General features: G+C 35.9%; 7 protein-coding genes across 7 annotated transcripts; 5 read left to right on the top strand and 2 right to left on the bottom strand.

The window, feature by feature from the left end:
• The first annotated feature begins 32,101 nt into the window (after positions 1-32,101).
• On the top strand, positions 32,102-33,500 carry LOC132953076 (uncharacterized). The gene is made up of 3 exons (XM_061025623.1): positions 32,102-32,330; positions 33,064-33,387; positions 33,493-33,500. The coding sequence occupies exons 1-3, from the start codon at positions 32,102-32,104 to the stop codon at positions 33,498-33,500; spliced, it is 561 nt and encodes a 186-aa protein (XP_060881606.1).
• A 950-nt stretch (positions 33,501-34,450) lies between these two features.
• LOC132933580 (death-associated inhibitor of apoptosis 1-like) lies at positions 34,451-34,930 on the bottom strand. Its single transcript, XM_060999848.1, has one exon. It carries the CDS (start codon positions 34,928-34,930, stop codon positions 34,451-34,453), a length of 480 nt encoding a protein of 159 aa, XP_060855831.1.
• A 4,479-nt stretch (positions 34,931-39,409) lies between these two features.
• Positions 39,410-40,489, top strand: LOC132953068 (uncharacterized). The gene is made up of 3 exons (XM_061025616.1): positions 39,410-39,482; positions 39,559-40,159; positions 40,462-40,489. Exons 1-3 carry the CDS (start codon positions 39,410-39,412, stop codon positions 40,487-40,489), a joined length of 702 nt encoding a protein of 233 aa, XP_060881599.1.
• A 190-nt stretch (positions 40,490-40,679) lies between these two features.
• Positions 40,680-41,270, top strand: LOC132953062 (uncharacterized). The gene is made up of 3 exons (XM_061025613.1): positions 40,680-40,810; positions 40,867-41,107; positions 41,170-41,270. The coding sequence occupies exons 1-3, from the start codon at positions 40,757-40,759 to the stop codon at positions 41,268-41,270; spliced, it is 396 nt and encodes a 131-aa protein (XP_060881596.1). The 5' UTR covers positions 40,680-40,756.
• A 5,445-nt stretch (positions 41,271-46,715) lies between these two features.
• On the top strand, positions 46,716-47,264 carry LOC132953055 (uncharacterized). Its single transcript, XM_061025606.1, has one exon. It carries the CDS (start codon positions 46,716-46,718, stop codon positions 47,262-47,264), a length of 549 nt encoding a protein of 182 aa, XP_060881589.1.
• Positions 47,265-48,927: 1,663 nt separating this feature from the next.
• LOC132953047 (uncharacterized) lies at positions 48,928-50,124 on the top strand. Its single transcript, XM_061025598.1, has one exon. It carries the CDS (start codon positions 48,928-48,930, stop codon positions 50,122-50,124), a length of 1,197 nt encoding a protein of 398 aa, XP_060881581.1.
• A 2,939-nt stretch (positions 50,125-53,063) lies between these two features.
• On the bottom strand, positions 53,064-54,157 carry LOC132937416 (uncharacterized). The gene is made up of 2 exons (XM_061004239.1): positions 53,355-54,157; positions 53,064-53,250 (listed from the first exon to the last, which is right to left on the bottom strand). Exons 1-2 carry the CDS (start codon positions 54,126-54,128, stop codon positions 53,203-53,205), a joined length of 822 nt encoding a protein of 273 aa, XP_060860222.1. The 5' UTR covers positions 54,129-54,157; the 3' UTR covers positions 53,064-53,202.
• Between the last annotated feature and the right edge of the window lie 1,414 nt (positions 54,158-55,571).

Genomic DNA, 55,571 nt, shown 5'->3' with positions numbered 1-55,571 from the left:
TGGAGTTAATAATATATATAATAATATAATTTTATCAAGGACCAATGAAAAGCCGAGGAAGACTCCCACTCCTATACTCCTATTTCAGATAATAGAGATATAATGCGTACACAAAGTTGTGATCATACCTTGTTATTTCGTCATGGGTATTACGATTCGCGACTAGAGAGTTGCGTAATAATAGTTTATTATTACAATACAACGCCGGGTATATTCCGTGATTACTTCCCGCCGCCATCTCTGTTCCACTGCATGTTGTGGTGATTCCTAATACCAGATTAGGAAGAAAAAGTAAAAATAATAAGATTCAATCACCGGAATCTCTCTTCTTCGTAATTACTTTGGAAAGTAATGACTGACGACTTATGATTTATTAACAATAATAATCATTCATTTTTTTTTGTAGATTGTAATATATAGATTACTTGAAAAAAAGAATAATAGCACAATTATTTTTTTTAATTATGTTGTTGATTATGTTATTTTAACTAAGTATTTATTACTTGAATACCTAGTAAAAACAATATATAAATATATATATATAACTAGCTGATCCCGAGCACTTCGTTGCCCGTTAAATGTATCAACTCTATATGACTCAAACTTTGTTCAATTCGTTATTTCATATTCGGTGTATGGTGTTCAAAATTTATCTTAACTTTTCCGTTTCCCGGAATAAAAATCCTGATTCACAGCAATACATTATCAGGTAGGCAATCTACCAGCGGTAGATCGCGGACCCCGTACTGTTTGTGCGTAAGTGTATGATTATAGTGTATAACTCTAAAGTATTAAAGTTATACCAAGTTTGTCGTTTTTACTTAATTCCACCTACAGTGGATTAATATAAACAATTTATACAAAATCCTATTCTAACCTAACCGTACTAAAATCCGATGAATAAAAAAAAATAAATTTAACCCTTTGTAAATTAACCTATCTTCTTCCCAGAGGTCCGATCTACCCACAAACATTAATTTATATATATATCTAACTATATAGATACACAGACTATAACTATACAGACTAAACTCTGGAACTACTTATCAGATCTTCTTGTATATATTATAAATGTCTTGATTTTAGGAAAATTTTAGGAAAATCCACCTTTGTATAATATATTGGTTGCTATTGGTTAATCGGGCATATTTGTTGATTTGTATTATTGTCTTTTGTCAATAAACATATAAGATCTGATAAGTAGTTCCAGAGTTTAGTCTGTGTATTTATATAGTTAGTTGGTATATTAAACCTCTGGGAAGAAGATAGGTTAATATTTACAAAGGGTTAAATTTGTTTTTTATTTCATTCATCGGATTTTAGTACGGTTAGGTTAGGATAGAATTTTGTATAAATGTATTATATTAAGTAAAACGATAAACTTGGTATAACTTTCATACTTTAGAGTTAAATCATGCGTACAAACAGCACGGGGTCCGCGATCTACCGCAGGTAGATTGCTACTTGATAATGTACTGCTGTGTATCAGAATTTTTATTCCGGGAAATGGAAAAGTTAAAATACATTTTGAATACTATACACCGCGTATTAAATAACGAATTGAACAAAGTTTGAGTCATATAGAGTTGATACATTGAACGGGCAACGAAGTGCACGGGATCAGCTAGTCTATACTATTATATAAAGACTCTTTATTAAAGAGGAATTGTTAGTTACCATTGTTGAGGGTAATCTCTGGAACTACTGAACCGATTTCAAAAATTCTTTCACTAATAGAAAGCCACATTCTTTGTGAGTGTCATAGACTAATTCAAAAAGGGATTTGATTACCCCTGGTAGGTACTCAAAAGTAATTTCGAGATTTACTATAGAAATTGTTGTTTATTAATGGTTGCTATGGGTTATAGGAGTTGAGAATAATACTGATTTATTATTATTATTTATTATTACGAAACAGACCATTATTTATAATAATTGATAACTCCTTTATTTATTAAGTTAGAGAATCGATCAAATGCCATAAACCTTCTCCGCAATGAGCTCTTCAATTAAAAAAAAATCATAACGATCGGTTTAGTAGTTTCCGAGAACATATTATGCCTCAAAGGTTTTCATTTTCACATTTATATATAAAGATAATAAAATTAAATCCTGTGTACATTTTGAGATTTATTTATTTTTGTTTATTAATGTTGCTATGGACACAAATAAATAGAAAATAATATTTAAATTAAAAAAAATAATAATAAATCCTAAAATTAACACTTACACACGTCTTTGAAAATTTGTTCGTTTAATTTTTTGCTCTCCAAGTCCACTATACCTAGAGGGCGCCACACGTGGTTGCCCGACAAAATAACCTGTACTATAAATTAATAAAATAATAAATATTTGAAATTGTATGATAGTATTTAATTACTAAAGTGAATTATTTTCGAACTGCGTAATTTTTGTACAGAAATTAAAAAGTTATGTCTGGAAGAAGATGCCATTTGAATATAGGTATGACGTGGTTTGCAACATTTACATCTGCTGGTGTGGTTAGTGAACAAAATTAGACCAAATCAAATTGACAGCGTTATTTCAGCTGAATTATCGGTTAGGGAAGAAGATTCTGTCCTGTTCATAAAGAGACAGATGATCCACAGAGCGTAGAGTCGAATCCAGAAAGCGCACAGTGCGATATATATCACTTAAGTTACTTAAGTTATTTCCTCTAGCACATTTTTTAAAGGAGAGTTTGAAGAGATACAGGGGAAGTATTCCCGTACATCACCAGGTGCTGACCTTTATAATTACATAAGACTTAAATTTAAAGATATTCGTAGAGTCGAATCCAGATAGCATATAGTGCGATATATATCACTTAAGTTACTTAAGTTATTTCCTCTGGCACATTTTTAAATGAGAATTTGAAGAGATACAGTGATACATTGGAAGTATTCCTGTATACCACCAGGTGCTGATCCTTATAATTACATAAGACTTAAATTTAAAGATATTATGGATCTGACCACCAAAAAGTAAGTAGTACTGTCAAGTACCTATTTTAACTTACCCATGCTTTTTAAAATATTTTATTTTCCAGCAATTTGAGTTTCACCTAGGTATTTTGTTGTTTCTTATAATTACTTACAAAGTATCTTTGATATGTATTAAATTATAATAATATTAGTAGGCATAGGTTCCCACCTAATTATATAATGTAATAATATTTAATAATAAGATAAAAACTGCTTAGTGTTTTCTTTATTTTATGATTAATGAAATATAAAATAACATAATCTCCTATGTGCAGGGATGATTTTAAATGTCTTTAATATCCATAAATAGTAATATCATAAAATGTATGATTTAAATTATTATCGGTAACTGATTTTCATAAAATTCAATTTTTTTAAAAGTTTTTGCAACACCACGTCCAGTCTTATACATTTCTTTTTTTTTCTCCGATAACCTTAGCTTAACATCTCATTTTATCTTTTCCCATTTATTCTTTAAGGCCTCTTTTTGTACCTATAAATTATAATATAGGTGCCTATTACATGATTATGGATTATGGTGAACAGGAACTTGTAATAGTGTAGATAAATCCAAGCGATATACACTGAAGGTTAGATGCAATTAAATCAGAAAATTAAAGTAAATTAAAAAAAGGTTGAACAGTTAAAGTGTTATTGTTTAAAAATGTAGAAAGTAAGATCATAAGCAAACACCAACATTAGAATGTTAAAAGTTATAAAAGTTACTAGACAAAAGTAGCAAAATATAGTTTGTTAGATTACAGCTTAACAGAAAGTGATGAAAAACAATTTTAGAAGGTAGGAGTACAATATTAGTAGGTACAAGTAATAAGTATAGAGTATTATTACCAGAAAAACAATATTTTAAATTAAACAATGGTATGTAAAAATATTAGAAATAAACGATAATGTTTAAAGAGAATATAAAATGGATGATATAAAAGGAAAATAATAGTAGAAAATAGGTAGAAACGTAGAATAACTATATTATAGAACTATAACTAATAACCATAACCATAGAAACTATAATGAATATTTTATTATTTTACAATCCAACTCTATACTTTTCTTGATTAAAGTTCTGCATCATAGTCCTTTGATAATAATTAAATTTTCTGAAAAATAACTCAGTTGTTAAAAATTATTTATAAATATATTAATTTTTTTATAACAATTTAACAATGATAAATCAGCAATAAATATTACCTACCAATCTAATTGTATAATGTTATAGTTTATTATAATATATTTCTTTATTGAACGTTGAAACTTGTAGTGTATGATCCATTGTAACACAAAAATAAAAAAATAAATAATTATTATCAACTGTAATATAAAGTACTTACCTGAAGATACAACCATTAAGCCATCAATTTTATCCAAGAGTTCATTTTTTTTTCCCCAAACCTCGGCATCTGTTTCTTTATTCTCTATTATATGTCCATATTTTAATACGAGATCTACAAGCAACTTTTCTTCTAAAGAGGAAAAATTGGCTTGCCTTTTTCTTTTAACCTTATATTTACATTTGACATTTATAAGGCAAAGTGGCAAACGTTGAAAATCAAAACCTATGCAACTCAGAACTCTGACTATGAACTTTGGTGTCGTGAAAAAAAGGCTTAAGTCAAATTTATCAAAAAATTTTTTTTTTCTCTTTTTTTTTGATATAAGAATCATATGTCTTAGATTGTTATTATAAACGTTATAGCCATGATGCAATGGGCGTATATAACGTTAGTACGTTATTTTTTGGTAATAAAGACTTAAAATGACTTAAGTCCATATTAATATATTATGTAATGGTACAGAAGACTTAATATGACTTAAGCGCATTGTACCAAATATACCTTTGTTGGACGTTGAAGTTTAATTTGACTTAAATCTTTTGTATCAGTTGTTAGTATAATATATTGTAAATAGCTGGTATACAAGACATAAAATGATTTAATATTTTATTTTGTCATGTGATCAATGATCATGGCTTAACAAATCGACTGTCAATATTTATTAATGCCAATTACCAGCACTATGGTAACTCCCTACAGCTGCAGATAGACTATACAACAATAAATTATTAGTTAAAACAATTTTTTTCCTTCGTTTTCGTAACGAACAATAAAATTGCCATTTACTAAACTTGCAAATTGTAATATTTTATTATTGGTTATACAATTACAAAATATGTATAATATTCAAGATTTTTTCTTTTATTATGTGATTTGTTCTTTATTTAATTGTTATTAATTAGTTATAAATACGTTTTACTCAGTATATTCACTATTCAGTAACAATATGAAACACAGAACTCTTAGAATAGTGGAGATGAGTTCATTAAACGGTTATTAAAATGCTTACCTATACTTCAGCAATAACTAAAATACTAACATTGTAAAAATATGTTAACAGGTAAACACAATGGGACTAAAAGAAGAAAATTAACAGATTATAATAAAAACTATTATAATACAGGTACCTACTTAAATAATATTATACCTACTCATTCTCAACTTACCACAATTAAGTTTGTGCCAAATTATACATTTTATTTGATTTCTTAGAGTTTCTTATTTTTATTATAAATTTATTTTACAGACTATGTAGTTAAACCTGATTCTAATCAAGATGACCCAGAAAAAGAGCATAGTTCTATTCAATCTGATTTAACTGGCCATGATAATGAAATAAATACCTTATTAGATGACCCATTTATCAGAAATATTTTTGATGAAAATTATATTTCAAACTTAAATAATTCATTATTAATTGATATACCTACAGAAGGTGATATCTTTTTTTATTAAGTTATTATTACAATGAAGTAAAAAGTAAATAATATTTATTATTAATTAAATTCTTTTACAGAGAATGATAAAATAGAACCTAATGGACAATTCAATAATTGCAAGTGATGTTCCAGCCGATATATCTGGTTCGGTACAATATAATCCTGGTAAATAGTTCTTTAATTTTAATAATATCAAGTAAAAGTAAATAATATCAATTAAATTCTTTTACAGAGAATGATAAAATAGAAACTGTGGACAATTCAATAATTATAGACTTTGTGGACAATTCAATAGCTGTAACTGAAGTTCCTGTGAATACTTCTGGTTCTGTCTATAATACAAGTAAATAATAAATTATTAAAATTAACTACAATTAATAATAATTGAAAAAAATGAATACTGGATTTTAATTAACAAACAAAATTTTAAACACTTAACATTAAAATTTAATTATAAGAAATTATTTTTTTTTAAATGTCAACAATATTATTACAAGAAAACAGTCTGTTGTTCAACTCAACTGTAGTACCTATATACCTCTGTAACAAGTCACAATAGTCACATGCGAATAATGTCAGCACAACGACGATTACAATAATAATATAAAATTGTGATCGCCCGCACCGTCCGGACGATACAATAATAATACAATGATATTGATAAATTAACGGGCCCATACGATAACGTTTCATAACTTGAGTTTATAAATATACTCATGATTACGCCGCGGCTGACGAATGACGATGTAACCGGCGGTCATCAAAACCGCACACTTACCGTTCATAACCGCACATTTTACATCGTTGAATACCGCACACATTTATTCTATTGTTAAAAAGGGAAATTTGGAAGGTCGATAGTTCAAAACCGCACACATTTGATTGACAGTTAAAAATTAAACATATCTTATTGTTATTAATTAAAAAAATAATTTAGTGTTAATTTCGTTGTTATTAAAAAATAATTTAGTATTAATTAAAAATCATAATATAAAATAATTCAATATATAATAATATTGAAATAAACTTACATCCTAATGTTTTTAAATAATCAATCGAGCTAATTTCGTTGTTAATGAAACGATCATATAATTTTAAAATAGATTTTTCTTTCTCCCTGCATACTTTGCGTGTACGGTTCACGTTGCCGTTTCGTATGAGGCGAAATTTGGTTTCAGTAATTATTTGTTGTTGTTTTAACACATCTATCTGGAAGAAAAAAAAACAAAAATAATTTAATAATAACTCAAAATATATTTATTATTTTAAATTCATATGCTTACCGAATGAAATATAGTAGGATGTGGAACATAGAATTCATGCCTAAGTTAACTATGGTAACTTTCTGCACCGTTCGTCGTTCTTGTACTTTTATTGGGCTCTTCTGCCCACAACATTGGTGAAAAATTATTAGTCTCAATATAATTATCCAATATGTAATCAGCAAAATCATAATATTGTTTTTCTTCTGGACAAGTAGCCATTATCTCAATAAACGCCTCAGAAATTATGTGATGGTAAATAAGGCAAACCAAAAAAGTTTTAACCATAGTCCAGATCGTGAATTTTTATCGTCGTAGTTTTTTTTTAATATTGGAATGGAACTGATTTTTCTGTACCATGCTTGACCAAGAAGGAAACGACAGGCTTTAATAATAATTAAAGGAAATACTTCTTTAGCAGCAATGTGAGCACCAAGTTCAAAATCTAATAGTAAGAGTGAAGGCTGGAATACACTATTTGCATTATTTAAACATAAGTCTTTAATTGTTTCAAACATTTGTAGTAAACCGACAGTATTACTAATATTCTAAGTACATTCTCACGATAGGACAACAACAACAAGAAGGTTAACTACATCAACGATTCCAAGAACCACGTACAATGTACGTACCTAGAGTTTGATCGCGCACTTAAAAAGCATTTTTACACAATAGTGCTAAAACAACCTATGAAAATAATCCGTGAGTGCCGGTGCAATTCAAACGGATTATGAATATCTGCAAAACTTAATTAACTTTGTACCAATAAGTGTCAAGCATTCACTCGGGTTGTTTGTGCAATAACAACGTCCATCTCCGGTTCCTTTCAAATATCCACCTCCTGGACTCTACCGTGTACATTTGTATCCGTATAGTTTTTATATAAATATAAGATAGAATCTATAGTAAAATTAGATTTAGTACAGAGTCTGCACTACGCACACGCTGAGTCTCGGGCAGGTGCTTTTCGCTCTGTCCTCAAATTTATATACGAAATTAATTACTTTTTAAATAAAATTACTTATAACTAACTTGTGTAACTTGTCGCTCTACAACCTTTTCTCCTACATTCACCATCAACGTCGACGAACTCAAAAATATAAGCGAGCAGTGAGGGATCACTACACGTCTTTTGGTGTCAGGTGTGGGGTCACCTGAAGGAAGAATTCTAGTATCCAACCTAGAATCGAGTACATCAGCGGACCTCGAGTTCAACCACGTTGCTGACAATAGGAGGACCGAGCCAAGACATCAACTACATTCAACATTTGCAACTGCAATCAACAGTTCAACTACATTCAACATTTTGCAACTGCAATCAACAGTTCAACTACATTCAACATTTTCGACTGCAATCAACAGTTCAACTGCATTCAACATTTCAACTTCACTCAACTAGCCAAGCAGAGCATCAGCGACGAGTCAGCAGAGCCGTCAGCACGCAACCATTTAGGACCGGACAAAAGAGCAATGAATTTCGCACTGTAAGTTGTTATTTAAGCAATTATATAGTATATGTCTGAGAGTCCAAATAGGTGTTGGTCAGTAGTTAGATATAACCCGCAAACTTTACACACGACAATTATGAGCGTAACATTAGGAATTGACTCCGCCTTGCGCGGCATACCTAACTTTAGCGGGGGCACTGAGGCAGATTTAGCCTCATACATAATCGAATGTGACTATGTAATGAACAATATTCACGAAAATCTTAAAACGGTAGTTTTTAACAATATAGTAGCTAAATTAAAGGGGACCGCTTTCCAGTCTGCCCGATACCGAAATTTTGCAGACTGGGCCGAACTTAAAGCCCACCTTCGAGCTGTTTTTGGAACACCGCATTCCATTAGTTATTTACAATCACAAATGAGCAATATTAAACAACGTTCCGACGAAGACATACGTAGCTTCGCCGGGCGTACGGAAAAATGTTTTCATGAATTAGTAGGAGCACTAACTGTAGGACTAGAGCCAGCATCAGCCACAGCAGTAGCTGCATCTTATAAAACGGGAGCGCTTACCGCATTTGTTAACGGGACGCGACCCGAAATCAGAGCATTATTAAAAGCACGCGACGTATCCTCTTTCGAAAAAGCCGTTTCTATAGCAACCGAAGAAGAACAGGATTTACAACACATTAATCGCCGTTTTAACACTAACAAAAATTACGGGAAAAATAACGCGAATAAAAAGAATATTAAATGCAATAAATGCAGTAAGATGGGCCACTATGCAAACGAGTGCCGTAGTAATACAGGTACTTCATACAGCACGAATTTTAGAAATCCCATTAACAGTCGCGACGATAAAACCAGTATAGTAAAACACGAGTATCAAGGGCAGGTCAGGTTCTGCGCGTACTGTAAGAAAACAAATCATAATATAAAAGATTGTAGGAAACGTATTTACAATGAAAGTAAAAAAACCACTAGTAAGGAAACCGAAAGTCCTAGCACTAGCCGTACCGTAAACGAAATCAACCAAAATCATGTAAGAGTTGTAGCCAATTTCGAAGAAGAACACATAATGTGTGGATCAGATAATTTCCAACCTCATAATATTAAATTATTAGTCGACTCCGGCGCGGAGATGAATCTCATTAAAATAACCGCGCTAGAAGGACAAGTTGTCATAAACGAATCCGAGAAACGTACGATAAAAGGCATTAACGAAATTCCAATATTTACCGTAGGCACTATGGTAACCACTATGCAAATTAACAACGTCGATGTGCTCATCAAATTCGACGTCGTTTTTGGCGATTTTCCAATAAACGAGTCGGGCATCATCGGTCGTAACTTTTTAAAACAAAACAAGGTTATCATGGACTATAGCCAAAATCTATTAACGATACCAGAAGAAACTGGTTTTAAAGAAATTATATTACCGCCGCGTAGCAATTGCGTACTTCTCATAAAAAACGACGAAAACATAGATCACGAGAATATAACTATAAAAAAACAAGACGTGAACGAAAACGTAATAATCGCGAACAGTATCAGTCCGGTTAACAAAAATAACATTGTTAGTAATATAATAAATATTTCAGAAGAACCTTTCGTGATAGACGAGCTTACCACACAACATATCGAGTGGGAGCCATATAATGAAACAGCATTGACAGCATCTTTTATAGATGACAAACAAACCGATCGTATAACACAAATCAAACGCGAAATTAAAACCGACAATTTGAATAAAGAAGAACGGGAAAATATTTTAGCACTCTGTTGTAATTACGCGGACCTGTTTTATTTACCGGGTGACTATCTTAGCGCCACGGAAATCGTGACTCACACAATAAACACACCGCGTTGCACAAAACCCATTAACATACGCCCGTATCGTTTACCTTGGGCATACCAAGAAGAAATCGAAAAACAAATTAAAGAAATGAAACATAACAATATTATACGTGATTCTAAATCACCTTTCAATTTTCCACTCGTAGTAGTGAAAAAGAAAAATTTAGATCCGACAGGGAAACCCAAACTGCGAGTGTGCGTAGATTTCAGAAAACTTAACGAAGTAACCGAGAATGAAGCTTATGGCCTCCCAAACTTACTAGAGATATTAGAATCCCTAGGATCATCCAAATACTTCAGTACTTTGGATTTGGCGGCAGGTTATCATCAGCTGCATATAGACCCGGCCGATACACATAAAACAGCTTTTTCTACAAAATCCGGTCACTACGAATTTTTACGCATGCCTTTCGGACTGAGCTCAGCTCCAGCCACTTTTACGCGCGCAATGAAATCTGTACTCATGGGACTTGAAGAAATGTGCACTGCATACCTAGATGATATTGTAGTACACGGATCTAGTCTAATGGACCACCAAAAAAAATTGGAACAAGTATTCAATAGGCTGCGCGTACACAAACTTAAATTACAACCTAATAAATGTTCTTTCTTACGGAAAGAAGTATTGTATTTAGGGCACGTAATAAACGAAACCGGAGTTTCCCCGGACCCGAACAAATTGAAATGCATTCGGGAATATCCTAAACCGAAAAATGCAAAGGATATTAAGTCATTTTTAGGACTATTAAATTACTATAGACGTTTCGTCGATAATTTTGCAAAAATAGCAAAGCCATTAACTTATTTACTTAAAAAAGACGTACCATTCGTTTGGACCGATAATTGCGAACATAGTTTTGAAGAACTCAAAAAAGCTTTAATGAACCCGCCGTTACTAGTCTATCCCGACTGGGAAGCGGGAAAGTTCAATTTAATGACAGACGCAAGTCAGTATGCAATAGGAGCCGTTTTATCTCAGGGGGAAGTCCCTAAAGACCAACCTATCGCGTACTCCAGTAGAACATTAAATAAAGCGGAGTGTAACTATAGCGTTATTCAGAAGGAATTATTAGCCATCGTCTGGGCCGTGAAATATTTCAGACCATATTTATACGGTCGTCATTTCAACATTATAACCGACCATCGACCTTTAACATATTTATTCGGCATTAAAGACGCGTCATCGCAGTTAATGCGCTGGCGATTACAACTGGCCGATTACGATTATGACATTACGTACCGGGCCGGCCCCGAGCACTCGAACGCCGACTGTTTATCACGAATTCGAATGATACAAACCGGTCCGGCCAACGCAATTAACGGGTTCAATGAATTCAAAGCCGCGGAAAGCAAACCCATCTTCAATTCAAAAATTATCGAAATCGACAATGATATAATCAAGGCCGTAGAGACAGAGAACGTTATAATACTAGTTTCGGAAGACAAAGTCATAACTAACCCGGCAGTGCGTGAAGTAATAAAAAACATTGACGTAGGTCAAATACAGTTTTCCGATGAAAACAAGTTTTATACTATCCAAAGAGACCCGAATTTATTAATAATTTATGGTTTTAAGCCTACGTATACAACACCACTCGAAGCCGAGGTCATTTACCAAGCCATAAACAATTTAAAAACCTTTTGCATAACAAATAAAATTAACTCGTTTTCTACAAATAAATTAGACGGGCATACCTCACTCACCAGTTACTTACACATTCGAACAATGTTTCGGCATATGTTTAAAGCAACCGACATTGTAGTAAAAATTTACACGGGTCAGCAATTAACCGAAGACGAAAAGAAATTAATAATTTACGAGCACCATAACTCACCGTTAGGGGGACATGCCGGTGTATCGCGCACGATAAAAAGATTAAAACTTAATTATAACTGGCGCCACATGAAAAAAGACGTCAAACATTATATTAAACATTGCGAGCTATGTCAGAAAAACAAATCACATGTTAAAACAAAACAACCTATGTTAATTACTAGTACAGTAGTAAAACCTTTCGAAAGAGTCTGCCTAGATATAGTAGGACCTTTACCAAAAACATTAGCAGGGAACATGTATATACTCACCTTGCAAGACGAATTAAGTCGTTTTTCACTAGCCATAGCGTTATCCGCCACGGACGCGCAAACGGTAGCACAAGCTTTCGTAGAATGTTTCGTGTGTATATACGGTATCCCCGAATCGATTTTGACGGATTGCGGAACAAACTTTTTATCCGACGTATTCAAAAGCATGTGCAAACTTTTAGACATAAAAAAATCGAAAACTACGCCTTGGCATCCACAAGGAAATGCTTTTCTAGAACGGTCCCACAAAACATTAAAAACCTATTTACGGAGTTTTGTTGACAAAGACAGTAATTGGGATAAACTATTATGCTTCGCAACTTTCTGTTATAACACCACAGTTCATACCTCGACTAATTTTACACCCTATGAGCTAGTATTCGGAAGAAAACCGAACATTCCTTCTGCGTTTAACAAAAATCCCGAACCACAGTATAATTATGATAACTATGTTTTCGACCTCAAACGCCTTATGCAGGAAGCACACAAAATAGCAAGGGATAACCTAATCAAAAAAAAAGAATCTAATAAAACTTACTATGACCGAACTTTAAATGTCGTCAATTTACACGTAGGAGATAAAGTACTCATTAGAGAACACAATAAGAAAAATGCGCTTAGCTTAAATTGGCAAGGACCTTTTGAGGTACTATTAGTACACGATAACGAAAATATTACAATTCAAAAAGGAAATCGCGAGTATCGTATACATAAAAATAACGTAAAACGTTATTACGACGATAACGACAGCGAATAAAATAAAAAAAAAAAAAAAACAAATTGTAGAATACATTAAGTCATACAATTATATTCATTTTATTTTGGAGACGGGTTATTATTACAGTATAATTATTATTACTATTATTATTATTATAATATACTACGGTATTTAAGATTTTATTATCAAATTATTTTATGAGGGTTACGGGATTTTATTAATTATAATACTATTTTATTATCATTCTATTTATTTTACACTCGTAATCATATTACTATTATTAGTAGTTTCCTGAACAGTAGAACGGGTACATTGAATACTATTAAGTTAAACTTTTATTATAAAACTATATTTAACTAATAAGCTGAAACGATTTTCAGACTTATGCTTCTGATAATACCATTCACGTCGGGGACTTTTCGATACACCGACGAACCACTAACACGACACTCTGGCCTATACTACGAGAACCGGGGACCTTTGAAACTTATTACGTCTCAATGGGATCTTACTGCATACATTAATCTTACTAAATATAACGAAGAATTCGAATACATAAACGAAGTAATAGATAAAACGAACGAATTGTGTGTTGCATACATGCACGACCCAGTTACCAATAACTTTAATTGTAACAACTTACTTAAAACAGCCACCGCTATAGTTGACAATTTACACAATAAAAAGACACAAGTCTTAGATTCTATTGGTCACATAATTACTAAACGTAATGCTTTAACTAAACTCGTTACAAAAGCAGCTAAATTAATATACGGAATATGCAATTTAGAATGCATACAAAAATTTAATTTTAATATAGCAAAAAGCCAAAGCACTTCGCAATCTAAACTAATAAAAGAACAAATTAAAGTAGTACAACTACAGAATAATATAGTGTCACACAACATTATATCTTCGGTACCTTTAACATTAATGGTGAACGAAACGACAAACAGTACAAGGGAACAACAAATAAAAAACTATTTGACAAAACATTTTATACACGTTAATTTATTAACTACAAAACAGATAGAAGAAACAAACACACTATTAGAGGTAATACAACAAGCTAAAATGGGGATTATTCATCCAAGTTTAATATCTCCAAAAGAGTTATTAGAACACGTTAAAGACGTTAAAGTATCATTACCTGGGGGCACCGATTTACCAACTGATTTAGACATACAAAATATTTACGAATTGATAAAGCTCTCAGACATTACTATATACTATGCAAATGACAACTTAGTGTTTATAATTTCTTTACCTTTAATTTATCAAAATGATTTTAGTTTGTATAATTTAATACCTGTGCCAGTGTGCACCGGAAACGATTGTTTTTATATAAAACCTAGTAATAAGTATCTAGCTATAAGTAAAACGAAAGAACACTATGCTCTTTATGACGAATTGTATTACACACATTGTAAACACGCTAGAGACTTCCTTTTGTGTCCTGAGGGTAATCCTTTACATCCACGTGCTAGTAGACCAGCATGTGAAGTACAATTACTCCAAGATCCTATAAAAGTTCCAACAAACTGCGAAATCATGCACGTACAAATGGGTACATCCATCTTTCACAAAAAACGATTCAAAAACGAGTGGATCTACGTCACTAACTACGATTTAGTATTCATCACCTGCGACGAAGATAAAGAATCCACCAGCCATACACTAAAAGGTGTAGGTATCTTAAGTTTAAACGAAACTTGTAAAGCGTACGCCACTAGAGACGTACTCATACCAGGAAAAGTCGATTACAAATCTGAATATATGGATTTCAACCCGAAATCAGTTTTAGAACACATAAAGGATATGCCGTTCACCGACAACAACAACTTAATGAAAGATTACCATGTTAAAACAAATAACATGGAGGACCTACATAAAGTGTCAGGGTCAAACAAACAATTAGAAAAACAACAGAAAGTCGACAACAAAATTGACGAGCTAAAGGACACGCAAGAACGCAACGATTATATATTATATGTAATAACAAGTAGTATTTTTATGACGGTAATCATATTAATAATAAATATGGTTAAAGAAAAACCAGTAACAAATCACACGGAAGTAGCACAGTCACAGGAAGAAACAGAAGAACTGGACGCAAACCCAATGATGTCATCAAGAGGAATCGACATGGTCGAGTTTCCACTCACACCAAGAAACAGCCCTACCGGCTACCCAACACTTCGGACATTCTTGAATTAGCGGAAGTCAGGGACTTCCATCTTCGAGGGGAGGAATGTAGTAAACCGACAGTATTACTAATATTCTAAGTACATTCTCACGATAGGACAACAACAACAAGAAGGTTAACTACATCAACGATTCCAAGAACCACGTACAATGTACGTACCTAGAGTTTGATCGCGCACTTAAAAAGCATTTTTACACAATAGTGCTAAAACAACCTATGAAAATAATCCGTGAGTGCCGGTGCAATTCAAACGGATTATGAATATCTGCAAAACTTAATTAACTTTGTACCAATAAGTGTCAAGCATTCACTCGGGTTGTTTGTGCAATAACAACGTCCATCTCCGGTTCCTTTCAAATATCCACCTCCTGGACTCTACCGTGTACATTTGTATCCGTATAGTTTTTATATAAATATAAGATAGAATCTATAGTAAAATTAGATTTAGTACAGAGTCTGCACTACGCACACGCTGAGTCTCGGGCAGGTGCTTTTCGCTCTGTCCTCAAATTTATATACGAAATTAATTACTTTTTAAATAAAATTACTTATAACTAACTTGTGTAACTTGTCGCTCTACAACCTTTTCTCCTACATTCACCATCAACGTCGACGAACTCAAAAATATAAGCGAGCAGTGAGGGATCACTACACATTTGTTTATAAATATCTTTTGTTTTTGACGGCAAAAAACAAAAAACAAGTGGTACGTAATAATTTTTACAAACGCCGTGGATGGTAGGTATATTGTTGATAAAAATGTTTCGGGCAATAAGTAAAAGTTCCACCTGCTAATATAAATTCAATTTCATTGCATAAAAATTGGAGATTTGTTTTACATGTAACTATTATTATTTGAGTGGACTCATTCACAAACACAAATTGTTCACCATTAATTAGTGTGATGTTTGATTCCTTTACCTTATTAAGAGCATCTGAGAGTGACACAGGCACAGGGGGTAGAAGTTTTCGTCTTTCACGATACATAGACTGTCTCATAGCATCAATATTATCTGCACTCACTGAAGACGTACATAATTCTTTCCTCATAATTTTTAAAGGTTTTTCGTTTAAATCCAATTTCGATTTACGTTTAACGGCACATCGAATTTCTTTTAATTCTGGGTTAATTTCATTTGTTTCATGGTGATGTTCACTTTTATTTTGTTTGATGAATACATTTACATTTGAATTTGTCGTCACCATAACACTACATAACTTATTATTGCAACGCCAAACTAAGTCCCCGGAATTTTTATTAGTACGAAAAAGTCGATATGAATACTTTTGGTAAATTATTGATTGCGCACCTTTATTGTTTGTGTACACTTGTATCACGTCATCCATTATTCGAATTCGATGTCAAATTATTAAATGTAAAATTTCTATAAAATATATACGTGAAGTCGAATATAGTCGCGATCACACTAAATGTTGTTAACTTATTAGGTACTAATATTTGGAAAATAAAAACCATAATCGTATATTATTTTATTTCTTAAACGTGTAGATATAGCAATCTGCGTATAATCCCGAAAGTTTTATTTTTATTATTTTGTGATCTTGATTAAATATGATTAACTGGTGTGCGGTACTAAACGATAATGTTATTTAAGATAAATGTATACGTTATTGATATATATCAATGTGTGCGGTATTGAACGGTTTAATTTGGCGGACATATACTTATTAAGATAAGAAAGTGTGCGGTTCTGAACGACGACCTGTTTTTGAAAGTGTGCGGTTATGAACGACGCCCGATGTAACCACTTCCCGCTATTCATACTATGACGGGGAACACCCACCTTTGCCGTCGGCGACTACAGCGCTCTATTGTGGCTGCCGTCACAAAACTGGTCGCCGTTATAATATACAGTACTGCTTATCTGTATATTAGGGTGCCACTCAACTATATAGGCTAAAAAAAAAATTGTTTTTCTAATATCTTACTTCATAATATTGATTTATATGTTATTAAATAGCTGTGGTAAAAATATAATTTAGATAATCACATATTTCGAGGTCGCTCATGCGTTTCAAAGTTTTATACCTATATGATTTTCTGTAAGGTACCTACTTTTCAAGATAAAACTGATTATCTACATTTTTATTATTAAACTTGATTATTATTTACCCATGCATTTGATATTAACTATTAAATTGTTAATACTCGTATCATTTTACTAGTATTCGTATGCCAGTGAGTTAAATTTTGTTTGTTATTATATTAAAGTGAAGTTAAATTCATTATTTTTTTTCTGAAGACAATCAATTATTCACTTATTCACACATGCAGATTGCAGACCTTTCAATAGTATTGACTTAAATTATTGGTATGTACATTTTACAATGTAATTGATTTAAATAAATTAATATTTTAATATAACACATTAGTACAGTACATAATATAATGTCTTATACAAATTTAAAAAATCGTGGTATTTATTTGATTGGCACCACAAGTGAAACTTTAACTGGATCTAAACTGCCATCAAATAGACAAATACTTGGCCGCTTTTTACATTTGCATTTAAAAGACAACTTTTCGATACAAAAGAGTGCTCATATAACTACAAATGAATTGTTAGATTTTTGGAATAAAGCGAGAATCCCTACTAAACAAAATTATAATATAATAAATCAGATCAAAAAATTACATTCGAAATGGAGTGGTATTAAAAAAAATGCAACCAGACAAACAGAGACACAGGTTATGAAAGTGAACCATTTTTTAAATAATTTAGACAATTTGTTTGATGTTGCCCATGCCAATGCTATGAATTTAATTAAACTACAAGAAGACATTGAATTTTTGAAAGCTCAAAGAGAGAAGGGTAGACGAGGATCGATGGGTGCACTTGATAAAAAATTGTTAATTAAAGAAAAAAAATGTATTGCAAAGAACTTAAAAATAATATCAAGAAAAAAAAAAGAAAGCGAACGTCTAGAAATTGAAAAACATACAGTATTATGTATTAGTAATAGTAGCAGTAGTGAGAAAAGTGATAGTGACGAAGAAGTAAAATATATTTTACCAAAATGTCCTAGAAAACGTCCGAGGAATATAATTAATCAAGCTGTTGCGTCAGCACTCGATCGTATAAAAGTTAGTGATCGTAATGCCACATATATATTAGCTGCTACAGCTGAAACAATTGGTTCAAATACTTCTGAAATCGCTTTAAATAAAGAAACAATCCGTCGAATGAGACGAACGCATAGGGAAAATATAGCTAAAGAAATCAAACAAGATTTTCAACCTGAAGTTGCACTTACAGTTCATTGGGACGGTAAAATATTACCAGAATTAATTTCTAAAGACTCAGTTGATCGTTTAGCAGTTTTAGTCTCAGGAGAAGGAGTAATGAAACTACTCGGAGTACCATAATTAACCAGAGGAACTGGAGAAGAACAAGCAATTAGCAAACGCTGTATTTCAATTGCTGGATGAATGGAATATTGTAAATAGAGTAAATTTTATGTGTTTTGATACCACAGCTAGTAACACTGGTATAAAAAAGGGGGCCTGTATTATTTTAGAACGAAAAATCGGAAGAAATCTCTTAGGTCTAGCTTGTAGACATCATATATTTGAAATAATAATCAGCAAAGTATTTAATTCTCTTCCAATTGAACATCAATCTGGCCCTGACTTATTACTTTTTAAAACATTTTCAAAATTCTGGAAAAATATAAATAAACAAGGGTTTGAAAGTGCAATGTCGGACGACTCTATTTCTTATAATATAATACCAGTAAAAAATGATATAATCAATTTTATTCGAAAGCAATTATCAGTTTATCAGCCAAGAGATGATTACAAAGAATTACTACATTTAAGTTTGATATTTCTTGGAGAAAATATAAGTGAAAAGGTTACAATACAAGCACCCGGAGCATTCCATAGAGCAAGGTGGATGTCTGAAATCATTTACTGTTTGAAAATTTATATGTTTCGATCACAGTTTGAATTAAAACCAGAAGTTCTCGATGGATTAAAAACATTCAATGTTTTTATTGTCAAAGTGTATGTTAAATATTGGTTTACATCCTAATGCTGCTAGTGCCCCCAAAAATGATTTAAACTTTATAAATGATTTAAAAGCTTATGAGAATAAGACAATCGCTAAAATAGCTTTATAATGTTTTTCTCGTCATTTGTGGTACTTGAGCCCAACATTAGTAGGTCTATCTTTTTTTGATAACAATGTTTCATATGAAAATAAATTGAGCATGGTATCAGCTTTGTTAAATTTAGGGAGCGATGAAGGTAAAGCAAAAATATGAGTTCTGACCAATCAAGAAGAACAAAAACAGTTTTTACTGCAAGTCCTTGAAAAACATCGTCAACAGTATACTGACCCAAACAAAAAAACACTTCAAAATCTCTAAATGCCTTATATTTTTTGTTTATATTATTAATTTTATAACTATTTTGTATCTGACATAATGCAAAAGTATTAAAAGTATTCACATTTATGTATAGAGTTGACGGAAAATAATAAATTATTAATTTTCAATATTTATATATTTATTACTATTCATATATTTTTAAATGCATTGAGCGACCAGTAAAACTTGATTCAGAATTCTAAAACTTCATCGAAATAGTTTTTATGGTAAATAGAACCTGATAGTAAGGTAAGAAATGTAAAAAAAAAAAAAATTTAAGTGGCACCCTACTGTATATTCTAAAATCAATGATTTTGGCCCAATTCCCGGGCACCCAATTTAATATAATTGAGAATAAAAGGTTAGGTTAGGTGGTACCTGATGTGAAATAAAATACAAAGTAATATCCAGTTTTCTGAGTACCTTCTATTATTTGGTTTTACCTTACTACTGTTAAAAATGTCTCTAATTAAAATTTGGTATGATTCATTACCATTATTGTTTTTTAAAATGTCAACAACAGAATTTTCTGAAAACTTTTCCATTTCATTTTGCAAACCAACTAATTTATTTTGAATTTTTGCTACTTTATTTTTGTACCTGATGATTAATGTTTTAACATTATTTATACAGAATTTTATAATAGTATTTAAAAAAAAATATTTAACCTTAAATTCAATTTGTGTATATTATGTTTTTTTTTTTTTTAATATAAACAATGTTTTTGCGCGATTTGTAGTTAATGTACCGCCTAATCTTTTTGTTCTATTTTTTGTTTAACTGTCATGTTTTTTACTACGAAATGCTGTACAAATTCTATCACATCAATTAGACCTTTTTATTTTTGGGTTGTGTAGAATAAAAGATCATTTCTCGTGTCTCGTAAGTATTATTTGTGTTTTTAGTACCATTGTTCAGTCTTGGCGATTGACCACGATCGGTCGCTACGTAAAAGATAGATAAGCGCAAGCGACCCGCTGCGCTGATTACGACACGGTACGTAATTGGATTTTTAGTCTGCCGACAGCTGCGACCGAATGTACTGTCAATCGCAGAGTTCTACAAGTGTGACAAGTCAGAACAAAATTATAAATTATAAAATAAAAAAGTTTTATTTAAGATATACCTATGTTTAATAAATTATTCAAAATTGACATGATAATTTAGCGTGTTTTTTTATTTACTAAATTTCAATAATAATTAACAAAAGTTCAAATTACTGTGCGTTTAATTTCGTAAAGGTTACAAATGCCGTACGGCCCGAACAACCTTATTTAACTGAAATACCAAACGAAGGAAAGAGCCTGATCGTATTTATAATTATACGCCGACCAAATAATTTTATTTAAACATAAATATGATGAACCTGGATAATTCAACGCATTTGGACCACCTGCATATATCTTTTTAGTATTGAATAATTTAACTAATTTTTCAATTTCCAGGGTTGAATAAGTTGTAATTTTAAGCAATGTTAACTCTTCTTCACTAAACATTCTATCGAATAAGTAACATCTCACTTGTTGGTCATTAGTCACAAAAATTCGTTCTTCAATAATAATTTTAACAAGATCATTAGTTTTATCATGTATAACATTAAAAAATGTCAAGTCATCACAATCACCATGGGAGTGCCAACTATTTGGTAATGTTACATTATTTTGAAAATTTTTTAAACTAAATAAACTTTCAATTTATGTATTTAAAACCTATTCAACAAGATATATGAATATTCTATAAATGATACATTTAATATAATCTACATTTTATAACAAATTATACTAATCAAAATGTAATCAAGTGCTAACTAAAATAAATTATTGGTTACTTAACTACCTAGGGTGACACAAAATTAGTTATTCATAATAGTCAAGTATTTGTCGTCCTTATTAGTCGACCATGACAATTATTTCCTACATTTAATAACATTTCCGTTACTACTAGGGCTGTTATTAAGAATCCTCTAACTAGATGCCTAACAATTGTATAAAACAATGTAATGTGATTTATTTTATTTACTTATTGAATAGTAATAGTGAATAATTACATTATGTCATAGCCGGCCTAAGGTATTGAAGGCCCAGAGCAGGTTATATGTTTATTTAATCAATTCCTATACTTGATAAAATTTTCAAAATATTCTAACTTGTTTTGAGCTCTAAACGGACAGTTTCAGATTTAAAATTTAAAATTTTTATCTTTTGGGCCAAAATGCGTCAAAATTTAATACAAGGCTCCTGATATATTGCTGAAATGGCAGTTAAAAATTACTAAAAATATATATGCACAATTTTTTTTTATAAGCATTTAAAGTTTGAATTTTTACAAAATTTATCAAATTTAAAATTTAATAATTATTTTGTAGTTAAAAATTAATAAAACGTTCGAATTTTATAGCTAAGGATTGAAGATTTTAAATAAGGTTCCACGTAAATAGGTAAGTATATAAATTACTTTATTCACAGTAATATCATCAAATATATTTAGTAATATCATAGGCTGACTGACCGTTTTCACTAAGAATCGTTTTTCTTATTCAATGTCATTGAATTCAAATTTAATACCATTCATTATACAGTGATCCGCTTGAAACCTAGTGTATAGCAGAGTAACATCCACTTAATTAATTAACCTTTTAATTATTAAGTCTAACAAAAGTTTATACTACAAGATGTCTACAACCAACCAACCTTTGCTAATTCAGTTGTCTGGCTTAGGAAATATATCATCTTCTGCATACGTTTGTGTAATATCATTAGGTAAAAAATATTTTTCACACAGAAATTTTATTTTGCTTACACGTCCATTTATTTTTTCTATAATATTAGTCCAAGAATTTAAAGAATCTTTTGGGACATCAAAGAAAGAACATTCACCATCAAAACTTTTACAATATTTTATACTACACTTCCTAGACATTTTGAAAAAGGATAAAATAAAAATTGCATGGTAAGAAAGTTGAGGAGATTGGTGTACTTATAAAGAATGAAATCACAATGTGTAATATGTAAATATACTCGTATTTATTTGAAAAGTACATAACATATTGAATTATAACGGTTTTAGATCCATGGGTACTTGCATTTCACAGGTAAATAAAATAACAAAGTTTCAATTAGAAATCCAGAATCTGTGGCTTACAATTTCAAACCATCTTAATATGTTGTAATTATTTATATAATCTGTAATAATGTCAATGCTTTCAAATAGATAGCGTTTCAGTAGCTGAATTTCTCCCACTACAGAGATACCGTGTATAAATTGACCGCACATATTTATATTTATAATAAACATTGTCAATACAGTCTAATATCTTTAATTTTTTATGATTTTCTATGCTTTCCTTAATGAATATGTAGGGCCTTAGTCTTCAACCTCCTGGTTTCTCTTCTTTAGTACCTAAATTAGTGCTTCTAATTAGACATCAGTAAATACGTATATAGCTCATATTATATTTTAATTTGTACTTAATAATTGGCAACCCAGCTGTTTCTAATATTAATATATTTTTTTAATATGAATTATGTGCTTAAATTTTAAAAGAATAACTCTAAGGATTTCAAGCTGAGAAATAAGTGGATAGAAAAATGTGGATTAGAAAAAGATCCTGCTTAAATAGTAATAAATGGAACAAGAGTTTGTAGTTCTCATTTTGAACCCGTTTGTTTCAAGAATACTGAATTAAAGAACAGATTAAAACCAGGCGGTGTTCGTTCCTTATTTTTAGATAATGGTAAGAAAAAAATTAATTATTTGTTATTTTATTTTGTATTAACTTTTTAATTATTAATTAGCATTCTATTATTATATGAGTAATAAAAATATGTCGGTCAGTAAATAAGTATTAATATTTATAATAAACATGGTCAATACAGTCTAATATCTTTAATTTTTTATGATTTTCCATGCTTTCCTTAATGAATGAAATATTTCTCTTCTTTAGTACCTAATTTAGTGCTTCTAATTAGACATCAGTAATATTCTTGTCCACTTATATTTATAAAATAGTTAGTAGTTTGACTATCAATGCGTGTACTCTTTTCGGAAGACTCTCGGGATATATTTTCTAGCCACTATTAGTGTATTTTTAGGAAATATCTACTGTAATTAATCGGGGATCTTTGTGATTCATTTAAGCATTTAACTAGTGTCATGGTCTTTTGTAAAAATAAAACCAGTCCTACTATTTTTCTGAATTTCCAACTAAGACACAGTAACTGCATCCTATTGTAACGTCTTTGGTTGATTTATGCTACTATGAGTTTCGTTGGTAATCCAGAAAAATAGTAAACCAGATAAAAAAAAGTTTTTTGTAAAAATGAGTTACAACTGTTTCTGTTGCGGCAGTCAATATATAAATTACATAATTATTCCCTTTCATTTTACTTGACGGTATGAATTTCTATTTTAAAATAGCAACTGAACATTTTTGATATACTTTAATGCGTACATAATATAAAGCAATATTTTGTAAAATATAAAATGAAAATGACCAACTACTAACGCCCAAAAAAAGCTGTGTGTATATTTACTATAAGAAAATAATCATCGTGTAGGTTGTTCATTATATCATAATATACGAATAAATTTGAACACACAACTTGTTTTGCATCATATACTTTACAGCAAACGAGGCTTACACCTGAACAATATTGCAATGGTTGGGAAAGGTTAGCTGGGTTATCAAGTGTACTATAGTAGTGAGTAGTATTCTGATTCTATGTTATTCACAACCAGTACTCTGTATTTTGGTTACAAAGACATGGAAGGATCCATACCCTCTAGTTTCTACAAAAAAAAGTCTTTAGACTATCCTAAGTATATAGACTCTACACAAACTAGACTATTGAATGTTATGTCACTAAAATACGTATATAGCTCATATTATATTTTAATTTGTACTTAATAATTGGCAACCCAGCTGTTTCTAATATTAATATATTTTTTTAATATGAATCATGTGTTTAAATTTTAAAAGACCATACTTTAGGATCTGGATTACGATGTTCCGTTCAAAACTGCTTTAACAGGCTTTCAAAGAATCTTAGTCTCTTAGGTTATTCTAAGGATTTCTTCAATCTCTTAAAAGATGGCATATTATTTTGGCTAAAATTTAATGCAGGATCTCTGGACGGATACTCTGCAAACGTACATACTAACACCCCGTTAGACTAAATAGAGTAATAACCTTTTACAATTTTCCAGCCAGTCTTTTGTCTATGCTCCTGCCATAAATATGCTAATATACCACCATGAATTTTATATTCGTGATTATTTCCAATACTGTTATATAATACGACTTGTTGGTAATCCATATCAGCCATAACAAGTATCCAGTGTGCGAATTTTCAAGGTAAGAAAGTTGAGGAGAGTGGTGTACTTAAAAAGAATGAAATCACAATGTGTAATATGTAAATATACTCGTATTTATTTGAAAAGTACATAACATATTGAATTATAAAGGTTTTAGATCCATGGGTACTTGCATTTCACAGGTAAATAAAATAACAAAGTTTCAATTAGAAATCGAGAATATGTGGCTTACAATTTCAAACCATCTTAATATGTTTTAATTATTTATATAATCTGTAATAATGTGAATGCTTTCAAATAGATAGCGTTTCAGTAGCTGAATTTCTCCCACTACAGAGATACCGTGTATAAATTGACCGCACATATTAACACCGTCGCCAGTCCTTACCATCATAGTTCATGGTCCACCCGCCACGTGAGAAGGCGCGGACTTCATTTATCAAAGGTTCGTCGCGTATCCAGTATATGAATCCGTGGTTAAGGTTGACTTGAGGGACTGCCGATTATAAGAATGATATTGTATCGAAAGCAGTTTCAAAAACAAAAGAGCTATTCACAGGTGCCTTATCACAATCAGTTAGATTAGGTAGAAAATAGCGACATTGATAAGGATTCGCTGATTCTATAGTCAGTCAATTATTTTATATATTTAATGATGTTATGTAATATATTGCTATTCAGATATTCTTAATATAACAGATATTTATTAAACCGCCAATTGTCTTGTAATAATAATCGCTAAAAAATGTATTAGATACATTTTTTTTTATCGCATACAGGGCGAACAGAACGTTATTATGTAACAAAAATTAAGTTCTAACTCAGTGGTAGGAAGGAACGCTTTGAACGGAATCCGTTCCTTCGATTTCGTTTCATTTTTAGGAACTAAAAAATTATTATTTATATGATATATTTCCTCATCAATTAAATCTTAGTTCACAACTATGCGAATGAATTGTTTGAAAGACAGTTCGTATAATCTTAATCTCTTAAATGATGGCATATTATTGTGGCTAAAGTTTAATGCAGGATCTCTGGACGTATTCTCTGCAAACGTACATACTAACACCCCGTTAGACTAAATAGAGTCATAACCTTTTACAATTTTCCAGCCAGTCTTTTGTCTATGCTCCTGCCATAAATATGATAATATGTCACTATGAATTTTATATTCGTGATTATTTCCAATACTGTTATATTATACGACTGGTTGGTAATCCATATCAGCCATAACAAGTATCCAGTGTGCGAATTTTCAAGGTAAGAAAGTTGAGGAGAGTGGTGTACTTAAAAAGAATGAAATCACAATGTGTGATATGTAAATATACTCGTATTTATTTGAAAAGTACATAACATATTGAATTATAACGGTTTTAGATCCATGGGTACTTGCATTTCACAGGTAAATAAAATATTAAAGTTTCAATAAGAAATCCAGAATCTGTGGCTTACAATTTCAAACCATCTTATTATGTTGTAATTATTTATATAATCTGTACTAATGTCAAAGCTTTCAAATAGATAGCGTTTCAATAGCTGAATTTCTCCCACTACAGAGATACCGTGTATAACTTGACCGCACATATTAACACCGTCGCCAGTCCATACCATCATAGTTCATGGTCCACCCGCCACGTGAGAAGGCGCGGACTTCATTTATCAAAGGTTCGTCGCGTATCCAGTATATGAATCCGTGGTCAAGGTTGACTTCAGGGACTGCCGATTATAAGAATGATATTGTATCGAAAGTGGTTTCAAAAACACAAGAGCTATTCACAGGTGCCTTATCACAATCAGTTAGATTTGGTAGAAAATAGCGACATTTGATAAGGATTCGCTGATTCTATAGTCAGTCAATTATTTTATATATTTCATGATGTTATGTAATATATTGCTATTCAGATATTCTTAATATAACAGATATTTATTAAACCGCCAATTGTCTTGTAATAATAATCGCTAAAAAATGTATTAGATACATTTTTTTTTATCGCATACAGGGCGAACAGAACGTTATTATGTAACAAAAATTAAGTTCTAACTCAGTGGTAGGAAGGAACGCTTTGAACGGAATCCGTTCCTTCCTTTTCGTTTCATTTTTAGGAACTAAAAAATTATTATTTATATGATATATTTCCTCATCAATTAAATCTTAGTTCACAACTATGCGAATGAATTGTTTGAAAGACAGTTCGTATAATCTTAATCTCTTGAATGATGGCATATTATTGTGGCTAAAGTTTAATGCAGGATCTCTGGACGGATTCTCTGCAAACGTACATACTAACACCCCGTTAGACGAAATAGAGTAATAACCTTTTACAATTTTCCAGCCAGTCTTTTGTCTATGCTCCTGCCATAAATATGATAATATGTCACTATGAATTTTATATTCGTGATTATTTCCAATACTGTTATATTATACGACTTGTTGGTAATCCATATCAGCCATAACAAGTATCCAGTGTGCGAATTTTCAAGGTAAGAAAGTTGAGGAGAGTGGTGTACTTAAAAAGAATGAAATCACAATGTGTGATATGTAAATATACTCGTATTTATTTGAAAAGTACATAACATATTGAATTATAACGGTTTTAGATCCATGGGTACTTGCATTTCACAGGTAAATAAAATATTAAAGTTTCAATAAGAAATCCAGAATCTGTGGCTTACAATTTCAAACCATCTTAATATGTTGTAATTATTAATATAATCTGAACTAATGTCAATGCTTTCAAATAGATAGCGTTTCAGTAGCTGAATTTCTCCCACTACAGAGATACCGTGTATAACTTGACCGCACATATTAACACCGTCGCCAGTCCATACCATCATAGTTCATGGTCCACCCGCCACGTGAGAAGGCGCGGACTTCATTTATCAAAGGTTCGTCGCGTATCCAGTATATGAATCCGTGGTCAAGGTTGACTTCAGGGACTGCCGATTATAAGAATGATATTGTATCGAAAGCGGTTTCAAAAACACAAGAGCTATTCACAGGTGCCTTATCACAATCAGTTAGATTTGGTAGAAAATAGCGACATTGATAAGGATTCGCTGATTCTATAGTCAGTCAATTATTTTATATATTTCATGATGTTATGTAATATATTGCTATTCAGATATTCTTAATATAACAGATATTTATTAAACCGCCAATTGTCTTGTAATTATAATCGCTAAAAAATGTATTAGATACATTTTTTTTTATCGCATACAGGGCGAACAGAACGTTATTATGTAACAAAAATTAAGTTCTAACTCAGTGGTAGGAAGGAACGCTTTGAACGGAATCCGTTCCTTCGATTTCGTTTCATTTTTAGGAACTAAAAAATTATTATTTATATGATATATTTCCTCATCAATTAAATCTTAGTTCACAACTATGCGAATGAATTGTTTGAAAGACAGTTCGTAGAATCTTAATCTCTTAAATTATGGCATATTATTGTGGCTAAAGTTTAATGCAGGATCTCTGGACGGATTCTCTGCAAACGTACATACTAACACCCCGTTAGACGAAATAGTGTAATAACCTTTTACAATTTTCCAGCCAGTCTTTTGTCTATGCTCCTGCCATAAATATGATAATATGTCACTATGAATTTTATATTCGTGATTATTTCCAATACTGTTATATTATACGACTTGTTGGTAATCCATATCAGCCATAACAAGTATCTAGTGTGCGAATTTTCAAGGTAAGAAAGTTGAGGAGAGTGGAGTACTTAAAAAGAATGAAATCACAATGTGTGATATGTGAATATACTCGTATTTATTTGAAAAGTACATAACATATTGAATTATAACGGTTTTAGATCCATGGGTACTTGAATTTCATAGGTAAATAAAATATTAAAGTTTCAATAAGAAATCCAGAATCTGTGGCTTACAATTTCAAACCATCTTAATATGTTGTAATTATTTATACAATCTGTACTAATGTCAATGCTTTCAAATAGATAGCGTTTCAATAGCTGAATTTCTCCCACTACAGAGATACCGTACCACTAACGTCTAACCTTTTTTGAGCCTAAGTGCAGTTGACCACTACCTGCTTTTTACCCGAGTGCAGTTCGACCATTACTATTTTTAAACCCAAGTTCAGTTCGACTAAAATAAGTGCAATTCGGCCATACCCAAACAGCATACTATTGGTTAAATCCATTTTTGGCGAATAAATAAAAAAATTGATATAGGTACTTTAAATGTTTCAAATAGGTAATCAGTACCCCCACGAATAATAATTTTAAATTAATACAAAAAATTAAAAAATCATTCTTCGATTAAATATCTAATTATGTCGAAATATGAATATAAAATATAGATACCTATTTTTAAAATAAAAACTTGATTATATAGTTGTTCGATTTTTTGGTTACAGTACGAAAGGTGGGTACATAAAATCTACTGCATAGTGTTTGGTAATGTATATGTAATATGACCGGCTGTTGGATGCGTTGGAAACCATATCATCATCGACTTTGGAAGTCTGTAATTTGTTCAGAGAGTCGATTATTGGTTGAAGTGTTTGTGATACAAAAGATTGAATATCAGCTTTTCTATGTTTTAATGCAGTATACTTGCGTAATATTTTCTTTAGCTTTAGATAATCAATTCTCCGAGTACCTCGCCTTTAGACGACATATTTGTGAATGAAGTGTTTTATAAAAAACAATAGTTTATATAACGACGAACGTATCCAATCCGTGACGATAGCGACCATTGTCGTCACGTTCACTGTCTTTGTTTATGACGATAAATTCAAATCCTCCTTTACACCAACATGAAATACAAAAGTTTTTAAACTCGGGATATGACCGGAGCAATGTTCGTTATAAACATGCTTTAGGTTTGTATCGTCTTTTTTAAATAAAACAATAAAATTTGCGTTATCACGCAAAAGTTGTTTAGGTACTTTTGAATAACTCTGAGCCAAAAAGAAAACATCTACTAAATTATGTCGGGCTCTGGAAAAGTAAGTCCTTGCAATCTTCTGGTTTTCAGTAATAATATCATCGAAAATAAACACAGAGTTTGGTAAAGCTTTTTCAGGTTCAATAACTTGCTCGTTTTCGTAGAACGTGAATAATTGTATTCCATTAATGCCTGATAAAATATCACACAATAATTTATACTTTGGGTGATCCAATCTTTTTGAATATATGTAGACGTTGTGAAATCGTAGACCGTTTAAATGTGTTAATAATGTGAATATTAAATTAGTTTTCCCACAACCTGAAGGACTTATGATAAGCGCTCTAATCGTATTAGGTAGAAGCACACCATGTCTTTGTTTTTTTATACGAAGTAGGTGGGTCCACGTTTTCAACTGTGAGTGTATATCTTGTTTAATGAACTTCATTTTTAAATAAATATCCCTGTAACACTGAGAACGTAATCAGTACACGATGTCGCTCGCTCGAAGAAAGGCCAAGAATAAAGGTTCTGGTCTTATAAACACGCTTAAAAATAAATTACCATTAGAGCTTCAGTGCCTGGTGAGAGTAAATACACGTATATTAACGTGGTAATAGGGCTCGGAAGTTGTTGCATTTGCATAATTTTTTTGAACCATTAGATTTATTGCTAAGTGAGCTAGAAATTCATTCCAAGACACTACGAAAAACATATCAAAAGTTTATAGTGCATATTTTTGCATATTTGGTGATTTTTAGACTTTAGAGCATATTTCTTAATTTTAAAATTTTTTAGAGCATATTTTATAATTTATGGAGATTCCTATGAAAATTTACAAATAAAAAAATAAATATATTCATATTGAGAGACCTTACTAGATATTCTTGTATCGTATTTTTCAAATTTCCATTTGACATTAAAAACAATGTTTTTCCCCTATTGGTTGATATAATATAATATTAATATATAAAAAATATAATTTATTTATATTTATAAATTACAACTACAGCTAGCTTTATCTAAAATAGAATATTATACAAATCTAAAAATAGAAACAACAGCTATCGAAATACGACGATTTTCTATAAATACTTTTCTAGGAAAATAACTCAATGATTATTGTTAATGGCATAGACCTACCGCTAAACCACTTAGATATTTTTGTCAGTTCCGGCTTATACGTCCGTCTTATCTGTTGTAGTTGTACGCGTCGTTCTTGTTTCAAGTACCTACTTATATTATTTTTATTTCATTATGCCGAAAACCAAACAATCTGCGACAAATCGTTTGAATAGTTTTGTTTTGGAATATGGTACAGATATATTCAAAACCGATGGAAGTATTTTATTCTGTAAGTTATGTGAAGTGAAGGTTAACAGTGATCGAAAATTTGTAGTGACTCAACACGTTAACACTAAGAAACATAAACGATCGGTTATTAGAAAAAACGAAAAAAACAAAAATTCTGAAATCCAACAGCTAGTAACTAATACTCCGAAAAAGTGTCAATTTTCACACGATTTATGTAAAGCATTAATGTCGGCAAACATACCACTTTACAAAATAAGTAACCCTCAATTAAAATCATTTTTAGAAAAGTATACGTACTAAGAAAAATATAAGAGAACAAATTAAAGGAAATAAAATATGGGTGTCGATCGACGAAACTGCAGACTCTGAAGGAAGATATGTAGCTAACGTTATAATAGGAACTTTAAATACCGACGCACCGGGAAAAACTTATTTGCTAACAACCGAAGTTCTGGAAAAAGCGAATAATTTGACGATAGTATAACTTTTTGATCATTCAATGTTCATCCTCTGGCCAAACGGAATTCGTCATGATGACGTTCTACTGTTTGTGACCGATGCCGCACCATACATGGTGAAAGCTGGACAAATACTTCAATCACTGTACTATAAAATGATACATATAACATGTCTCGCACATGGTATCCATAGAGTAGCCGAAAATATACGGGAAAAGTTTAAAAAAGTTGATAAACTTATTTCTAGGGTTAAACAGGTGTTATTAAAGGCTCCTTCACGTGTTTTAGTGTTTAAAAGTGAAGCACCAGCCATATCACTTCCACCAGAGCCAATATTAACTAGATGGGGTACATGGATAATGGCAGCTTCCTATTACTGCAAATATTACAAAGTTGTACGTAGAGTATTACTAAGTTTAAATGCTGAAGATGCCATTTCTGTTAAAGAAGCTCAACAGTTAATTCAAGAACCCGATATGGAAGCTAATTTGGTATACATACATTCAAATTTTGGATTTATACCGGAATATATAACGAAACTTGAAACACAATATATTTCACTATCCGAAGCATTATCTGCATTTAAACAGGGGTAGGACACTTCTCGGCGGCGGGCTGATAATAGAGAATCAACCACTGCAGGTCCGCAGTAGGGGCATGATCTGGGAAAATATGAAATCTTAACATTTTCATTTTTGGTAGCACTGAATTTGCCATGATACCACGTTTTATTGTTATCTCTATTATATTAACGTATCGGAATTTTTAAAAATAATTCTATATTAAAAGTTAATACCATTTTTTATTTATTTTTGTAATTTAATTGAATCAATATGAATGAAATACCTGAACATGTATTCACATAGTCGGACATGTTATTTTATTTCAATTTTTTTAAAATCTATGGTAAGTAGTAACATAATTAAGGTACCTAAAAATAAAAAAAAATTGTATTTATAATATTGTATTAAATATTTGTATTTGTATTCAAATACTTAGTGAGTAATCGCAAAGGGCATTTTTATACTAGTATTTTAAAAGTATTTTTAATACTACTTTATTCCAATACTAGTATTAACTATTAGTTGTGTCCGGATGTCCGGTGAAGAGTTAACTCATTGTTTTAAAGCAATTAAATTAAAATAGTACATTTTATCGTATAAAAGTATGCCATATTTATTTTTCGTGTATTAATGGTCAAACTGTTAAATGAACTGGCCCTACTGCGGACCTGCAGTGACTGACTCAAGCCTTCGTCCTATGCTGCCTGTATAAATTTTTATCAGTGTCCATTCTGATTGTTATATTCTGTGATTTAAATAAGTTCAAAATAAATTAAACGACTGCGAGGGTGAAATCGGTGTTGCGGTATTTCAAAAATTAAATAATGTATTGGAGAAAAATTGTGGCTTTAAAACGATACTTAATATTTCAAAAATATTAAGAGGACAAGAAAGTTCAATGGAAGGCCTTCCTGATGATTTGACTGGTGACGATATTACATATTTCAAATATGTGCCGATTACGTTAACTGATGTTGAACGTGGTTTTTCAAGGTACAAAACTTTGCTGGTGGATAATCGGCGATCATTCAATTTTGAAAACATCAAAAAAAGTTTAGTGGTCCAATATAACACTTTAGAAGGTAAGAACAAAATTATATCTAATGCATTTTAATTATTAATTAAAATACTTTTTAATTATAGGCAGGTACCTCGTGGTTTTTCTAATTTGTATTTATGTATTTCAGGTATATAAATAAGTAGGGTGAAAAGGCCGACTCCGGATACCCCCCGCTTCACCACCCCCCACCTGTATCACGCCTGTCTGTGCCACCCCCACCACGCTCCCCGCGCATACCACGCCAGCCTGCGCCACCCCCACCCCCCTCCCCGCCGATACCGTACCAGCCTGCGCTGCCCCGGCTCCACCCCGCCCATACCTCGGTAACGTGCGCCATACCAGACCAAACCCCCGCTTCACCACCCCCCCGCCTGTATCACGCCAGTCAGCGCCGGCCTGCGCCACCCCCACCCCCCTCCGATACCGAACCAGCCTGCGCCACCCCGCCTTCACCCCGCCAATACCTCGGTAACGTGTGGCATACCAGCCCAAACCCCCGCCTTACCGCCCCCGGCCATACCACGCCAGCCTGCATCACCCCCACCCCCTCCCCACCGATACCGTACCAGCCTGCGCCGCCCCGGCCCCACCCCACCCATATCTCGGTAACGTTGATCGCGGTGAATAGCCCTCCGCCTCACCTCCTACCAATACATACGCCATCACCACCCCACTCCGCCCGTACCTCGGTAGCGTTGATCGCGGTGGATAACCCCCCCGCCTCACCCCGACACATCACCACACCACCCGCCCATTAGACGCTCACCGCGCGGCGGCCGCCCCGTCCGTCACGCGGACGGACTCATCGGCCGACGTCCGCTCGACCCGTATATCACCGACGGTGGCGCCATCTATCCGATAATCGGATGGACGCGGTTTTTCGAATTTTATCATATATACATACGTACATACATACATACATACATATATACATACATACATACATACATACAAGCAGGATACCAAGTAAAATATTAACACGATTTAATTGTTTAATATAATTTGTTGTTTATTCAATACAAATATCATATATACATATATTAAATAGGTTATTGTGTTATAATGAACATGGGTGGTGCTAAAGATCACCCGACAAAATCGTACGATTCAGATTTACATAAATGGGCTCGACTATTACTATTATCACGATTATTACCAACATCATACGGTTCTGATTTACATCTACAGTCTCGAAGGCCGTCATTATTACTACGCTTGTTATTAAGTTCATTTTTTACATTTTCAATAAATTCCATGCCTTTATATAATAATACGAATACACATTTGGGGTTGTGCATGGCGTGTTGCTGCCACACTTCATCATTTTCCTCCCATAGCCCCAACAATAAGCCGCAGTAGTGACATTGAACCAAGTCGCCCGTTCCGGAATAAGTGAATCCGCATTCGGCCAGTGAATATTTATCTTGACACGATCGAGGCGAGTGCGAATCGAATGTTTTCAGCCTCGATAAAAAGCTTGTATACTGAGGATATTCAGGATCCGAGTTCTCATGTACTAAACGCACTAGTGATCGGGAATCGGCGGTAAGTTTTAATAAATTCATTGCAAATGAAGCGTATGAAAATGTTTTAAATCGTAAATAAAGCGTGTTCTAACTGTTAACGTTTAAACTTGAATAAGACACTTCTAGCCAGTGTAACCGTCTGTAAGCAACTGTCGGTTATACGGTGATAGCTTAAGCTAGCGGGCACTGTAAGTTATATGCAGATAATAATAATATAAATTAAAATATTTGAACGGTGATACAATATTTTGTTATCCCCCCAGTTATCAGATAACAGTCTTGACCGTCGTAGACAGATTTGCGGCATATTATTACCGTCACTGGTATCGTTATCACGTTCGACACATGACTCGCGATGTGCATATTGTTACCGTTAATTATAAAATGTATTATGTCCCCGCGCCGCTGAGTACTAGCGGTCAAATATTTCTACAGCCTTTATAGATAACGTCGGATACCCCCCACCAACCGCCCACCCACCATCGCATCCGATATTCGGGTTCGCCGCAACCGCATATGTTCTACGAATCAGACGGTCAGTGCAGCTCGACGACAACTGGTGTACATTCGTATTACCTCGCTCACTCTATTTAATATCTTTCCTCGTATTAAATCTTTAAAAATGTTTAACTGCGTGATATGTGAAAAAGTGTACGTTCATAAGCGCGATCTGAACAGACACGCTAAAACCCACGATGGATCGGTGAACTCGTGCGGGATATGCCACAAGGCGTTCACCCGGCGGACCAATCTTAATATCCACGTTCAAAATCGTCATAGTAAGTACATTGAATATTATTCGCCATCGACCCGAAAAAATACACATACAATGTTTTTTTCGGATCGATAATGATTTACTCGGAGTTATTAATTAAATTATTTTTAAAATAGAGATCGCTAAAAACACTCCAGAATTCCACAGTACTGTACGGATAGGCGGTGCAATGGGTAAATAATTTTTTTCTCTTATATAAATAATAATAACGACACTATCTTAATATTAATAATATATGTTAGGTCGCGCATCAGTCATAAAGTGGGCACCCCTCACCACTACACCGCATGATGGGCCAGATGTTCTGGCTCCGACGGTCATTTCGAGACACCGCCGTCGTGCGGGGATACCTACCCCCCAACCACAAGCATCACCATCCATGTCCCGCACGCCGGTTATCGTTTCCCCCGCCACCCGCACAGACTATCTTTGATGGACCCGACGAAAGATCCCCCGCGAGCGCCGCACTACCACTTTCGCTTTCACCACCACCAGCCGGGGAATTTGTTGCTCATACGGAAAATTCGAGGAAAAATATTAAACGGAAAAATGCCCGCATGCAAAAGGTTAATACACCCGGCTTTATTGAGATTGAGTCGTCGCTTAACCGCACGGTCGTGTGGTATTTTAGGAAAAATGTCGATAGCGTGTCCAGTTACCGCGCGTTCCTCAACTCGATAGAGTCCGAATTAATCGCAAAATTACGAGGGTGCGTACGTATTAACCCGTTCAAATACAACTTGAAATTAGAGGCCACATACGTCGTACCCAACTTACATAATTCGGCTCAAAATCGCGCATTTAAAACTTCGGCCCGCGAATTATACGTACACAGTAATGTCGAGCGTTTGATCGATCGCGATTTCTCAACGCTCCAGGCCGAAGAAGATTGTTACGCTGGAAAGTATAGCGGGTTCACCTTATCGTGTATCGATGGACTGCTCTTGGGTGTGTACGAGTACACGCCTATGGGGGGATCGTCGTACTTACCGTTGCCGGAAAGTATTCTCAACCGGAATGCCGTTATCAACCCTCAAAATATCGACCGGCAATGTTTCAAGTGGGCGATCCTAGTCAAGCATGTACCACATGACAATCGCACGATAGTAGGCGCGAATTATTCGAGGCAAGAACACCGCTATGACTTTTCAACGCTATCAACTCCCACCCCCGTGTCGGAGATAAAGTTATTTGAAAAGTCGAATCCCGGCACGTCCGTTAATGTATACGGCGTAAGAAAATGCGTGAAAAATAAAAATAAAAACAATAAAAAGTCGACCACACAATCTGTCGTATACCCGTTGCGAATCGCGGGCGAGGAAAAAGCGGATCATTTCGACCTGCTCTTTCTCGCCGGAAAGGATGGCGATAATCATTACGCGTTTATTTCCAATTTTTCACGCTTAGCCAGTTCGCAAAAAAATAATCACCAACATCGATTGTTTTACTGCAAACGGTGCTTTGCCAGTTTTGAGGACCGCCCATTACAATATAAATTATACGGAGAGCGGGCGCTGGAGAAGCACCGGTTGCTGTGCGGCGTACACAAACCGGTCGTGCCTCTGATGCCTAAAGAAGGGGACACGCTTAAATTCGAGGCGTGGTGTAACACTGAACGCCTACCGTTCGTAGTGTACGCCGACTTCGAAGCCTTACTACTGAAAACGGACCGGAAACAAGGCGCGAATACCACTGTGATACACGAACATCATCCGATGAGCTACGGGTACCATGTTGTCGCGGCGGAGGGGGTACCGACAGAATTGTTCGACCAGTACGACATACCGCGAGCTCCGGTCATTTACCGTGGTTCGGCGACCGATGACGATGTGACCGTGCGTTTTGTCCGCGGAGTCCTTGATGTGGGCGAAAAGATAGCCAGATTATATAAGGAAGTCAACGTACCGATTATTATGAGTGTTGGGGATAGTCACGAGCATGGCGGCAAGGCGATGTGTGACTTGTGCAGCTGTACGTTTAGCGAGCGTAACTGTAAAACTGCACATAACGATCACTTGTCGGGTCGTTTTCTAAAAACATTGTGTAACACGTGCAACCTCAAATTAAAAACACCTAATTTCGTACCGTGCTTTCTGCATAATCTGTCCAACTATGACGCTCATTTTATCGTGACAAATTTGGCGAACGACGACAATAGTCGAATATCCGTAATCGCGAACACCGAGGAGAAGTATATTTCATTTTCAAAATATATAAATAACTCGTTCTCCGTCAGGTTTGTAGACACGTGTCGGTTCATGGCGTCGAGCTTGGCGCACTTGGCGGAGAACCTCACCACCGCAAACTTCAGCAAGTTTCGCGAAGTTGCGAAAGTGTTCAACCCTTCGGAGATGCCGTTGGTCACACGGAAAGGGGTTTATCCATACGAGTATACAGATTCGTGGGATAAATTACAAGTATCATCGTTACCGGATAAGTCCCTATTCTACAGCGCGTTGACGGAGACGCACGTGTGTGACGAAGACTACGATCACGCGATACGGGTGTGGAATCACTTCGGCTGCACAACGCTCGGCGCTTATAGTGATTTGTATCTCAAAGTCGATGTGTTGATAAGCGCCGACGTGTTTGAAAAATTCAGAGATATTTGTATGGCCACATATCACCTGGACCCAGCGCATTACTACACGTTACCCGGCTTCAGTTTTGATTGTATGTTACACTTTTTACGAAAGTTCGACTTGAACTTTTGACGGATTTCGAGAAAATTTTATTCATAGAGGGTGGCACGAGAGGCGGACTCGTGCAGGCCAGCAAGCGCCACGCGCGCGCCAACAATCCGGAGACGTCTGGATACAATGCTGAAGACCTTGCTCATATACCTTGATGGTGATTATCAAAATATAAATTATATATTTACGTGTATATTAATCAATTTTTCCTCCTTCTAGCAAACAATTTGTACGGGTATGCGATATGCAAGTATATGCCGATTAGTGATTTCGTGTGGTATCCGGGAAACCCCGAAGTTGCCCTCGACCAGCTACAATGGATGCGCGAGACGGATGACGTTGGTAGATTTTACGAAGTCGACATTTCTTATCCTCAACATCTACATGTCCCCCACAATGATATGCCGTTCCTGCCCCACGTCAGTATACCGACAGGGTCAACCGTTTGAAAGTTGATGGTTACATTTCTGCGGAAAGAGAACTACGTGGTTCTTATATGAATTTGAAACAAGCCATGGCCAACGGTGTCGTAGTCGAAAAAGTGATTATTAATATTATTATAATGCGTATACAGATCTTATTAACTTTTTTGTACATTTCAGACGCACCGAGTGTTGGAGTTCCGACAATCTCCATGGCTGGCCCCGTATATAAACCTCAACACGGAATTACGCAGGCGGGCGATCAACAAATTCGAAGAAAAGTTTTTTAAAGATTTAAACAATTCCGTGTTCGGTATGTTATTTATAAATTTTACAAAAAAAAAAAAATTTTTTTTTTTTATTTTTTTCCGAACTTTGAACTACTTAAACTTTACATAACGTCTACTGTGTGTACGCAGGGAAAACAATGGAGAACATGCGTCTACGATTCGACTTAGAACTTGTATCGTGCCCGCGCAGGATGCGGAAGCTAATAAACCGACTGACGTTCAAGTACTGTACGACATATAATGAAAATCTCTCGGTGGTCACACAACATAATAAAGAAGTAGATTTTTGTAAGCCGATCTACATAGGATTCGCCGTACTAGAACTGAGCAAAGTTTTGATGTACGGGTTTCATTACGATGTTATGAAACGACATTACGGAGATAAGATCGAGCTGCTTTATACCGATACTGGTACGTCTATATAAAATTCGTGCAGACTTATGCAGTTTTTATATAATATTATTATTATTATTATTACATGTTTCAGATTCACTATTCTACCGCGTGACGACGAACGATTTCTTCGCTGACCTAATAAAAAATCCCAATTTGATGGAGTTTATGGACACCTCAAATTTCCCTCAAGATCATAAGTGTTACACAACTGCACGGAAACGTATTCCGGGCCTATTCAAATTCGAGTGTGGTTCCAGGACGGTCTACGAATTCGTAGCTTTACGATCCAAATCGTATGCCTATGACGTGGAACAGGAGGTCACAATTCGTGCGAAGGGTGTTATGGGACACGTGATCAGAAACCACCTCACTTTCGCCGAACATAAGCGGTGCTTATTCGCCGACGTGGATGACGATGCGGAATCCGACGAGTGCGACGACGAATTCGACGCTAGTATGGGAAAAATGTTCGCCGCCGACTCTGCGCTGAAAGCTGTCGCCCAAATACATCGGAACGCCTCAACCTCTGCAACTCGTTCCACGGCGGCGGCGGCGGTCACACCTCCATCCCACGTTTACAGCTACATGCCGTTCACGCCGTATAGGGAAAATGTCTCTATACGCTCGTTTAAGCACGAGTTACGCACAATAAGATCTATGAAACTAGTTTTAAACAGGGCCGATGATAAACGGTATGTGCTACCAGATAACATTTGTACGTACGCACACGGACATAACCTCGCAAATTACTAAATTATTATTATCATTGTTATTATTATTGTTATTATTATTATTATTATTATTATTATTGTTAAATGATCTCATATCTGTATATACATATATATATATTTATAACCTATTAAAATAACTGTATAAATTGTATAATCGTGAAATACCCCTGCTGTATATAAAAATATGTGAGTGTACGATGCTAAAATATTATATTAACACCATTTTTATATTTAATCTCGTTTTTTTTAAATTATTATTTTAGTATCACAGATTCATCTTTCAATCCTTAACATATTTGATCTCATCATTATCTTATCTTATCTTATACTCACCCTTATCTGCATACATACTTATCCTATATATAATACCGATGTATTGACAACATTATTATTATTATTTTTAAAAAAAACCCCACTCATTCGCACTGCGATAAGAAGTGGACGGGGTGGAGCGAAGATTTATATGACTATATACGGCGGCGTTCTGATGGCTAGCACTTCATCAGTCAGTCTTTGGAGTTAACCATTTACGAACGTGTAATAATACGATATATTAATATGTCGTCAGAGGAGTGTTCATTTTTCAACCGTGTTCCCAAGACTCGATGCATGGTAAGTTTTATTATTTTGTACCACTCTACTTAAATTAAAATTTATTTTATTTTTAGTCACCGCAATTATTTCGAGAGTCTTACAATCCGGATGACTATACGCTACGTATAGTCGAACCCGAGATCGTGCAAGAATCGTTAGGATTTAATCCCGGCCAGCGATTTCCGTGGAAATCTCCCGATTCTTGGGAACCGGACGGACAACCATTTCCGTGCTCGACGCCGGATTGGTATATCCCACCTGTTTTCGATATGTTCCTAATATCCGGCAATTTCGCAAGCGGTGGAGATGCACTACGTAAGTATTAATGTATAAATAAAATCGCAATAGAATTACTATAAAATTACTCATATTTTCAGATAACGAACAATCTGGTTATATCAGTGACTCCGGGTGGGATCGAGAAAACATTCAACACTGGAAAAAAAAAATGCTATCGAAATTTAACTCAGAAATGTAGTTGTAATTTTGTGTAAATAAAATATTATTATTTAGAACACTGAAGTCTCTCTTTTTTTTCCCCCTAATCTAGATAATAGATTATCACCGTAGAATACCAATTATTATTATGACGTCAAGGCGTCGAGTACTCTTTATAATTATTATATGTAAATATTATACGACTCATTAAATGCGTATCGATATTGTTATAAATATAAACCTTATAAATATTTAATAAAATGTATACAATTATATTATACGTCTCCTAAATGCGTATAAAAATATCGACTATTAAATAATAAAACCTTATAAATATAAAATATTTCACCACCACCTCATATTTACGAGGATAAACCTTATAATAATTATTAAATAATATATTTTTTAAAACCAACTCATCTCGGACAGAATAATTATATAACTTGTTAAATGTATATAATTATATTATACGTCCCTTAAAATTATAAGATCTAGATAAAATGAGAATAATAACATATTTTAAAATTTTTTTATTAAACAAGACATACAAATATTTATAATTTTTTTTTTAAAGTTACATTAGACATCACCCGAAAAACGAGCTTAAGCGGGTACGAATTTAATAATAAAACTCCTTTTACTCATCCCCCGAAAAATGAGGTTCACTGGGTCAACCTCATGTTGATTGTACCGTCGTATTTCATCACTCGACAATTGCATCGACTTGGGGAGAAATACGTTGATTGTCCCACCGCCAGCCGGATCTTGTACGACGCACGCCACAGCCGTCCCAAATTTCGTCTCCACATTATTCATTGATTGTACACGGTATTCGACATCCTTTGTGAGCTCTCCGATAGATAGATTCAACACATTAGCCTGCCGCTGGAGCGAATTTAAAACATCCATAATTAACTGTGAACAGAAAAAATAAACGTTAGGAAAAAAGTAAATTATTTAAACGCAGTCGCATAGCGAGAATACCCATTTTTATTATTAGAGTAGGTAAAAATTAACTCACATAGATTTCTGACAAATAAGACGTGTGTGTAGTGTCGTGTAATGTCGTCGTTGAATGATAATGAATGTAGAACTAAAAAAAAATAAAAATATTGTCTGTTAATTTTACATAAGATATAAAAATTCACCGCCGGCATTAGACTTAAACAGTATATAATAATAATTAAATAAAACTCACTTTATTCGTACGGAGGTGTTGTAATATTTATGAATTGAACTGGTGACTGATAATATCTGGAGAGGTCTGTTATGTACTGCAGAGAAAATAGGACTGATTTAATATTGAGTGGACAGCGGTTATGCGTCCAAAATTATCGTCATCGACGTCCACCCCCACCTACACCGTTCGGCGTGCGCAATTTTTGAGCGGGTACACCGATTGATATACACACATGTGTAAATTACAGTAAAAAAAGGTCGATCTTCGAGCGGATCCTGCGCGTCGTATACCGGAATGTGTGGTCTTGACCACGTGCATCCGTCGGATCGCCCGACGGTCATTGTCTTGATCATGTGCGTCCGCCGGGACGCCGACGCAGGCTGGCGGGGTACTTCATACCCCGTCTATGTCCACCCAGATGTGGCTTATTTGTGTGGTAAAATCTCGATATTCGTACCCATAATATAAATTTAAGGGTGGAATATAATGATATCGTGTATATATAAATTATATTATATTATTCTACAAATTATTTTTAAAAGAATTGTTAAGGAATGCGGAGTCGGCCGTGAGACCATGTGAACGTAGGACCCAGATGCCAATTATATATATATATATACATAAATACACACACATATTTGTGTAATAAAACACCATACACGATTATATAATATAATATATATTTATTTCAGAAATATTATATATTATATAGCATATTATTTCACGTATTTTTTTTAAACCATTTCAACAATTTGAAAACTCGGTTATATGTACACTGTGTATGATTTAAATTCTTATGGTGTAAACAACACGGTTCGTGTTGTATATTTCCGACAAACTCGGGCTCGTGTAGTTGATCTAGTCGTGGACAGTCCAAATCTCCACCCATCTCGCAAATTTTGACATCGGGAAGGAATCCTTCTATGATCTGTCGCTTTTCCTCGCCTTTCACGTAAATGCATTCGAAATGTAGTGAATTCAAAATCCGCGGGATTTCTGTATATTGGACATCTCCACAATCCGATGAAAGTTGGTGATAGTGGCGAACAGCCACATATTGACAGCTTCGATTTTCGCCGTATTGGGTGTTCGCGAGTGTTTAAAAATCCAGTGTTGACTAGCCAACCCCTCTAAGTCCACTACCGATATTTCTTTTATCATGTATTTCGAGTTCGGACCTAGCACGCACTGGATATCTAGAATAGCTGACGACATAATTCACGCGATTGCTATTGCTATATTATAATATATAGATATATATTATAACGTCTTACTAGCGGAAGCTTTCAATGAATACTGATACCCATCGATCCCATCCTCGAGTATAATTATCCTGGAGTATGCATTCACCAAGTTAGTTTTCAAATCTTTAATGTTTTTATTAGCAATATCAACTGATTCGATTAGAGATTCAATTTTATTATTGTTTTCCGAAAAATAATTATCAAACGACGTCACGAACGTCGATTCTAAGTGCATTATTTTCATTTCAATCACTCGAGCTCCGTCGCCAAGCGTCGAGATTTTTTTCTCGTTCGCCACGGATATATTACTATGTATAGCTAGTTCCTTTGTAAACTTTTCGCCAAGTGTAGTAATTTTCGCGTCATTTATCTCGATTAAATCGACGTGTGACGCGAGTTCTTTTTCATATTTTTCCCCCATATCCGCGATGACTTTATTCAACCGGCTGGCCGTCACCTCCAAACGCGTCCATTGCCCCGTGGTAACTGTGATCATATTTTAAGATCGGCCTTATTTATCCAACTATTATGCTCGTCCGTAAAACCTAGCCAGCGAACGAATACACGCCGGTCTTTGGTACGAATTATTTTTTCCACCAGATAATCGTCGGGCCACAATGTTTTGTGTATTTCTTCGGCGTAAAACCCTCCGGCGATCGGGTTCCCCGTATAATCTTGAAGAATAAATGTGCTAGGCGAAGTCTTATTCACTTTAATAATAGTAAATATCTCCGCAGACCAATTGGGTAAATACCCTTTGGTGAAAACGCCCTTGTACACGCTAATGCGAACTTTGTCTCCAACGAAAAATTTTGTTTTCACGGTTTTTTCAACATCGTAATTTAATTTTACACGCGTCGGGTGTGCATCAGCCTGCATCGGAGTCATCCCGATAGTTCTGTGTGTCGAATTATTATAGTCATCGATTACCGAGGGCAAAATCGCGATCCACGCGTGTGAACCTCTGCTAGTGAATTCTTTAAACATTCGCCCCTTAATTGTACGAATAACCCTTTCTACTATAGTAGCTTTGAGCACACTGAAAGTACTATACATTTTTATATTGTGCTTTTTTATTAAATCTTTAAAATTTTTATTGTAGAATTCTGTCCCCTGATCAACGTGTAACAGTTAAAAAAAAAAAGCACAGTTAGGACTATTCTGTGCGAAGATTTTACTAGCGACAGCCGCGACTTCTACACCTTTTTTAGTCTTCAAGGCCGTAGCCCACACCCGTTTAGTAAAACAGTCAATAATTATCAGGATAAATCTATATGATTTATTCACAGCGGAGTATTGTTGCATGTCAGCGAGGTCGGCTTGGAATAAATCGTTTTTGCCGTAAACGACGACATGACGTCTCGGGTAGTTTCTTCGGGCCGCCGCGTGAAGTTCCGCCGCGATTGCACGTTTAGACATTGGGAATTTTTTTCAATATTCGCGCTTCGACCAACTTCACAAATCGATATTATTTCGTTACGAACCCCCGTGTTACCCGCGGCGAGAGATGAATACAATAGACGTAGTCTATCGACCAACTCGTTAGGTTTATTCCAATATATTATATTGTGTTTTTGCAATCGCATGTTAATACCCGCACCAGTAGTAATATTATTTTCCCCCGAAAACAAATTTGAAATTATTTTATATTTTAACCCTCCAGATTTACGAATACGTTCGCCGTTTAACGTTCTATGAGCCGTTGTCTGAATTAAGATCAGTTTGTATGTATTTAAATCTGGTTCCGTATATTTTCTCGACTTTGGAGACTTCAGGAATAATAAATCAATAAGTCCGCCCGTCACTGGGTATGTACGTGTATTACCTCCTATGTTTATCACGTTATCGATAAATTGTATTTCTTTATTACCCAATCCGAATATGTTGTTTATTAATTGTTTAGGTCCGTATATTCTGTCCAACCCCGATTTAGTCCAAGGTCCAAAACGTGCATTCAAATCTTTATAAGATGTAGGCGTGGATTGAAGTGGTGGGGAACGGTTCACGTCATAACCCACATCTGGTAACGTCGACGCCCTCGTCGACAGGGCGGACGGCGGTGGTGGGGACGTCTGTACAGGCGACCTTTTGATATTCGATTTTATCTCGCTCAGAGGCCCGATAATCGAACTAAATGTGTTATTAATTAACGCATCCGTTTCAAATTTACCCGTTTTTAACGAGTTATATTTCTGTTTTATATTTGCCCTCGCTTGAATTATATCCGTCAATATCGTAGGCGTTGATACTGCAGGCGAGTTGTTCACCTTATCCATGATCCCGAGTTAATGCAGCTAATTTCTGTGTGTCGCCTTATTATATAACGACATACTTTTCGAAATCGTGCCTATACCGACCATTATCGCGCTCATTTTCGCTATTGATAACAACGAATTCGAATCTGCCTCCCCGCCAGCAAGCCATGCAAAAATCTTTAAACTCCGAGTATTTGATGTCTCCGGAACAATGCTCGTCGTATACATGCTTTAAATTCAACTCGTCTTGCTTGAAAAGTATAATAAAATTCGCGTTATCGCGTATTAGCTGTTTCGGTACCCGCGAATACGATTGCGCTAAATAACACACATCTATTAGATTGTGTCTAGATCTGGCAAAGTATGATCGGATGATACCGTGATTTTCCGTTATTACATCGTCGAACAGGAAAACTGAGTTAGGTAGGGCTTTTTCCGGTTGAATCACCGTTTCGTTGTCTCTGAATTTAAATAATTTAATGCCCGGAACACCGTTCAAGATCTCACCGAGCATTACATATTTAGCTTGATCCAGCGTTTTCGAATAAATATATACATTTTCAAATTTAATTCCGTTCTCGTGAACCAATAGCGTGAAAATAAGATTTGTTTTACCGCACCCGGACGGACCTACAATGAGCGCGCGTATCGTGTTTGGAAACAGCGGGCCGTGTCTCGGTGGACGTCCCGCAGCCCCGTTATTACATAACGATAGCGGGTCGATATTGTCGACTTTGAGCTTTATCACTTGGTCTACGAATCGCATTGTATAAATACACGTGACGTTCGAGCGAGGTGCTCATATAATGTTGTCACGTTCGAAGGTCAAGACCAATAGTGGTGCAGGTCTGCTGAACATCGTAATAAATAGTCTACCGATCGAACTTCATATCCCCGGGTATCAATATTGTGGTCCTGGGACAAATTTAAAAAAAAGACTCGCTCTTGGCCAGCCAGGAATAAACGGTTTGGATTCGGCGTGCAGAGAACACGATATAGCTTACGATAAAAGTGATTCTTTGCCCGTACGCGGCGTGGCGGACAGAATTTTGGAAGAAAGTGCTTGGAGCAGAGTGAGGGCGCAAGACGCTGATTATAAAGAAAAAGCTGCCGCGTGGCTTGTAACTACGGGTATGAAGGCTAAACGGAAAATCGGTGCCGGATGTGGATTTGCTAATATTGTTGGTGTGTGCAAAAAAGCGTTAAAAAAATCGATAAAATCTTGTGTCGGAACACCGAATATGAGCAGCTTAATTAAATCAACTGTCGCGCAAAAACATGTGAAGTCTGCGGGCGCCCGATCGAAAAAAAATAAGAATAAACCACCTTGTGTCATTAGAGTTCCGAAAACATGAGGCTCTTTAACTTTAATTCCGGTTTTGGCGGGACTTTCAGCACTCGGAACGCTGGCCGGCGGTGTTGCTAACATCGTTAGAACTATTCGAGGCATTAGATCGAAGACCGGCTCATCCGTGCATTTAGGTAAAGGCGTGTATCTAAGCCCGTATAAAAGCGCGGGTTCGTATACTATCGCGCGGAAATCTAACGCTATTGCTTCGCGGAAATGTGTCGGCAGCGGGTCTGGGAAAAAAATGATCAAGAAACGCAAGAAACCGGCCGCGGGTAAAAAAATAAAAAATAAATTGCGAAAAATTAAATCTAATAAAAAATCGTCGACGTCAAAAAACTAACTCTACCCAATCGCGCCCTTTACGATTTCGAAATTAGTGAATACGCTAAACTCTCGAAAATACCTCATTTCAGAGGCGTATATTGCATCGACAAGTTGCCCGCCGCGCCTAGACACGTAGAAGCCGCGGTCGTCAATCTAGACTTTGAAAAAAATAAGGGTACGCATTGGGTGTGCTATAAAAAAATCGGGAAATTAGTTATATACTTCGACAGCTTTGGCAATCTCCGCCCACCGTCAGAGTTGGAAAAATATTTTAAAGGTTGCGATATCGAATATAACTACGCGAGTGAACAGACGTACAATACTTTTAACTGCGGGCATTTATGTTTAAAATTTTTAACCGCAAAGCAAAAATAATTATATTATTATCGTTATTAACATTTTCGATAAATTGCATAGTGTCTGTGAAATGTCGTCTCAAACAGTTTCGTTGAGCGGTACCAGCTCCGAATTGGAATGTAATTTTTTCCCGCCCGTAGAAGTGGGGAGTAAATCAGAAATCGGTCTTCTGAGTATACAAACATATAATTCCATACCCAACGTTGGGGCTGGATGCGATACTCTGCATGTTATTCACGGTAGCCAGCGAGTGACCACTAAAATTAAAATTCCAACCGGTTGTTACGAAATAATTGCTTTGGAAGCTAAAATACGGGAACTTTTGAAAGACGTCGGCGTACGTTTTTTTAGTTTGTCGACCGATAACAGTACGCTGAAATGTACACTGCATTGTAATAGTGAAATCGACTTAAACGTTGACGATAGCATTGCACCGTTATTGGGCTTCGACAGGAGAATTTTGGCATGCGATCGTAGACATGAATCCGATCGTGTGGTGAAAATTATGAATGTCAACACGATAAAAGTCGAATGCAACTTGGCTTTGGGTTCATTCGACAACGGGCGACAATCGCACACGATACACGAATTTTATCCGGTCGTCCCGCCTGGATATAAAATAGTCGAAATACCGAAGTATTGCGTGCTTTATAAACTGAAAACAAATACGATTGATTACGTGCGAGTGTCGTTGACTGACTAAAACGGAAAATCGATTGATTTTCGTGGTGAGACTGTGAACGTTCGGCTCCTTATAAAAAATGGGTTTGAAGTTTAATGTTGATAAATACGCGGTCGTCAATGGCGATGCTCGCATTAAAGCTACGGCTGTCGACAGACGAACACCGCAGTTCATCAAGGTCCCCGTACGTAAAAAAGTTAATAGTATTAAAAAAAATAACAATTTGACATTAGTTAATCGTAAATTTTTACGCTTAATTGCCGCCAAATAAATATATATTACGTATTAATATTACGCGCACACTATGGACAAATCATTCTTGGATGTGGGCGGAGCGTACGTCAACGAATCTCCGATACGGGAAATGTTTTTACATTCGTTTTTACCGTTTTCCTCGTCCGCGCTAAACAATGGCGATGAAATTCGCATTTCCATTCAAAATCGAGATGCACACACGCTGCCGAGCGATAGTTTTATCTATATAGAGGGTAAAATAACGAGGCCTGAAGGACTTAAAACTGAGATAACTATCGCGCATAACGGTTTTACTAATTTGTTTACCGAGATGAAATACGAAATAAACTCTACAGAAGTACAGCGGGTTAAGAAGCCGGGGATTACCAGTGCCATGAAGGGGTATTGCTCGTATTCGCCCGCCGATGAAAATATCTTGCAAAACGCCGCTTGGGATATCACTAACAAAAATGTCAATTTCATGAAAGACGACACGTTCAGCGGCTGTATCCCGTTAAAACATGTTTTCGGTTTCTGCGAGGACTACAAGCGTATACTGATAAATTGCAGCCAACAACTGATATTGAACAGATCGATGTCGGATGCGAGCGCGCTACACTACACCAGCGTGGTAGGCGGCGACATGGCTACCGAGGCGGTTAAGGCTATGGTGGCTAAAGTCAAAGTTCAGCTAACGCGAGTGTTGTGGAAAGTACCAGTGATCAAAGTCGACGATCGGGAGAGGTTGAAGCTAATGAAAATCATTGATAGCAAAAAAATGATAAATTGCGCTTTTCGAAATTGGGAACTTTGCGTGTACCCAAATCTACCGCAAACGAGCAAACACTCTTGGATGGTTAAAACGTGTTCACAAGTTGAAAAACCTAGGTGTTTAATAATCGCTTTTCTCACCAATACGCTGGGGAGCGTGTCGGACGGTTATAGCAGTGACTACGATGCGTGTTCACTGACAAACGTTAAAGCATATATTAATTCAATCGAATACCCGTACGAGGATTTCAACGAGAGTTTCGACAAAAACCTGTTTACGATGTTCTATCAAAATTATATCGATTTCCAAAAACATTATTACGAGCGGGATAACTCTCAACCGTGCCTGTCGAGAGAAAAATATAAAGAGTTGGGACCATTTATCTGCATAGATTGTTCACGACAAACCGACGATGCGAAAATTTCTAACGTGGATCTCCGTCTTGAAATAGAAGCATCCAATAACTTTCCCGCTAACACGGCTGCCTACTGTTAAAGACCACTGTCAGATTGAAATCATCGAACTCAGCACGTCTTAAACGTTTGATTACCTAACACTTTATTTTAACATTGACTCTTTGAGTAACAAAAGATTAACAATCAACAAATTACTAAATTTACAACAGTTTTTAATTACACGGACGTACTGCGTCTTGCTCTGCCCGTTGGCTACTCCTACAATTGTTGTGAGAGTACCTACTTGGATTTATTGGGGGGGGGGGGGGGGGGGGGGGGTCAGTGTGACCACCCTCTACATAATTTATAACACTACTGTCTGGTTATTCACGTTATTCATTATGGCCGGGGCAGCCAGGCCACACACAGCTTTTCGCCGCATTGAATATGAGCTTGACAAACTCAAAGCTTGGGCTGTTGATTTTAAGCTTGAGTTCTCGGCAAGCAAGACCCAGCTCCTATCGTTAAAAGGTGGACTTAAACCAGGGTATACCGTAGGCTTCGGCACGGATAACAATGCCCCTAAAATTACGGCATCTTCCACTGCAAAGTACTTGGGGGTAGTCCTGGACCCAAGGAGAAGCTATTGGGACCACGTCGTCTCGGTCAGCAAAAAATCAACATTGATGTACAGCCGTTTGAGAGCGTTGTACTCGGCGAAGTGGGGCATGGGACGCACTGCAGCCCGTACAATTTATAAAGGCGTGTTTCTGCCCCGAGTGACATACGCAGCAGAAACATGGGCCGCGGGATCAAAGCTCGAAAAAAGTAAGAAAAAGCTGCTATCAGCCCAAAGAGCGCCACTGCTTGCCATGACAAGCGCGTACGACACTTCGCCTACCAACTGTCTTGCAGTAGTGGCAGGCACCCTCCCCTTAGATCTGGAGATAAGATTCCAAGCCCTGAAATGGGCCAGTTCCCGGTTAAAAATCACCCAGGATGAATTTGCCACTCGAACTGAGGGCCTGATGATGGAATGGCAGACACGATACGAAAATTCTGATAAGGGCAGCTGGACCCAGAAGATGATACCTTCGGTAAGGCATAGGTGCAGCCTACCGATGGTACTGGATCACTGGACAACACAGTTCCTCACCGGTCATGGGGACTTCAGGGTCAAGTTACATTCCTTTACGCTTGCGCCAGACCCCATCTGTGAATGCGATAAGGGGCCAGAAACGGTCAGGCACGTTCTCAGATTTTGCCCGAGAACAAAATCTGCACGACTCAAGCTAAAAAGAACACTCAGACAGGATGGAATTGCTTGGCCTCCAGCGGATGGAGCCTTTCTTTCGACAAAGAGGTCGTACGAGGCACTGGTCGTTTTTGCTAAGGAAGCTCTTACCAATAGATCTGACCGATAGAAACAAAGAAGGAAAGAATAAGGTCTAAATCGACCTCATGGGTCAGAACGCTGCTCCATCAAGAGATGGAAGGCATCGTCTCGGGGTGTTCCCGATGAGCACATATGGCGTAAGCGGCAGAAAAGGGGGAACACGCTCGAGCGCGTTCTGGCCCGGGTTGCGCTCATACGTCAGGGACGAGTAGTTAGGCCCTGCTGCAGGGGCCTTACAGAATTCTGCATCAGTATTCCCTGCTTGTCGTAGAAGGCGACTAAAAGGGGTTTTGGCCAGTCGGGGCCGACGCCTGGGGCGTGGACGCACCGAAACCCTCGGGGATTAGGGCGTTGGAGGTTCTAACCGCGACCTCGAGAAGAGCGGGTTGGTCACTGGGCTTAACCACCTGGTGACGCCATGATGGCGAGTTTCGAGGTTTTGACCGCGACCTCATGAAGAGTGGGTCGGTCACTGGGCTTAGCCACCTGGTGACGCCTCTGGGAGGCGGAGCTGGGCCCACCGTGAGCCCGCGGTACGTGGCCCAAATCTCGGGAGGATCACAAGCTGAGGCAAGCCGCCGACGAAGCTTCATCCGAGCATCCCACCATTGATGTACCTTACCTAACGGGAGGTGAGAATGGTGCTTCGGGATGTGAGGGGGCCCCTCGGTGTTGAGAAATTGACACCGAGCCCTCACACGTCGATTGCGTGTGGACACTGCCCGCGATCGACGACGGTTTGGTTTCGGAGTGGCAGTTTGCAGGAGCATACTATGTGGGAAAAGGCCGCACGCTTGGCCAGGAGAAAGCTGCTAAGTGGATGGAGTCAGGCGGACTCGCACGGTGACAGCCGGCCGAGGAAGCAGGACTTCACCTTAGCGCTCATCCAGCTTATCGTTGGGGCTATATGCAGCGAAGGTTGTCCGTGACCAAAAACGGAAAGCAACTTGGATAGATTGCGGCCCCACCAAGGTGACGAAAGGCACCTGTATGCCCTAGTCGGATGGTACGCGCATGCCGTAGAAACGTGTGCTCGGTGCTCGTGGTCCTTAGACGACGTGCGATCGTCAGTCCCCGGCGGCCCTCTGGCCATACGAGAGTGTGGGGCGGTCCGTCGGTTGGCGGTCGTAACCCTCTGCGGCTCTTGACTAGCACCTAGTGCTAATATAAGGTCCGTAGTTGTAGACGGAGGTCATGTCGCAAGTCATGTCCGAGGTCACCAAACCCGGGAGCTTCGTGTCTGGTTATTCACGATCGCGTAATTCAATACAACCCGTTTACCGGTGAAGTTAGAAAACTATAATAATTAACTTATTATAAAAATACATCCGACTCTTGTACGGTATATATGTGTCCATATTTTACCATAGGATGTATACGACGCTTATATATTATATAAAAATAATACATATTATAATATAGAATATTTGTAATTATGTTTTTGTAATAAATTAAATAATAAAGAAAAATACGTCTTTTTTTTTTAGTGAAATGTAATATAATGAATATTATATTTGATAATATAATATATATATATATGTATGGTACAGCGCGGGTATAAATCACATTTTATAATAACAACAATAATAATAATAATAATATGTGTAACACAATTATGGTGTGGTGAGGAGAATAGTATCCCGATCTCACACACATATGGTACATATATATACATATATACAAATTATAACGTGATATACATGTGTTTCGCCTTAATATTATTATCCTTGGTCAGCAGCCGGAATGCCAAGGTCGATGATGTGACTGTCAACAACGACAATCTTAATATGTGTACACCGCAGGCCCCTCGTTTTCATGGTACCCGAAAATCTGTGAAAAATTATACATATATATTAGGTTTGCGTATAAATGTATAATATTATAAGATATAATATTATATAATAATATTATGTCTAATACTGTATAATAATCACCTCTTCAATGTCTGCACCGACACCACCATTACTCGGCACGTAGCCTATACTGTTATTTTGAATATTGCCCGTCCAACACAATGCCAGCTGTTTTTTGGCCATCAATTTTATCTGGTTTATGAAACTGTTCTCACTATTTGGAAATATATTCATCGTGTGGAGGTCATTATGTATATTACTGGTGACTGTAGTAATTTCTTCTACGGTAGACGATTTATCGACATACACATTAGTGTTCAAATGTGTAGCTATCTGATCGATTTGCACCATAACCGCGCAGCGCGTTACGTTAGATTTTCGGGAGATCGATTCGCTGACGGCCCATCGTATCTCGTGTATTCTTAATAGATCGCGCTCACTCAACAGCACACGGCATCCTTGTTGTAGATGCGATTCGAGCACGAGCATACTTTCACCGCGATATGTAGTTCTGGAAAGCGTGTTATTCTCGTCTTTGAGAAAAAGTCTCTCACGGCTTTTAACCGGTGGATTGGATATATTCGGGAGTATGTATGGTAGGAGTGAGAAAATTCTATGTAAGAATACACTTGTTATACACACATGCCTCGACGGCGTTATAATCTGAACGCACACGTTGAAAACGTCCGAGGCGTCAAGTCCAATGTTGATAGATTTGCGACCCGAAAAGTCAATGACAAAGCTTGAACAGTCGATTAAATCGTTAGGCGGTGGCACGGTCGCCGAGCGTTGCATATTTTTGCCCTCGCGTTCACTGCAAGCCTCCGAGATGATTTTTTGAATTTTTCCAGTCATATTTTCACCGTCAGAATTAAACGCACTAGTTCCACGTTAAGTGGTTGCAGTGTTACTGGCTTGCGTTAAATAATTAACTTGACGGGTACGAAATCCATTATTTCAACTTAATCTATTCACGGCGTGCAGAATAAGTGGTGGGAGTAACGTTTTAACATGGTAATATTGAAATATAATATGATAAAATTCGAAAAACCGCGTCCATCCGATTATCGGATAGATGGCGCCACCGTCGGTGATATACGGGTCGAGCGGACGTCGGCCGATGAGTCCGTCCGCGTGACGGACGGGGCGGCCGCCGCGCGGTGAGCGTCTAATGGGCGGGTGGTGTGGTGATGTGTCGGGGTGAGGCGGGGGGTTATCCACCGCGATCAACGCTACCGAGGTACGGGCGGAGTGGGGTGGTGATGGCGTATGTATTGGTAGGAGGTGAGGCGGAGGGCTATTCACCGCGATCAACGTTACCGAGATATGGGTGGGGTGGGGCCGGGGCGGCGCAGGCTGGTACGGTATCGGTGGGGAGGGGGTGGGGGTGATGCAGGCTGGCGTGGTATGGCCGGGGGCGGTAAGGCGGGGGTTTGGGCTGGTATGCCACACGTTACCGAGGTATGGGCGGGGTGGAGGCGGGGTGGCGCAGGCTGGTTCGGTATCGGAGGGGGGTGGGGGTGGCGCAGGCCGTCGTGGTATGGGCGGGGAGGGTGGTGAAGCGGGGGTTTGGTCTGGTATGGCGCACGTTACCGAGGTATGGGCGGGGTGGAGCCGGGGCAGCGCAGGCTGGTACGGTATCGGCGGGGAGGGGGGTGGGGGTGGCGCAGGCTGGCGTGGTATGCGCGGGGAGCGTGGTGGGGGTGGCACAGACAGGCGTGATACAGGTGGGGGTGGTGAAGCGGGGGGTATCCGGAGTCGGCCTTTTCACCCTACTTAAATATAACTCGACAGAAGTGCATTTTTTTATTCAAGGAACATTTTTCATTTTAAAAGCAATTTTTTTATTATTATTATTATTTTTTTTTTTTTGTTTTATTTATGATTAAAAAAATATTTGTGCAAATTAAAATGTTGTGTAAAATAATTAAATATAGGGTCAAGGGGGGTAATTGTAAATAGGGGTAATTGAAAATAGCATTGTTGGAAGTTTTAGTTTTAGTAATAATGACGTATTTGTTGTGTTTTATAGTGGTAGACATGTGTTTCGGAGTTGTGCACTAAGATAATTGATAATATTTTTAGGTTATGTTAATAAATTGTTGTTGTGAAAATCACCTTAATTTCAAACTGTGATACTAACTTGCACCGGTTTTTATTTTTTGCGTTGCTGCTTCAAAATGTAAGTACATTTATACTTATTATACATTAAACTTGAACTTGATACATCCGTGAACATAATAGTTATAATTAATTAATTAAAAATAACTATTACTTAAGATAACTTACAATTTACAT

Source organism: Metopolophium dirhodum, chromosome 1 (assembly GCF_019925205.1).
Source record: "Metopolophium dirhodum isolate CAU chromosome 1, ASM1992520v1, whole genome shotgun sequence".
NCBI classification, from domain to species: domain Eukaryota; kingdom Metazoa; phylum Arthropoda; class Insecta; order Hemiptera; family Aphididae; genus Metopolophium; species Metopolophium dirhodum.
This window is presented reverse-complemented; position numbering and strand designations above follow the sequence as displayed.

Excerpts from the sequence above, each read along its gene's own strand:
- LOC132953076 (XM_061025623.1), top strand. The coding sequence starts at position 32,102 with ATGGCAGCTTCCTATTACTGCAAATATTACAAAGTTGTACGTAGAGTA. Across the intron at positions 32,331-33,063 it reads AGCATTATCTGCATTTAAAC|AAGTTCAAAATAAATTAAAC; the intron begins AGGGGTAGGACA and ends TGTGATTTAAAT.
- LOC132933580 (XM_060999848.1), bottom strand. The coding sequence starts at position 34,930 with ATGAATTTATTAAAACTTACCGCCGATTCCCGATCACTAGTGCGTTTA.
- LOC132953068 (XM_061025616.1), top strand. The coding sequence starts at position 39,410 with ATGTACGGGTTTCATTACGATGTTATGAAACGACATTACGGAGATAAG. Across the intron at positions 39,483-39,558 it reads GCTGCTTTATACCGATACTG|ATTCACTATTCTACCGCGTG; the intron begins GTACGTCTATAT and ends TACATGTTTCAG. Across the intron at positions 40,160-40,461 it reads AACAGGGCCGATGATAAACG|TATCACAGATTCATCTTTCA; the intron begins GTATGTGCTACC and ends TTATTATTTTAG.
- LOC132953062 (XM_061025613.1), top strand. The coding sequence starts at position 40,757 with ATGTCGTCAGAGGAGTGTTCATTTTTCAACCGTGTTCCCAAGACTCGA. Across the intron at positions 40,811-40,866 it reads TTCCCAAGACTCGATGCATG|TCACCGCAATTATTTCGAGA; the intron begins GTAAGTTTTATT and ends TTTTATTTTTAG. Across the intron at positions 41,108-41,169 it reads AAGCGGTGGAGATGCACTAC|ATAACGAACAATCTGGTTAT; the intron begins GTAAGTATTAAT and ends TCATATTTTCAG.
- LOC132953055 (XM_061025606.1), top strand. The coding sequence starts at position 46,716 with ATGTTGTCACGTTCGAAGGTCAAGACCAATAGTGGTGCAGGTCTGCTG.
- LOC132953047 (XM_061025598.1), top strand. The coding sequence starts at position 48,928 with ATGGACAAATCATTCTTGGATGTGGGCGGAGCGTACGTCAACGAATCT.
- LOC132937416 (XM_061004239.1), bottom strand. The coding sequence starts at position 54,128 with ATGACTGGAAAAATTCAAAAAATCATCTCGGAGGCTTGCAGTGAACGC. Across the intron at positions 53,251-53,354 it reads TCGGTGCAGACATTGAAGAG|ATTTTCGGGTACCATGAAAA; the intron begins GTGATTATTATA and ends AATTTTTCACAG.